Source organism: Drosophila mauritiana, chromosome 2R, assembly GCF_004382145.1.
Source record: "Drosophila mauritiana strain mau12 chromosome 2R, ASM438214v1, whole genome shotgun sequence".
Lineage (NCBI taxonomy): Eukaryota > Metazoa > Arthropoda > Insecta > Diptera > Drosophilidae > Drosophila > Drosophila mauritiana.
Window position 1 is genome coordinate 2,085,669 of NC_046668.1, and position 72,089 is coordinate 2,157,757.

Below are 72,089 nucleotides of genomic sequence, written 5' to 3' on the forward strand. Positions count from 1 at the left end.
AGAGGGCACTCGAATTTAGTATTTTAATGTATGCATTTTTATCGTTATTGTAATTGGCCACGTCGATTTAACGATATGCAAGAGTGAGGGAAGAGAAATGCGGTACGTAAAATTTAGAACAGATTTAAGGTCAAAATTTGTAATGCATTGAAAACTGTATTATTTCCCTACAGAATAAAACCATCTTCATTTGTCTAAGTCAATGAGTATTTAAGGCATTCCCTGGATATTGTCGGCGGCTCGACAGGTACAGTAAGTGGTGCTACCCTGGACAGAAATACACTTTCAGGACTTGTTACAAGACATAAGATCCAATAATCGACCAAGAGAGTTTCGAATATAATTTAATTGCGACAACGATAAGTCTAGCAATAAGGTCATGTTGTGCTAAAGGGAGAAGGATATTCGAATTTTCTTCTGTGGACCACGTTGTGCCAGGTATATTAAAATCTTAAAATCACCTAGAACTACCAATTGGTCCCTGTCAGACAGTTTATTTGAGATGGATTGGATAGCGAACAGATGATTCAGATATTCTGAGAATTCAGAAGGTGGCGGAATATACGAGCACGTAATATAAACTGATCTGTCGGAAAATGACAGCTTTATGCATATGAATTCTGAGTTACGGGACTCGTCAAAAAGTAACTGCTCCGACGCGAGGGTATATCTAACCGCAATTAAGACTCCACCTCCCCGTCTGGAGGGACGGTTATACCTATATATTGTGTACATAACTGGGAAGACTTCGGAGTTAAGTATCCGGCTTTAACCAAGTCTCTGCGAACACTATTATGGGATTTAAAGGAAAGGCTATCACAATACAATTTGGGTTGTTTGCTACGTAAGGTTCTAGCATTTTAATAGGAAATAGTAAGATTCGATGTTAGTTTTTTTTAAGAAGAGGAAGAGGCGGATTGTGCAGTGGTCTGGCCGCGTGAGGGAAGTTTCATTAGGGGAAAGCCGAGAAACTAAAATTTGTTTCTTTAGTAGAACCACCGCGTGGGGTTTTAGCCCTGCAGCTTGTATTTCTGAAGTGCCACCTTGTGCCGGTAGTCCGGACTCAATGTTCCCTTATGGTGGTAAACTAATCGGGACAGGTGGTCAGTCATTGAGCCTTAAGTGGGTCATCATCCAGAATTAGTCCCACGATCGGACCTTCAGCAGCGTATGCAGAAACTTTGTACAAAAATGTTGAACTTCTGCAATACGGAGTACCGGAGTCAGCGGAATCGTCGCTGCAATATGAGACGGCCGCACATGAGGCCGTCGCATGATCGACGGAGTCTACTTGGGATCAACAACGAAGTAATGCAGTCCAACTTGGGACCAGCAAGCAAACAACTTGTACAACCAAATATTATTTAAATAAAGCTATTTCATTCTCACACAACGAAACAATAAAGTTATTTAAACCAAACCAAAACTTCTGGATATTCTAGTGGAACTTTCTCTCAGGTAGTCCTTCGGACTGCCTTAAGTGGCGCCTGAACAGTTTAAAGTCTGATGTGTAATGTGTAAAGTGCGTACTGTGCCCAGAACAAAATAAAGAAAAATTATGTGTAACACTGCAGCAACTACAAACTACGGCAATTTTGCCACGGCCCCTATTTTCGAGTGCAAACGGTTATGTGCAAAAACAAATAAAAAATATTTAAATGAAAAATTAGTTGTGTGTTATAATTAAGTACTGCGGAAAAACAAAAATGTTTAACAAGTGCCGTGTTGTAACCTACCAGAAAGGCTAAGCAACGTGCGTTCAATAAAGCTACCTGGTGTGACAATCCGTACCTTAGTAGGCGTATGGTAAAAGCAAATAACAAGATGCGTAACGGCCATACAAATTTTTGGCACGCGATTTTTTGGCCGTGGCTCTAGAGGTGGCTCCAGGCTCTCTTGAGTTTTTGTTCGAAAGAGAAAGAGCGGAGAGCGCTACAGCAAACAGCTCTTTTCTACGCATACAGTGATAGCATACAACTGTATGCGTGCACACGTATGCTCATGTATTGTAAATTTGACAAAATATGCCCTTCACCTTAGAAGTTCGTTGACTTTAAATCTATATTATTTTTTATCAATTGGCACCATGCGAAAAATTCTTGTTTTGCATTGCCTCAACGTTATTATTATTTAAATAAAGCTTAGAAATAGTAATAGACGAATCTATGTACATCACAAAATAAATTTCGAAAATGACTTTATATTAGAATACTTGTCATTAGGGTATTCAGCTTGCGGCGTGAGAAATATTAATAAGGCAATGATTGTTGAGTGCTTGTGTCCGCACTTCGTGCCTGACGATATGACTTTTGCAACGAACTGTTTTCATATTTTTATTTATTTTATTAATTTTTATTTTCTACTACGTATTATTATTTTTTATGAAATATTATTATGAAATATTATTATTTTTATTATTTATTAATAAAATTATTATTTTTATTATTTATTAATAAAATTATTATTTTTTTATGAAATTAAAAAATAATTATTATTTTTATGAAATATTTATTTCTCAATGTTATGTCTTCTTTTTGGAAAATTTATGTTTCAAATTACAGTAGTTATAATAATTTCCTTTGTATTTGCTTTAATTATTATTATAATAATTATTATAATAGTCAGGGAATTTTTATTTTATTTCATCATATTGCTACGAAATTGGCCACAACTCCAAATATGTAAATTCGTTTCTTCGATCAGAATTGATTTCGGCCCAAAAATCGTCTTCTAGAACAAGTACGCACACATATACGCGTTCTCGTCTCTTGTTTTTACTCACACAAGCAAGCAAATTCTATTTTTATATTTCTTACGCTCTCAACGTGAGCGAGCGGAAAGAGAGCAAATTTGGCCTTCACCAAAAAAGTGGCTGCATAGTGCCAAACGAATGTATGGCCGTTACGCATCTTGTTATTCTAGTGTCTTTGGTAAAAGGGATCGCTACGGACCACCGTGCCCAGTGCTGAATATTAGTCCCAATTATAATAAAATAATAAGTGAACACAAAGACGTGATATAATGGCATCATTAGCGCAACACACATTGCACGAACTTAGAATAATATTAAGTACATATGACAAATCAATAAGAAACAAAAACCAATATTGAAATATTCAAAAAAATTTTAAAACACACACATTTAAAAAAATGAAAAAACCCGTGCAAATTAACCAAATTATTTGCAACTGTACTCAAATTGTTTATTTTCATCCCATCCGAGTTTCTTACCTGGGCAGTGGATACAAACACACAACAAATATACTCATAAGAAAAAGAAGAACCAACACAAAACATACAAACACAGAAAGAAACAAGAAAGTCACAGAAGTATACCAGGTGAGTGAAACGTTGCCAGATATGCGTACAAAAAAACTGTTCGCTGTAGCGTTCTCCGCTCTCTCGCTCTCGAACAAAAAGTCGAGAGAGCCTGGAGCCACCTCTAGAGCCACGGCGAAAAAATCGTATGGTGTTACGCATCTTGTTATTCTAGTGTCTTTGGCTACACACAGCAGATGACTAACAACCAACCTATGTGGCACGCACCTAATTATTTCAGACCAAACCAACACATGAACACACAACCAATTATTAAAAAAAATCCTTTCCCACAACATCCCAACAAAACCAAAAATCACCAAACGGCACATTTTAAAGGAAATACAATCCTCAACTGCCACAACCCTCAACATCTAAAAATACTAAGTTTCCGATTACCAAACGACTAAGACCATCGGACAGTGACCAAAATAAAATGTGTATTGACGAAATGAGACTTCAAGACGCGCATGAGTTCGAACAATTTCAACGTACTTATTATGAACAACAGTATTATAACCACAATAAATGCAATCCATATCAAAATCATGGGTTAATGAAGAGCATCAACAGTTCCAATCCGCCAAAATTAATGCCGAACAAAATCAAAATAACTCTGACCCAAACGAACATTTTCGGTCAACAGGAATACACGAATACGTAGAAATAGCTTACAAAGGCTGCACTTACAAAAATGCCTTATCGACACGGGATCCACAATAAATATGACCAATAAAAACATATTTGGTCTTCCTATTCAAAATATGACATGTAAAATTTTAACATCAAATGGCCGTATTACTTTAAACACCTTGATTATGTTACCCAGAACTAGTATTTTTAAAACAAACAAACCATTTTATGTACACAGTTTTCTAATAATTACCATATGCTAATTGCTTTAAACTTGTTAAAAAAGCAGAATTAGTTATAAATTACAAAAACACGTACTGAGTAAAACACACAACTCCAAAGGAACCTTGCGTACAATAATGTTGTTTCTATTATTCACCACGGGACACATTCAACAAATTCAAGTAACCAAACCAGATTTCGACTTTGCCTACTCTACTCTTCTCAAGCAATCAAATTTAAACATCAGTAGTATATGAACTTCACTATCTGAGTATTAATTTAACGGATATCAATGTCATTACTAATTCTTTTGCTATCAAAATCATAGACTCGCCGAGAATGAAATACTAATACAATAAACTACTAAAAGAATTAAATGGCTTAACTATTCATCAGGAAAACAGGCAGAAACTTGGTCTATTTGACATAATACGTTCATCTTTTAACATTCTTTTTGGCACGCTTGATGAAAATTGTGGCGACCTGCATTGCCAACAACCAAGCATCGAGAGAGCAGCGACGGGAGAGGCGCTAACGATCGCCCAGCGTCTGAGTGAGAGAGGGGATTATTCTGGTGCGAACTGCCAAGCGGCGTGGGTGTGCGAATATCATTGATCCAAATAAACGAACTCAATACAAGCTATAAATCCTAACGTGTGTTACTGTGATTAAGCGGGTCATTACATTGGCGACGAGTGGAAAAATCGGTAAATGATAATAATAATAACTAAAACTTTGGTAAATTTGATGAATTAGGGAAAAGGGCGCGAAATTACGGTAAACGACTGGCGTGATATAGGCTGTGCGTGAGTGTGCGTGTGTGATTGAATGGGCCTACCGGCATATACATACATAATAAAGAGGAGAGTTAAAGTTAATAAAGAGGAGAGAAGGAATAAGCTGCGTGAGTGCAGATTGCACGTTGCCAACATAAACTGACTTTAAGCACAAAGCAGAATCAGTGATTCTATATGCACAATTTTTCGCTCACTCTCATCCAACACACTTGCACTCCGACAGATAGGCTGAGTGAAGAGATTACTCTTCGCAAGCTTAAGAGAAGGTGAGTTAGAGAGACACTCTCTAGCAACCAGGAGAGTAAGAAAAATAACTAATAAGGCCGAGTAAAGAGTAATACTCTTTACAAGCTTGAAAGGTAAGAGAGAGAGAAATTTCTTTAGCAACCAAAGAGTTGCAAGGGCCGAGTACGCATTATAAGCTCTAAATAGAGGAGCTGAGTAGTGGTAAAAGCCAAAGCATATTTGAAAAAAATAAAAGAAACAGAACACGAAAATATATAAATAAAAAAAAAATATTTGTATAAAAAAAAAAGAGGGAAAAAAGAAAATATTACAAGCTTTTAAGAAAAGAGCTGGGTAATCGGTTTGAGTTGTAAACAGAAGGTTAAAGGTCGGGTAGAGCAGTATTCTCTCCACAAGCCAAAAGAATTAATAAAATTAAAAAGGAAAAACGTAAACAACTAAACCCCAAATATAAATTGGAGGTATTATTGAACTGAGACTGGGTAATAATTACAAGCTCCTAAGGTATTAATTACAAGTCAAGTCATAAACCTAATAATGTATTTTGTTGTAAACCCCAATTCTAGGTCCCGTATTTAAAATGACCGACAGTGTCATTAAACCGTTTCTGTGCGAGGTGATCGACAAGGCAATCCTCCGAAATTAATGGGAGAAGTGGTTGAGGGCGTTTACAATATACCTCGAGGCCGAGGGCATTGTTACCGAGAAGCAAAAGAGGAGTAAGCTACTGCTTTTGGGAGGAGTCCAGCTACAGTCAGTTGTATACTCCCTACCTGGTGCGCTGGTTGAGCCCAGCGACGGAAATAAAGAAGACATCTACAAAATCCTCATCGACCATCTAAATAAACACTTCTCACCGAAGCAGAACTCAACGTTTGAGAGACATCTATTCAGAGGCCTGACACCGTTGGACACAGAAAGCTTTGGGGATTTCTTGCTGCGACTCCGTCAACAAATGCAACGATGTGCATTCGGATCCACAAAAGCGGAGATTGAGGATATATGTCTTAAGGATAAAATTATAGATGTGTGGGCACCTCTAGACCTCAAAAAAAGACTCCTGGGGAAGGAAAATTCACTAGAGGAAGTGATCGAAGTATGTCAGGTTGAGGAGCAGATCAACAAGGAATCAAAAGAAATGACATCAAGACCAATTGCGGAACCCATCTGTAAAATTGCACATCGTGGTTTCAAGCAGAGTGGGGAATGCCCCAGATGTGGAAAATTCGGACACACACACAATGACCCATCATGTCCGGCAAGAAATGTGACTTGCAATAAATGCTCGAAGCCTGGACATTATGCCAGGAAGTGCCGAACTAACTTGAACAGCCGATTCCCTAAGTCCCAAAGGAATAACCTGAAAAGGCCTCGCACGTATATACGATCTGTCGAAGAGGAGGCCACCAGCTCCAAACTGAAAAAGGGCGAGGCACATTGCTTTCGAGTGTCAAGCGAGGATGAAGAGGAGTTCATACGATGCCGAGTGGGAGGCCGTGAAATTCCTTTAATCATTGACTCGGGGTGCAAGTTTGACCTTATCAGCCACGCGGACTGGTCTCTGCTAGTGAAGAGAAAAGCCACAGTCTTTAACGTAAGAACCCATACAGAAAAGCAATTCCGAGCGTATGCCTCTAATAAATTACTTCGAGTAATGTGTATTTTCGAGGCCCCAATTTCCGTCGAGCCGGGTGCCGAAGGGATTGCTTCATTTTACGTGATTGAAAACGGAGAACAATCTCTGTTGGGCCGAGACACAGCTATCGAGTTAAAAGTCCTCCGACTGGGAAGAAACATTAACCGGATTGAAGAAATAGAGCCTTTTCCGAAATGGAAAAACATTGAAGTAACGCTCTCTATCGATTATGACGTAAAACCCGTTCAACAACCGGTGAGACCAATCCCGGCAGCGCTCGAGGACAAAGTCATGGAAAAACTGGGGGAAGCCCTGAGTCGAGATATAATTGAACCAGTCAAGGGCCCGAGTGCTTGGATATCTCCCATCGTGCTTGCGTTTAAGGAGAACGGGGACATCCGCTTATGTGTCGACATGCGACTGGCAAACAAAGCTATCCTACGGGTAAACTATCCATTACCAACTTTCGATTGCTTTACGACCAGACTCAAAGAGGCGAAATTTTTCGCACGCCTAGACCTCAAGGACGCCTATCACCAAGTGGCCCTTGATGAATCGAGCCGGGAAATAACAACGTTCATAACCCCAAGGGGACTTTTCCGCTATAAGCGTTTGATGTATGGAGTTAATTCCGCTCCCGAAATTTTTCAACGCCTTCTGGAGCAGATGTTATCTGCGGTACCTAACGCCATGAACTTCATCGATGACGTAATCATTTTTGGCGCAACTGACCTCGAAATCGACAGCGCCGTAAATGAAGTATGCGAGATATTTCAGGAAAATAATGTCCTACTGAATAAAGAGAAATGCATCTGGAAGACAAGGAAACTAAAATTCCTCGGACATATTTTATCCGACAAGGGAATAGAAGTCGACCCAGAGAAAATTGACGTCATCCGATCTTTCAGAGACCCGAAGAACAAAGAGGAAACACGGAGCTTCCTCGGTTTGGTAACCTACGTCGGGAAGTTCATTCCGGACCTTGCAAGTCACACAGATCCTCTAAGAAAACTGCTGAAAACTGAAAACAAATTCACCTGGGGCGAAGCCGAGAAAAAGGATTTCACCGTTCACGTTCACGGTTATCTATAAATCCGGAAGAGACAACATATGAGATGCGTTGTCTCGTCTCTGCCAACTACCTACGGTAGAACCAATCGATCTCAGGACGGAATACAGCATCCTACGAGTCGTACAGAGCTCCATCCCAAAATCTATCACAATCTCGGAAATAGCAGAATCTTCCAAGAGGGATGAAGAGATTATGGACGCAATCAGTTGCCTGGAGAACGACTCCTGGAAGCCTGATAGTTCAGTGAGCTGAGGGGAAACCGCGTAGTCGTGCCAAGATCTCTAAGAATGAAAATACTGGAGTTAGCCCACGAAGGTCATTCCGGCGAGACAGCAATGAAACGCCGCCTGCGGTCCAAAGTATGGTGGCCACAAATAGACCGAGAGGCAGAAAAGTTTGTCAAAGCTTGCAGAAATTGTTGCCTGGTATCGCAAGACATCCGGCCACCCCCTATGGATAGAAATCCTTTTCCCACTGGCCCGTGGATTTGGGTAGCGTCGGATTTGCTAGGTCCGTTACCTAACAATGAATATGTTCTAGTCTTTATTGACTATTTCTCACGATATATGGAGCATAAGTTTCTTAAAACCATATCTTCAACGACCCTGATAGAGGCAATGAAAGAAATCTTTTGTAGACTGGGATATCCTGAGTACCTACGAACTGATAATGGACGCCAGTATGTTAGCGAGGAGCTTTCTAACTACTGCAAAGCGTGCGGCATTGAACAGGTTAGGACCCCACCGTATTGGCCGCATGCAAACGGGGAAGTTGAGAACATGAACAGATCCCTTGTGAAACGTCTAAAAATAGCATACGCAAATGGGAAAAACTACAACTACAACTACTCCGAAATTACTCAATTACGACAAGTTAGAAAGCATTAGCAAACCAAATATACTTTTCATGAAAGCATCAACTTGGATTGACCACAAAAATACGAATTATTACTTATTTCACATTTCCCTATTAAACAAAAAAACCATCAAAGATATTAAAATATTTCCCTCTCCTGACCATAATGGGTATCAGTCAGAATATTCAGATCAACAAACATATTTTGAAGATGAGAATAAAATTTATAATCATGACAAAAAGGAAGTTAATAATGAATGCATGAAAAATATAATTAAGCTTTAAAATGAAATTTGTAATTCTATGCCGACTCCCAAAAAGAAAATTATCCAATACGTTGAACCAAATATATTACATGGAATATAACTGAAACTAAAATCTCTCAAAATTTTCAAAAACTAAATGGCGATATAAAAATAAATGGAAGCAAAATTACAAGAATTAAACAATATAAAATTCAGATTGGAAATGTTATTTTAAGCGAAAATTCCTTAAGTCCAGAATTTGATTTAACTCCATTGTATTTACCGATTCATTTAACTAAGATAAAAATGATAGAAAATAATGACGTTTTTAAATTAATTTCAGAAAATAATACTCCATTTTTTATAACAATATTAATTGTAATTATTGTTATTATAATTTTTCTTGTCCTATTAAAATTTTTTTACACCAACCTTCTTATAAATCAAATTAAAAAAAACAAAGAAATAAAATAATCTAGAACTACAACAAGAAATAAAACCCGTACAAAAACAGTTTCTACATTACCCATTAATACCAGCCCAAGCAGTTGCATCCTTTTTAAGGGGAAGGAAGTGACGTGTATTCACATAATTAGCACTGTCCACACAAATCACACAATCCACATCCACACATTGTACACAATCAATATACCAAGCCGGCGATCTCGCTCCCGTAATAATATAAAGAAATGGGCAATAAGTGACATATTCACATAATCACAAACAAAAAAGAATATGCAGAGTGGCAATCCCCCGCAATGTACAAATTAACCAGATTCCTGGTATGTTATGTTTATAATATTTCACGACGGTTTCCGCATGCCGGTGGCTTCACAATAAATACACGACGGAGTAACTTTTAAAAAACTCTTTATTGAGCAGAGCAAGTGCTGCTGCTTACGAGGGTAGAAAAGAACTGAACACACAAATGCAAGAATTCAATTTAAGAGCTAAAACGAAAACGAAACACATTGTTGCGGTTTCATATTCGTAGCGGCCCCGCAATTAAGCAGTGTTTGCCGGCTACGTAACGACCTCCGGTCTAATGCTTTCATTGTAGAATACCGTTGTTGCCGTATTTCACATGCTCGCCGTAGCGGCGTTAACTGAAGTTAACTGCACCCAAACAAGATATACAAGACAATCGCAAATTTTCAAAGCGTCATACTCATCTTTACAACAAAACTCGATACAGCGAATTTTTATTGCTGCCCGTTCACACATGCTGTTGCGACATATATCGTTAATTGAATAAAGAGCAATAAAAACGTGAGAAAGGGGAATATATAAATGTAAAAAATTACTTCTACTTCTAAAGTCTATTCATTCAATGAATTTGTCGATTTAATAGACCACATACCCCACTAGGAAAATTTGAAAACTCGAACTCTAAAACACAGTTTTTAAGGAATGTGGGAATAAGTTCCGCTTCGATAACATAGTTCGATTTCGATTTAAGCAAAATCATTTGATTTCGTTTTTAGGTGCTCTGGTTTTCGCAAAATAATTGCTATCATTATGCTATCAAAATGTTTCGTAATAAGCTTATTAAGCTGTTTTCTAGAAATTAGAGCGGAAACCTTTGCTTCGTTCCATCATCAGTAGGCAAACTTCGCGATAACTTTTGACGACGAACCTATCAAACCCTTGCAAAATCAAATATTTTTGTTACCGACGGCAAAATCTTTCATGTCAAATTTGAGGTGTGGTCAGAAATAAGTTTTTTAGAAAATACCTAAGTGGCGGAATTACCTTTTGGTGATGTGGAATGAACAACAATGCACCACTGAGTCAACAATTTATTACCTAGTATGTAAGAACTGATTTAATATAAGGTTTCGTCCAGACAAAAGTGATCGTTCTACATGTCGAAAATATTTTTCGAATTCGAAAACAGGAGCACAGATTTTGCGATTTCAAATCAAAATCGTAAAATTCTGACTAATTCGATTATCGATGCCTCATATAGTTTAAGCTGTCGATAATTAAGTATGATTTTATTATAATTTTCATATGCTTACTTTGGTGGGAAATGGCTAGGATGGTTATGAAAAATTAAACGTATCACAATGAATAGCAATAACTAATATGTAGAATCCGAGAATTCCATTTGCTCAAAAGTCAAGTATTATTACGCCAGCCCTATAAAAGCAAGATGGTGTCTAGTGTAAACGTTACCTCAGCGGAACTTTAGTGCCGAAGATAAAACAGGTCTCAATCGATTTCGATTTAGCAAAATGCAACCCTTTATATACAAATCGTCAACAGGAAGTTAAGACACTTTCTTTTCCTTCTATCTACTTGAACAACAACGATCAATTTAAAAGTTTTGTGGATTAATATTTTTAAAATTGGTTTAATGTAAGTTATTCTATTAAAATAATGTATTGTTTCACTGTTTATATATATTTTGAAACAGATGCCGCGGGAAATTAAAGAAGTTAAAGATTTTCTCAATAAGGCACGCCGTTCTGATGCGCGTGCTGTAAAAATAAAAAAAAATCCCTCTAACACCAAATTTAAGATCCGTTGTTCGAGGTTCCTTTACACCCTTGTCGTACAGGATAAAGAAAAGGCTGACAAAATTAAGCAGTCTTTACCGCCAGGACTTCAAGTAAAGGAGGTGAAATAATCATTTTGGTTCGCGATAAATTTGTCTGAATAATAAAATGAATTAATAACACCTAATATACATTTAGTCTTAATTATATTATAACTAAAATTGACGTACAGGAAAAACGTATATATAAATCGACCAGGTTCAGTCGATATATGTAGCCTTTAAGCTTTGGGTCAGCAGTTGGCAGCTTTACATTGAGCGCATACGGAATAGTCGAGTTGGCACACGTGCATTGTAAACACTTGATGACTCGCTTCTCTTGTTATACCCTTGTATGGGATATATTGATTTTGGTAAGAGAGTCAGAGTAAAGGAGTTAATTATTTATTACTGTGTAATTTATATATACACAGTATCAATCAGATCCACGTCTTAGTATCTCAGTTATAGTGCAATTACCAAAAGCCTTATATTTTATTGGAGGACTGGTTCGGATCATACTACTATATCCATTTCTTGGTTTTAATTTGTAAAATTTCATATCTGTAGCTTATATTGGAAAAAGATTGACACCGACAAATCTCTTGGTTCCCGTCGCTCAGTTAATAGGAGAGCTAGTAATGTATTTCATTACTTAAAGTGGCTCGCAGCTTATTTAAAAACGAAACAATTATTGAACAAAAACTAAATGAAACCTTTTCCGTGTCGCAGCTTATATCGTGGAGTTCGTTCGTTTAACACATTTTATTTTCTGTCATCCTTTCTGGCTCAGGACAATTTTCTAAATTTTTTTTGCAAAAAAGTTTTTTTTGCAAATCGATAAAAATTATGAAAAGATATCCATACATTTTTCAAAAGCGTGGGCGTGGCAGTTATGTGCGGTTTGTGGGCGTGGCAAAAACTTGCGCTGCGTCTATCAACCGTCTATATAATATAGTTCCTGAGATCTCGACGTTCATACGGACTGACTGATCAATAATACATATACTTTATATCGTCAGAAACGGTTCCTTTTGCCTGTTACACAACGATTTTCAACGATTCTAGTATACCCTTTTTTTACTCTACGAGTAACGGTTATAACAAGAGAGAGTGCTATAGTCGCGTTCCCCGACTATCAGATACCCGTTACTCAGCTAGTTTGAATGCGAACGCGAAATTTATTTATTATTTATTAATTTTTTTCCATTTGTTTTAAGAGACTAATAACAAGTACTCAAATCTTAATCTAGCTTAGTTAACATTCAGTTAGTGATATTGTTCGTGATTAATGTCCTAATAAGTTTATTGCTGGGCTGGTTGGTCGTTGCGGTGCAGCCGGCTTTGACAGCATACTGGGATTAGTTTTCTTGCGAGGGGATTTGGATGGGTGGTCAGCTTTTCTAGGTATTCGATTTTCTTCTCAGTTATTACTTCGGTTACTATTTCCATTTTTAGGTATCTGTGTAAATTAAAATTGTTACGTTTTAATTATTTAAAAAAATAATTTTAATTTATTATTATTTAATATTTATTTGGTGATCGACTTTTTCAATTATACTATTACAAGACACTTTATTACTAGCTTATCTTTGATCACGATATCATTCCGATTCAGACTGATTCTTAATCCTGATCCAATCAATCTCGGCCAGATAAAAGCTTTATGCTGAAATTATTTCACCGCCTTGTGAAATTGAAATTTGCTGCTGATGCTGTTTGATTGAAGCGCAATAAGTTGATCATGGCTTGGTCTCCAAGTGGAGGTTGTGTTTACTTTAATTTTGGTTATTTATCGGGTGTCCAAGTGTTGGACACGTAGGTACCACGGCGCTCCAGTGATGTTTCTCAAAATTATTGACTGTGCTCGCTGAATAATGTTACTTCTGGATGCGTTGCCTCACAGCTCGGATCCATAAGTCCAAATAGGTTTTAAGACGGATTTATATATGAGCTTTGTTGTGTTGGGAGTGTGTTGCTTATTTTAAGATGAGGGCTAATTCGCAGGAGTAGCCTTTTTTGAAACAACTTTGAGAGACAAGTTAGTAAGCTTATCGGTCTATATGATGATAGCTGCGTTTTATCTTTTCCTGGCTTTTTTTTTTTTTACTATGGTATGGTATCCAAACTTGTCGATTGCGTTGAACAACAAGTCATAGCACACTTTGGGAGTTCAATGAGAAATTTTAGAGTTATTAAGTCGAAGCCAGATGATTTTCTTGGCTTCAGTTGCTCTTTGATAACCTTTGCTAATTCACATGGTCAATTCAATGGGTTCTTACGGTTCTAAATTTGCTTCTATTAAAGGAGGGAGAATAAATGAGTTGGTAACGGGATTTGGTCGAAATACATTTTGTAAATGGTCAGCGAAAGCTCTGGCTCCTTCCTCATCATTGCGAAATCAGGTGCTAGAGGGACTTCGTAGAGGCATAATTGAAGTCTTCTAGTCTAGTCTATTGGAGTCTTTAGGCTTCTGTGAGCTATCCATAAAGGGTGCTTAGTGCTGGTGGAAGAGAGTGTCTCGATATATGAACGTCGGCTGTTTTCATCTCCCTGTTTAAGAGCATTGGTAAGCCTGCGTATGGCTATTTTAAGCATGTGCCTTGTAGTTGGTGATCTATTGGACTGCCAGGGAGTGGCGTAGGCGTCGTTTGTCTAATACCAGCCGTTCGATTTCTCGGTTCTGGTGTAGTTTGGTTTTGCATACGTCATTTCGCCTTTGCAGCCGAAACCATATTATTTTCAAGAGTGTCCGTTGACTTGTCTGTATCCTCCTTAGTAGATGATGCCGGCGTTAGTTCTATGCGAGGACAGACATACTTTTTATATCTTGGCCGGTTTGTTCTAATATTGTGAGTCAATAGGGTACGCCGACTATGTGGGGGCGACTTAGCATATTTAGAAGAACAGGTGAGTGATCTGATTATAAATCTTCTAGTGCTTCGGCGGTGCCCATGTTGCGGGCGAAATCGATCAGGACTGGGATTTTTTTTGGGTCTGCTGGTCATTTTGTAGGCCTACCCGGGGATACAAAGTCTAGCTTGGTTTTTGGTTTCATAAGCGCATTGTACAACTGCTTATCCTTTGGCGTCACAAGTCGAGATCCCCAATGGGTGTGCTTGGCGTTAGAGTCATCCGCTGCGATGAATCTAGGTGACAGATGTTAAAGAATTCTATGAATTGATCCTCAGAGATTGGGAAGCGTGGTAGACAGGGTAGAGTCATTGAACCATTGTTGAATTGTAAGACTATGGACGTAGATTGCAAGTGGTGTTTTGTCTAAATTGTTTAAGTGGAAGTTTTTATGCGATTTCTGATGAGTATTTCAGTGCCTCCATGAACTTTACCATCTGGGTGATTTGTACCACAAAACCACAAAACAAGTATCCTGGTATTCGAAAATTGTATTTATTTGTGAGATGCGCTTCTGATAGTAGCATTACGTCGATGTTTTTTCCTTAATGAACTGTGTGAGTTCTTGTGTATGCCGTGAAACACCATTTGAGTTCCACAAAGATATCCGTAGGGAAGGCATTATGGGGATTTTGAAGATAAAAAAAAAGTTTTTTGGCAAATCGATAAAATTTACAATACTAAGAATATTATGAAAAAATATAAATGGCATATATATATGGCAGGTTTGGACGGTTTTAAGAAGTTAGTGTGAGCGTGGCAATAAGTTTTTGTCAAATTGTTAAAAATTTGCAAGACAAATAAAATGAAAAAATGTGGGCGTAGCAGTTTTAGGCGGCTTTATGGCGTTAGAGTGGTCTTGGCAAAATTTGTCAACAAACTCGCGCTGCGTCTTTGTTTTTAGAATATGTTTGCTGAATCTCAACCTTCTAGCTTTTATAGTTCCTATGATCTCGACCTTCATACTGACGGACGGACAAATAGCTAGATCGACTAGATCGAAAACGCTTCCTCTGCCTGTTACATAGGTTTCAATCTATTACTCTACGAGTAACGGGTAAAGCAAGATAGAATACTGTAGTCGAGTTCTACGACTAACAGATATCCGCTACTCATCTAGTGTGAATGCGAACGCAAAATTTAATAATTTTTTCTGAGATCTCAATGGATCTTGGAGAATAAAATGCGAAAAAATTTAAAAATTATTTAAAAGTGTGGGAGTGACCGTTTTGGGTGTTTTGTAGGTGTAAGGAAGGGCGTGGCCACAGTGTGTTTGGTGTGCAGATAAAAATTGTTAAGACGAAATAAAATAAAACATAGAACATCTAAATATTTTTCAAAAGTGTAGGCTGGCAGTTTTGGGTAGTTTTAGGGCATTAGAGTGGGCGTTGCCAACGGTTTTTTGGCAAATCGATAGAAATTTGCAAGACAAATAAAATTATGAAAAATTATCCAACAATTTTTCGAAAATGTGCGTCGAGCCCTTCGACTCGGCTATTAATCCTGATAAAGAATATATATCCTTTATATAGTCGGAAACTGTTTCTACTGCCTGTTACATAGGTTTCAATCTATTACTCTACGACTATCGGGTATAAGAAGAGAGAATACTATAGTCCAGTTCTCCGACTATAAATTAAAAATGTTTTTAAAATTGTGGGCTTGACCGTTTTTGGGAGTTTTGTTGGCGAAAGAAGGTACGAGGCTGGTGTTTTTGCTTAACAGATAAGAATTGGCAAGACAAAGAATAAAACAAAGAAAAGTTTTAACATTTTTAACAAGTTTTTAGTCAAATCGTTCAAAATTTACGAGACTCATAAAATTATGAAAAAAAACCACAAATTTTTAAAAAATGTGGGCGTGGCAGTTTTGTGCGGTTTGTGGGCTTTAGAGTGGGCGTGGCAACATGAACCACCAAACTTACGCTGCGTCTATGTCTCTAGAATCGGTATGCTGAATCTCAACCGTCTATCTATCATAGGTCCTGAGATCTCGACGGTCATACGGACTAACGGACATGGCCAGATTGACTCGGTTATTGATCTTGATCAATAATTTATAGTCGGAAACGATTCCTTCTGTCTATCACATTTCAACTAATCTAGTATACCCTTTTACGAGTAACGGGTATAGAAACTAAGAATAAAATTTGAACAATAAATTTTGTTATTTCAAAGACTAATGACATTGGTGACCCCGACGTGTATAAGAAATAATGTAGCTTAATACAAATCGAAAAATATATAAATATCGACAAATAATTAACCATAAATACTACTACTTTTGTATGCTCAGCTTCACAAAATTACTGCTCAAGCTGTATAAATATTTAATACAAACAATTCGATTTTGGTTTTCTTTAAAGACAGCAGGTATTAATTGCTTACATATATACAGTGAAATACATAAGTCCCTTAGACTTAAGCACAAGTCTACACACGCCTACTTAAAAAATTTCTTAGGGGATGTAACCGAAAGAGGGAATGCATTTGAATCCAAGAGAACTAACTCCGAAAGCTCATTAGAACTCTCCAAAAGTTAATTAATTAATTGGACGTTAAAGTCCAACGTCCATAGTCAAAAATTTCGAGACCGAGGCTTGAACGTCAATCAATCTAGATCAATAAGTTGAGTTCAGTTTGAGACCTAAAATTAAATGGTCGGTGTTCTTCAAAATAAAGAATTGTAATATTCAGATAAATAGAATTATATTTTTTTTACTTATGAATATTGCAAACTTGTAGTTATATGCGTTATGTATATCGTTATATACTATCCAATACTGCCGATTGGATAGCCGCCGTTAGCTGTTTCGCCTGCATTGCCGCTCTTGCCGCATCCAACATTCAGTCAAGGCTATGCGAACTGGACAGACTCTTGCTCGATGATTATAAATATTATAGACAGCCGCACAGACCTAACCATGTCGGTACGAGAAGTTGCAGACGTAAGACATTTATTTGAAGTGCCAGTATTGAATCTTTACCCAGTAGTGATTGCGTTTCGTTTTTTTTTTACAAAAAATGAAGCAAACACCTCTGGGTTTGAGTCAATTGATATAGGGTCTTCGAAAACACAAATTACGTGGAGCAACCAAAGGAACCAAAAGTCAATTATTATCTGGAACCAAAGTCAATTATTAGGGAGAGTTCGTTCCCGCCATCGCGACATCTAATAAACTCCTCATCCTCGACACTTTAAGTCTTAAAACAGTTTCCTCCAGGTTTTCGGTCACGTTCTTCCTCTACCCAACGCACCTTGCTGCGTTGACGTTTAGCTGGTTCATAATGTTACTGAGGTCTCTAGCGTTTCAAATATGATCTGTATTTAATAGCAAAATCACCAATTCGTGTGCACTAGGTGCACTTTTGATTTTTTGCTGGACATGAAGAACTGTTTCTGAAATGGCCTTTACGACCATATCTGTCGCATTCACCTGACCTATTTATGTTTATGTGACTTGTCGAGATTTTTCCCTTTCAGTTTTTTTTGTTTTTTTAAATTATTGTGCAAGCACTGTCAGATTTTTTTTTCCGCAAAAGTTATGTGTGCCAGCACTGTCTGTGTTTAAAACTTTTTATGTTACTGTCTCTCCACCACTCACCTATCGCTCTCATTACTCTCCTTGTCGCTTGTCTCTCCCCCCTTCCTATAAGAATAAGAATAAAAAATGGCACGTGCGCGCGAAACGAATGAGAGTGGAGAGAAGAACACGCAAAAATTGCTTTTTTTCAAATTTGTTTTTCAAATTACACACATATAGTACACCCGTTTTAATATTCTCTTTTTTATATTGCATACAAATATGTATGTATGCATGCACACACTTTTTTTGTTGCTACATACTCATGTATGTACAAGTTAACTAAGTTAACCGGACCGATCGTCCGTATTCCAGCACCGGCCAAATTGCTGACCAAGCGTTTGACCGGAAGCTTTCACATAGCCGGCAAAAGCTCTGCACATTTGCAGAGGCCGCTATGAAGTTCTCATTCTGTTAGCTTGTAAGCAGTTCGTTTTGGACATTGACATAATAAAGAGCCATCGCTCATAAGCAAACAACTCCGACACTCTGTCGTTAATCTTTTATATTGATCACAGCATTCTGAGTCTCTAGGCCAGATGCTCCAAGGAAGACAGTCATCTTCCCACCATAATCGTCCTAACTCTTCAAGTGAGCTTACTACCCTTGTCCCCCGTGCGAGGGGCATCATCGGTCAACCGGCTTAATATCGGAGACTGCGGCGAGGAAACCTCTAGTGGACACCCGAATTTATATTACTGGCGCCCAACTAACTTGGAAACCCACAACAAAACACACACAAGACACACAGATTATGTAAGTGAGCGCCTATCTCCAAACCCCAGCTGCATTTAAATAAAGTTCTAAAACATTTGTGCGAGCTACACTAAATACTAATCTGTATTTCCATGACAATCCTAACCCTTGTATGTGTTGTGAATTTAAGTTATATTAATGAAATTAAAGTTGAACACGGAATTTTAAATTTTTATTAACTGTGCGGATTAAATTATTCTTTGACACTGTCACAGAGATTTATTTACCTACAACTTACATTGTGTGCATTATTTCGTTCCACTTCTGCATATGTCTGGACACTGTCGTTCCACTCGAACTTGAATTCTCTCCCCGCAGCCGTCTCGGGCCCTCCTATCGTTGCCCCGACACCCGATACAGCAGCGCATGCATTGCCGTGGCAATTTTTTGCCTTTTATGTATCTCTTTGTCTTTGCTGTTACGATTTGTTTGTCATTTATATATTTGTTTGGCTTAGCGGATGCAGACTCCCCGCAAGCCCCTCACCGTATCGTTGCTGAACGAACCTACGGCTCCGCTCAACGAGCCCTCGGCCAATGTTATTAAACGCCGACTCAGCCCCCGCGTCCCCTCGCCATACTAGTGCCTCCTATAGGCAAGACGATTTGAATGTTTATATACTCAGCTCCTCATGAGCAATTCATTTCTACAGTATAGGAATTCTAAACCGCTCGCCAGCGACTCAGGGTCAGAAGGTGACGATTCCACAGAAAACTCTGTGCATAAAAACACCCCGGTTAACGCATTTATTGCATATAAAATGTCGCTCGAAACGGAGCAAATTAAGGCTATCATACAAGCTTTACAAGATCAGGTTATTGACAGTCAACGCAGGGAGAACGAATTACGTAATGTAATACAGGATCTTGCCGGTCAAGTCGCGGCTATACGGACTGCCTCGGCGCAAGCCGAAACTCCCCAGATTAAGATTTACAAACCAGTAATTATCACTGGAAAGGTCAGTTGTAGCGAAACATTGGATGCCGTCAAATGTCTCCCAGACTTTATGGGAACCCAGGAGACATACGTCTCCTGGCGGCAAGCGGCAAATGCGGCTTACCATATGTTTAGAGAATATGAAGATAGTTCGCGACACTATCAGGCGGTGGTCATCATCAGGAGCAAAATTAAAGGCCCTGCTGATGCAGTTCTTGCGTCCTTTGGGACCGTACTCAATTTCGATGCGATCATAAGTCGCCTCGATTTCACATACAGTGATAAACGCCCAATACATGTTATTGAACAAGAGCTAGGCACCCTCAGACAGGGAAGCCTAACGCTCCTTCAATATTATGACGAGGTCGAGAAAAAACTCACCTTGTTGACCAACAAAGTAACCATGTCACATGAAGCGTCGGCAGCGGCGATCCTATGTGAGAAATTCCGGGATGATGCTTTGAGAGTTTTCGTCTCGGGGCTCAGGCGCAACCTCACGGATGTGCTGTTCGCGGCAAAGCCAAAAGACATGCCGTCAGCCCTCGCTTTGGCGCAAGAGGTAGAATCCAACCACGAGAGGTATACCTTCGCAACTTCGTTTGCGCAGAGCCAAGAAAATAGGGATCGCAGACAAATTCCCAAAGCGCAAGAGCGCCAGCAGGCCCCCACACAAACCGGGCCGCAGGGAAGTGCCGGGAGGAACCCGCACTTTACCAGGCAACACAGAACACAAGTGCACTCTGCTCCGCGAAGCGGCAGAACGGCCCGTGAAGGCGCACCAGAGCCTATGGACGTGGATCCCTCATTGTCCAGAGTACAGCCATCCCACGCCCCGGCTTTCCCAAAATTCAAGCCGGCCGCGTCCGGCCGCTCGGCCCCCTCTAAATGGCAAAGGGTCAACCATGTTGCTCCGGCCTTAGATGATTCCGACAAGGCTTATGCCACCGCGGCCTCCAGTGCAGCGACTAAAGTTGACGATGATGCCATCCTAGAGTATGACTCAGATGCCATCAATTTTTTAGGGGAAAATCCCTGCTACCCGTCATCAGACGAAGAGTAGCGGGGATTGACATGAAACTACTGGTTGACACGGGCGCGTCAAAAAATTTCATCCGACCATTTAAGGGGTTGAAAGGCGTTCGCCCGGTAGAGTCCCCATTTGTAATCCATTCGATTCATGGTGTGACTACAATCACAAAAAAATGTTTTGTGTCTATTTTTAACATTAAAGCTACCTTCTTCTTACTACCAGATCTGACCTCCTTCGACGCGATCATTGGCCTAGACCTATTAAAGCAGGCCGGCGCGTCGCTTTGCCTGGCTTCCGGCCACCTCAAATGGGGCTCCGAAACAGAGCGCATTGACTTCCACACCTGCCCCGATGTCAATTTTACCAACGTAGATTGCTCGGACGCACCGCCCTTGATTAAGGGTGCATTTTTGAAGATGCTTGGGAATAGGAAAAAAGCTTTTGCTGATCCTAATGAGGCTCTCCCTTACAATACGTCGGTGGTAGCAACCATCCGGACGACCGACGAGGAGCCCATTTATGCCAAATTATACCCATACCCTATGGGAGCAGCTGACTTCGTCAATGGCGAAATCCAGGAGCTGCTGAAAAATGGCATAATCCAAAAGTCGAAGTCCCCCTACAATAACCCAATATGGGTCGTAGACAAAAAGGGCACCGACGAAGCAGGCAACAAAAAAATGCGTTTGGTACTGGACTTCCGTAAACTAAACGAGAGAACTGTACCAGACAGATACCCTATGCCAAATATCTCAATGATATTAGGGAATCTCGGCAAGGCCAAGTACTTCACGACACTTGATCTGAAGTCTGGCTATCACCAAATCACGCTCGCCGAACGCGACCGTGAGAAGACATCATTCTCGGTAAACGGAGGGAAGTATGAGTTCCGAAGGTTGCCATTCGGACTCAGGAATGCTGCAAGCATCTTCCAAAGAACGATTGACGATATTCTGCGAGAGCAGATCGGCAAGTTCTGCTATGTTTACGTTGATGATGTCATCATCTTCTCAGAGGATGAAAATGCGCATGTCAAGCACGTAGATTGGGTTCTGAAGAGCCTGTACGATGCCAACATGAGAATATCTGCAGAGAAGTCACGCTTCTTTAAGAAAAGCGTGAGCTTCCTAGGGTTCATCGTCACCAACAATGGCGCGGCGACTGACCCAGAAAAGGTTAGGGCCATAAAGGAATTTCCGGAACCCAAAAATGTATTTGAGGTGAGGTCATTCTTGGGCTTAGCCAGCTATTATCGATGCTTCATCAAAGATTTCGCATCAATAGCAAGGCCCATTTCAGACATACTGAAGGGCGAGAACGGAAGTGTTAGCCGACACAGGTCTAGGAATATCAAAGTGGAATTTTCCGAAGCGCAGCAACGTGCCTTCGAGAAACTTCGCAACATTTTGGCGTCGGAAGATGTCATACTTAGATATCCGGATTATAAAAAAGCGTTTGATCTAACGACAGACGCTTCGGCCTACGGCATTGGCGCAGTGTTGTCCCAAGAGGGACGCCCCATTACAATGATCTCTAGGACATTGTGTGACAGAGAGGTTAACTACGCCACCAACGAAAGGGAGCTATTAGCCATAGTCTGGGCGCTAGCCAAATTACGACACTACCTGTATGCGGTCAAAGAGATAAACATCTTTACCGATCACCAACCTTTGACGTTTGCGGTATCGGAATCCAATCCGAACGCCAAAATCAAAAGGTGGAAGGCACGCATCGATGAGTCCGGCGCAAGAATTTTTTACAAGCCCGGAAAAAATAATCTCGTTGCGGATGCCCTCTCGAGGCAACAACTCAACGTTGTTGAAAACCAGGAACCCGAGTCGTGCGCGGCCACGGTGCACAGTGAGCTTTCGCTCACATACACAATTCAGTCTACGGACAAACCTGTAAATTGCTTCCAGAACCAAATAGTTTTAGAAGAAGCGCGCTCCCCTTGGAAACGCACTTTTATTCTATTTGGAAATAAGAAGCGTCACGCGATTGGCTTCTCATGCAAAAAGACTTTGCTGGAAGAACTCGCCAACACCATTATCCCTAATGGTGTGAATGCCTTCCACTGTGACCTTCACACGTTGGCACAATTCCAAGACGAGGTGGTCCGACAATTTCCGGCCACAAAGTTCTGGCATTGTAAAAAAAGGGTCACCGACATTTTCGCGGTTGGGGAGAGGAAAGAAATCCTCACCGCAGAGCACGACAGAGCTCACAGGTCGGCCCAAGAGAATGTGAAGCAAGTACTCTCCGAGTATTACTTCCCCAAGATGACCAAATTGGCGAGCGAGATTGCCGCCAATTGCAAAACCTGCGCCAGGGCGAAGTATGATAGACATCCAAGGAAACAGGAGCTCGGTGAAACACCAATCCCGGGCCACGTTGGAGAAATATTGCACGTCGATATTTTCTCAACGGATAGGAAATACTTCCTCACCTGTGTGGACAAATTTTCGAAATTTGCCATGGTGCAGCCGATCCAATCTAGAACCATAGAGGATCTAAAACCACCGCTACTTCAACTTATGAATGTTTTCCCAAGAGCTAAAGCCATCTACTGCGACAATGAACCATCATTGAAATCGCACACAATAGCGGCCATGCTGGAAAACCATTTCGGCGTCAGCATCTCGAATGCACCGCCCCTCCATAGCGTCTCCAACGGACAGGTGGAACGCTTCCACAGCACGTTGCTCGAGCTCGCTAGATGCCTAAAAATCGATAAAGGCATAAATGACACGGTGGAGTTGATCTTGCTGGCAGCAGCCAGATATAACCAATCCATCCACTCTGTCATTAACAAGAAACCGGCCGAGGTCATGCGGGCAGATCCGGACGAGCTACAAAGTGATGTCCAGGAAAAAATCAAAAATGCCCAAAACATGACAAGAAACCGAGAAAACTCCTCTCGGCGGAACAGAGTCTTCCAGGTCGGCGATAAAGTCCTAGTAAAGTCAAACAGACGACTAGGCAACAAACTCACTCCCTTATGCGAGGAGAGAACTGTCGAGGCGGACTTGGGGACCACAGTCCTAATTAAAGGGAGGGTGGTCCACAAGGACAACCTAAAGTGACACTAACAGAGCCCAGTTGCGGTTCACCCGGATTTTCTTTTTATCCGTTTTTCATTCATAGCCACTTGGCATAAGTTTTTCATTGGTTCTTCATTCGTAGCCACTTGGCATAAGTTTCATTATTTTTTGCTTCCTATAGCCACTTGGCGTAAGTTTTCTTATATTCTTCATAGCCACGCGGCTTAATCTTTTAGAGTTTAATTTGCTTCATCTTATTTGTCTATTGGTGGTGGGCAACTCCATTCCGAATATTTATTAATCAACCACGCATATTACAGGTCGTTTACAACGCTTCTACTCTGTCTCCTGGCAGTGGCTTCAGCCCAAGTCACAGATTATACCCATGCAAATTATATTCCCGTCATCGACGGTCAAGTCTTGGTATGGGAGGAATATGCCTACGTCAGACACTCTGCTAACCTCTCCGAGTATAGGCGAGTGATTGACGAAACCAACGGCATGGTCGATATGTTCCCTGAATCCCATATGAAGAAGCTCCTGAGCATTGACATCGCTCACCTTCGTGACATGCTCGACTCGTTGAGCGTCCATCACAGAGTGGCTAGGAGCCTTGACTTCTTGGGAACTGTGTTGAAGGTTGTCGCAGGGACACCTGACGCCGAAGACTTAGAGAACATTAAGTTCACCGAAGCGAGACTTATTGATGCACACAACAGCCAAATCGAAATTAACACCAAAACACAAGTCCGAATTAATGAACTTACCGACACCGTTAATGAGCTTTTAAAAATTTCAAAACAGAAGCAAGTAGACACAGGACACCTTTTCGAAACTTTATTAACACGCAATAGGATCATTGTCATGGAACTGCAGAACCTTTTGCTCACAATATCACTTGCAAAAATAAATGTAGTTAGTCCAATCTTCCTGGACCATGCAGACTTGGAGAATGTTTGGGGCGAGGAGCCCACCAACACCCCCATAAGGGAAATTTTGTCCGTTGCGTCCGTAAAGGTTTTACAGTCCCTTAACGTTTTGTATTTTGTTATAAAATTCCCCAAGATCGTGATGACCTGTAACAAGATCACCGTCTTCCCAGTGGCTCACCATGACACCATACTGAGGTTAGAAAACAATATGGTGGCAGAATGCAATGGAGGAATCCGTACAGTAAAAAACTGCTCCATGTCACCCGGAGCAACATTCTGTCAAATATCTTCGGTGAGCTCTTGCGCCCGAGAACTCCATGCTGGAGTAGTGGCCCATTGCGATACGCAACAGAGCAATCTCCACCCTATCACCTATGTCGACGAAGGGATTATCATTATTAATGATAGACCAGCACTCGTGCGCGTGGATAGTGGAACTACCACCCACATTACAGGCACGCATCTGATTATGTTTACCGATAGTGCTATGGTCAATGAGACCGTGTTTGTGAACCATAACACGATCCAGAAAAAGGCACCAGGAGTAGCTAACTCTCCTGTCCTCAATATCTCTGTGAAACACGAGATCCTGAGTCTCCCATATCTTCACCGCTTGAGTGAGAGAAATTTGGAGCAAATCAGGAAATTCGGAGAAGAAGTCGATGGATGCCGACTGAGTCGGATAGCGCTAATTGCGGGAGTAATTGTCTGCGCTCTTATCTGTGTCGGCCTAACCTACCTACGAGCCACGAGGGCCAAAAGATCCGCGGCCCAACTGACGGATGTCCTCGATCAAATAAGGTCGGCCGAGGGCGGCCTCAATCTTGAAGGGGGAGTAGTTAACTAAGTTAACCGGACCGATCGTCCGTATTCCAGCACCGGCCAAATTGCTGACCAAGCGTTTGACCGGAAGCTTTCACATAGCCGGCAAAAGCTCTGCACATTTGCAGAGGCCGCTATGAAGTTCTCATTCTGTTAGCTTGTAAGCAGTTCGTTTTGGACATTGACATAATAAAGAGCCATCGCTCATAAGCAAACAACTCCGACACTCTGTCGTTAATCTTTTATATTGATCACAGCATTCTGAGTCTCTAGGCCAGATGCTCCAAGGAAGACAGTCATCTTCCCACCATAATCGTCCTAACTCTTCAAGTGAGCTTACTACCCTTGTCCCCCGTGCGAGGGGCATCATCGGTCAACCGGCTTAATATCGGAGACTGCGGCGAGGAAACCTCTAGTGGACACCCGAATTTATATTACTTACACATATTTAAACAGTCTTTTTGTTTGTAATTTTAAATTTGTAATTAAAATTTACCTCGTTACCCCTTAAGTCGTAGCACTGATGCCACTGCGCAGCCCCTCAATGCCACTGCACTCATTGCTCGCAACAACTGCAACAATTGCTCCAAGTATTTCTGATCGCCAGCTAAGCCTCAACATTGATATCGGACACAGGGAAATACCACAAAGCATACAGGTGGCACTTTAACAGAGCTCAGCGCGTAGATCTATTATAATGAGCTGGTCTTTTCATTGAGCTTATGTGCATTGAAAAAACTCGTTCAGAAAACTAGTTTGGAATGGGTTGTGTCTGGAGGTTGTGTACGGCCAAGTGACACTTCCTTAATACTTTCTCGCGTTCCATCCCAGACCCCTGAGGATGGTGTAGGGACAATGTAGAGCTTGATGTTCTTTGCAACGCTTCTGGGAGGCAGAAAGATGTCCGGATCCAATAGTTCAGTCTACAAAGGAAGAGTTAGACTGTTTTTTTTTTTTTTTTATAATTTTTTATTATTTATTGAATCTTCCCTTTGTGTTAAGAGACTAACAATAAGTGTTCAAATCTTAATCTAACTTAATTAACTTTCACTTAGTGATAGTTTTTTTTTTTTTTTTTTTCATTAATGCCCTAATAAGTTTATTGCTGGGCTGGGAGGTCGTTGCGGTGCAGCCGGCTTTGACTGCATACTCGGATTAGTTTTCTTGCGAGGGGATTTGTATGGGTGGTCAGCTTTTCGTTATACTTCGTTTTTTTCTCAGCTATTACTTCGATTACTAATTTGATTTTTAGGTCTCTGTGTATGTTTTCGTTTCGAAGGTACCACGGCGCTCCAGTGATAATTCTCAGAATTCTTGACTGTGCTCGCTGAATAATGTTTATGTTACTTCTGGATGCGTTGCCCCACAGCTCGGAGCCATAAGTCCAGATAGGTTTTAAGACGGAGTTGTATAGAAGAGCTTTGAACTCCAGACTAAGTGGAGAGCGAGCATTTATGAGCCAGTGGAGGTTCCTTGCTTTAAGTTTAAGATGTTTCGATTTGGCTTCTATATGTTTGCGCCAAGTGAGCCGCCTGTCCAGATGAACTCCCAGATATGTTACCTCGTCGGCTTGTGGAATGCATATGTTATTCAAGACCAGTGGTGGGCATGTTTGTTTGTTTAAGGTAAAGGTAACCTGCTTGCATTTTTGAACATTTATTGAAATTCTCCAGTCGGCAAGCCATCGTTCTACAGATGTTAAGTGTCGGGATAGGAGTGCCGTGGCTTTTATTGGGCATTTCGAGCGACTGAGTATCGCGGTATCATCAGCGAACGTGGAGGTTGTTAGATTGTAGTCTATGGGGAAATCCGCCGTATACAGGGTGTATAAGATTGGACCCAGTACACTGCCTTGCGGCACTCCAGCTTCGATTGCGCAATCGCGTGAAGTGCTTGTATCGCATCTTATTGCAAACACTCTGTTATATAGGTATGACTTCAGTAGCTTATGTGTGTTTTGGGGCAACAGCTTGATTATTTTAAACAAAAGTCCATCGAGCCACACTCTGTCAAATGCCTGCGCGACGTCTAGAAAAATGGCTGTGCAGTATTCTCGATGTTCAAAAGCAGTACGAATTTCTGACGTGATTCGGTTGACCTGTTCGATGGTTCCATGTTTTTCTCTAAAGCCAAATTGATGTGTTGGAAGTGTGTTGTTTATTCTAAGATGAGGGCTAATCCGAAGGAGTAGCATTTTTTCAAACAGCTTTGAAAGACATGTTAGTAAGCTTATCGGTCTATATGATGATGGCTGCGTTTTATCTTTTCCTGGCTTTGGAATCATTACTATGGTCGACTTTTTCCATTTTTGAGGGAAGTATCCAAGCTTGGCGATTGCGTTGAACAACAGGCAGATGTGAAGAATAGCACACTTTGGGAGTTCAATGAGCATTCTTGGAGTTATTAGGTCGTAGCCAGGCGATTTTCTTGGGTTCAGTTGCTCTTTGATAACCTTTGCTAGTTCACATGGTCGGAATTCAAAGGGTTCTTGAGGATCTAGATTGGCTGCTATTAAAGGAGGGAGAATAAATGTGTTGGTAGAGGGATTTGGTCGGAATACATTTTGTAAATGGTCAGCGAAAGCACTGGCTCTTTCTTCATCACTTCGAAACCAGGTGCCAGAGGGACTTCGGAGTGGCATAATTGGCGCTATTGGAGTCTTTAGGTTTCTGTGAGCTCTCCAAAGAGGGTACTTAGTGCTGGTGGGAGAGAGTTGCTCGATATATGAACGTTGGCTGTTTTTTTCCTCTTGTTTGAGAGCATTGGTAAGCCTGCGTGTGGCTATCTTAAGCATGTGCTTAGTAATTGGTGATCTATTAGACTGCCAATCCCTTCGTAGGCGTCGTTTATCTAATACCAGCCGCTCGATTTCGCGATTAGTTTTGATGTAGTTTGGTTTTGCATACGTCACTGGCGGGGTTGAAGCCTTTGCAGCCGAAACTAAAATGTTTTCAAGAGTTTCCGTTGACTTGTCTATATCCTCCTTTGTAGATAATGCCGTCGTTAGTTCTATGTGTGAACAGACATACTTTTGATACCTTGGCCAGTTTGTTCTAAAATTTGTGAGTCTATACGGTGGGTCGACGATGTGGGGGCGAGTTAGCATATTTAGAAAAACAGGTGAGTGATCTGATGATAAATCTGCTAGTGCTTCGGCGGTGACCATGTTGCGGGGGACATGTTTAGTAATTGCAAAATCGATCAGGTCTGGGATTTTTCTTGGGTCTGCTGGCCAGTATGTAGGCTTACCCGGGGATACATAGTCTAGCTTGTTTTCTGGCTTCGTAAGCGCATTGTACAATTGCTTACCCTTTGGCGACACAAGTCGAGATCCCCAATGGGTGTGCTTGGCGTTATAGTCACCCGCTGCGATGAACCTGTCACCTAGTGTGTTAAAGAATTCCATGAATTGATCCTCAGAGATTGGAAAGCGCGGTGGGCAGTAGACTGCGGCTAGAGTCGTTGAACCATTGTTGAGTTGTAAGGCTATGGACGTAGATTGTAAGTAGTTTTTGTCAAAATTGTTTAAGTGGTGGTGTTTTATGCGATTTCTGATGAGTATTCCAGTGCCTCCATGAGCTTTACCATCTGGATGATTTGTACCATAGAACAAGTATCCTGGTATATGAAAATTGTTTTTATTTGTGAGGTGCGTTTCTGATAGTAGCATTGCGTCGATGTTTTTTTCGTAAATGAACTGTGTGAGCTCTTGTGTATGCCGTGAAACGCCATTTGCGTTCCACAGAGATATCCGTAGGGAAGCCATTATGGGGATTTTGAAGATACAAGAAGTTGAATCAGGATATTTTGGTTTTTCATGAGCTCTTGCAAAGTATTTTGCATGAACGTCATGAAGTCTTTCATGCTTTGCTGTAGGGATAGCATCATAGCTTCGATGCCACTTTGTTGTGTTTGTTGGATGTTTGTCGGTGTATGTTCGGAATGAGCAGTTCTTGTCGGTGGGGCGGGCACTTCTAGTCCGGATTTTAGGGCGCTAGCGAAAGAAATTGTTGGAGTAGTGCTTGGGACAGTTAGGGGTGGTTGAAAAATCGGTTGCGGAGAGTAGAAATTGACTTTGTTGTATGTATGTGCTGTGGCAATACGTTTGTTTAGGCGGCTCTTCAATTCTTTGTACACCACACAGCCTCTGTAGTTTGCAGTATGTTTTTCCCCGCAGTTACTGCATTTCTTCACAGACTTATCGTCCTTGTTTTTGGGGCAGTTTGCGGTAGTATGAGGTTCGCTACAGACAACACATACGGACTTAAGGGTGCAGTATGCCTTGGTGTGGCCGTATTCTTGGCAATTAGTACATTGAACTGGATTGATACGTTTGTGCGGCTCCTCCACGGTGATCCTCCGATGTAGCAAGTACTGTAAATTGTATATTGGGTGCACTTCGTTTTTCTTTAGTGCCTGGAGCTCTGGTTCGAGTTCTATTTTGAATAGTGGCTGCGGAACTTTGTCTTTGTTTAAAATATTAATAGCTGTCTTTGCAGAAAAGTTTTTGGCCTTCAGAGCCTCAATTATCTCAGCTGGTGTCACTGTTGCTTCAATGCCCTTAAGTACTACCTGTAGCCCTTTGCAACTTTTTAATTGGTATGTGTAGTAGTTTTTACCAGCATCATTTAGGTATTTAGTCACTATACGGTGGTCTGCTTCTGTTTGGATCTGTAGTTTTATTTCATGAATATTTCCTTTTTTAAGTGGGATAATGTGGAACTTGCTGTCACCAATCAAAGCAACGAGTTTATTTACAAGTGCATTTGTACTTTGTTCTCGTATGAAAATTGGTGGAGGCCTGGTCTTTTTTGGCTCCCCTACCGTTTTTTCGTTGGGTTGTTCGGTCGCAGAATCAGCCAAGATAGCATATCGGTTTGAATTATTTACTGCAGAGTTTTCATTGCCGTTGTTGGTTCGATTGATTTTGGGTTGATTACCTGCCTTATTGTTTTGAGGGCTGAGCTTTCTCTTGATTTGGATGTAGCGATCCATGCCAGTCTGCACAGTCGAAATCGACTTCTGCTTTTGTTTTGATTCTTCTTTACGTGCATTATTGTTGTTGCAAACGGTCAGTGCTGCTGAATTATTTACAGCTGGCACAGCGATAATTAGTTGGGCCGCTGACGAAGTTGATGTTGTGGCAGTTGCCAGTGAGGTCACTGCACTCGTTATTGCAGTGTTACAGTTACCCGGGACGGTCGTTTGGCGCTGCGAGAGGAGCGGGGTAGGAGAGGCGGTCTCTTCGCTCCACGACTTGTGAGCCGAAGCAGGCAGAGAGGGAGAGCAAGAACGCGGTCTGTCGTTCGCTGAGGGCAAAAGTTTCGAGTTAGTTGAAGGTGAGGGTGCTCGATCACCGATTTGCGGTGAGACGAAAGAAAAGTATGCATTGTTGCGTTGTAAAGAGAGCCGGCGCTCGTCTTGTTCACATTGTCGCTGAGAACGTATGTCGTTTTGATTCATTGTTCTAAGTCCACATATAACAATTACCAGAACAATATGGAATAATTATTTATTTTAGTAAATAATTACTATAGTCAATAATTGTTAGTTGTGCAAACTGCACTTTACACTTTGTGTTTAACTTTCACTATACTGTTGTAGTTTTTAGAACTTGCTATTCGTAGCTTGATAGAAACACGTCTCCACCCGAAGACTGTGAAACATTAGACTGTGAGGCGCACTTCGTGAAGCACTTTGCCTGAATGCCGTCATACTCCAATAAAGCTACGTTAATCTGAAACTATGCCTTCTCCTTGGTCGGGTAATCACCCAAATCGAAAATTTGGTGGGACGAACACACAAGCTCTCTGAGCTAGGCGAGGGAAATCTAGCGGGCAGAACTAAGAAATAAAGTTTTTTACAATGCCAATTCTGTGAAATTTTTTTTTTTTTGTAGCTCAAACATTTTATTTTATTTATTTATAACTAACCACCAGGGATAACCATTAAATTTTTTATAATAGACTTATCAGGTGAATATTACATTGTTACAAATCTGGGGGATGAGTCCTGCGCAGCCTTCGGCGTTGTTCACTATTGTCCAGTAGGGAGATGGCCGCTATTTTGGGATGCCTATGAAGCCTCTTTATGTAACGATCACTGCTCTTCGTTATCTCTTCTCTGACTTAAGGGAACCCAAGGACCTCGTGTATGGTGACGTTGTCGTGCAGCAGGTGAGCTTCGGTGGCTGTGCAGAGAGCCTTGTTTTCAAATCGCTAGATGATTTGGAGGTTGGATTTACTGGCCGTTCCCTATAGTTGGATGCCATACGTCCAGATTGGCCTGACGATCGCCTTATATAAAAGAAGCTTCGACGAAATCGGTAACTTCGATCTTCTTCCTATAAGCCAATAATATTTCTGGAGGTGCTGGTTGGCTTGGTTTCTCTTTTTTAAGATGTGCCAAGATTATACTATACCAAGATAGTTAGGAGTGGCAATTTCCGGGATTGTGGCTTCACCCAGGCTGACGGGGGGCTAGTTGCCGGGTCGGCGAGAAAATGTCGAAGCCGTTGACTTGTCGCTGTTGATCTTATATTCATCCTTTTCTGCCAGGCGTCTAGGAAGTCCAGCTGTGTCTGCATCAGCTCGGAGGCCTGGGTTGCAGTGTCTCCCACGGCCAGGAATGCCGGGACGTCAGCGTATGTAGCTGCCATAAACATTATGCACCAGACCACTAAAAATCTTGATAGAGACTTCTAGATGAGAAAATGGTGCTTCACTCCGATGTTTCTAAAGGATGTACCCAAGGAGGACAGGGAGGACAGACTACTCGAAATTTGATGATGGGGCCAAAAAGCTTGGGTCTCGCTTGGGATCCTATCTCTGATAATCTGTAGTTCTCATTTGCTGTTCTGCAGTCATCGTCGACCCCATGTAGACGATCTGTTTTATCCAAAATTTCGAAGTTTTACGATGCCTTAGGCCTTGTTGGTCCCCTAATCGCAAATTGTAAGATATTCCTAAAACAGCTCTAAAAGGAAAAGTTATGCTGGGATGAAAAACATCTTGAGGCTCAAAATACGAAAAGGTTCGATATTTGCAGCAGCTTCGGAAGGATATGTCGTTGAATTCATACATTTTGTGCTGGACTCAGATTTAGATCTTGAAGTTCATGGGTTTTGCTAGCCTTGACGCTTACGGTGCTTGTGTCAATTGGAGATCAGTGTTCTAGACAGTTACTTTGCTTCAAATCTCGTGTTTCTCCGTTAAAGACCATTACTGTTTCTAAGCTGAAACTTTATGGTGCAGATCTCTTAGCTTGACTTATGTATGCGGTAGCTAGCTTGAAATTATTTAATGGCGGGTAAAACTGTTGGTCGAGTCGCACCAACATTAACCACAGGACATGTGGCGTTGTCCTAGACTCGTGATGAATCTTCGAGATACAACGTTTTTGTGGCTTATAGGCAATTATAAAATTGGCCATCTGCTAGTATCGCTGAGAAGCCGCTTTTTGAGCTAAATTTGCAAAACTCCTTTACTTGGCTGCAGCATGTATTCGCTTATGCCTACAAGGTTCGCAATAGAGTTCGCCATCCTGGTCTCACGGTAGCAGACCTTCAAATTGAATTCGGATGATGCTGCGCATAGTTCAGAACAATCATCTATGGGAGGGTATACAATCTTTAAGGATTAAAGGAACTGTTTACCATACAGTTCTCAATCTCTCTCTCTCGCCTTTCCTGGATCAGTTCGGACTTCTTCGAGTGGGCGGGCGACTAAGGAATTCGTCGCTGGATTTCAATGGCCAGCACCCAACGTTATTGCTAAGATCTCATCCAGTAAAGTTGGCAATTATTTTACATTACTATAATCTTCATATCCGCCCTAGAGCTCTTTTTGGTATAATTCGTTCCAAATATTGGCCTACTGGTGGAAAAAACCAGACCATGGCCGTGACGTACGATGATTTCGGGCTAAGTCTCGTCTCGTTTTGGCGGATCCTCCGAAGGACCGACTTGACGGATCGCATGCCTTTCAGGTCACTGGAGTCGACTTCCAACATTCTTCTACAAGCCGGTGTCTCTCAACAAGGCCCCAATGAATTGCTACGTCTGCGAATTTATTTGCTTTGCAACCAAGGCTATGCATCTGGAGCTAATCAAGGATTTCTGTACAGTATCATTTCTCTACGTTCTCAAGCGCTTTATATGCACCAGGCGGTAGCCTCAATTTATCTATCTGTCATTTATCTAAACAGTCGCTTACATACTTCGCATGCTTACAAACGTACAATAAGTTTTGTTATTTCAAAGGCTAATGATAAAGCTGATTGGCTAAACAGGCTTTGATGGAAGGGTGTAATTTTCTATTGCTCGTAGTTTTTTCGGATAAGGTCTTATGACTTCTGTAGAAACTATGTGCCCTAAGAACTCACATTTATAAATTGCTTTAAGTGATTGATCTCTAAGAAGGTTGAAAAAACAATAATGTCGTCTAAGTATATTATAGAGATGTTATTTAAAAGGGGACGAAGTACGTCGTTTTTACATCCCTGAAAGGTAGCTGGGTCGTTTTTCAGCCTATGGCATACGAGTATATTCGTAGTGCCCTGTCTTAGTTGTGAAACCCTTTAATTAAGACAATTGTAGAAAAATAAATTCATCCTCCCAACTTGCTTAAGATTTCCTCCATATTCGGTATTAGATATTTGTCTACTATTATCTCATTGAGTTTACGGATATTTTATATTTCTTATGTCCGGAGGCGACTGCTTTCTTAGAAACTACTACAATGGGGCTAAAATAGGGGAACTGCTTTCGCGGCTTATTCCCTGATCTAAACTTTTTTTTTTGACTTTATACGTCTGTATCTATCCAGGGACCGTAGCCTTAAGATTTTCTAGTACATTATGGGTTATAGTACATTATTAGTGTGTGTTTACGTTATTAGTGAATGTGAGTGGGTCTCTCTTTGTATATTGAGGACTAATTTCTCTTTCTAGATTTCACTTTGAAGTTTAAATGGTCTATTCTTAAAGAGTTACTCTGCGTATCTTGAGCATGTATGTCTTTTGAGGGTAGGAAAGCATCGATAATTTCGTGCACCTGTCCGTATATTGTAACGGTACGGGGTCCGTAATTTACTGATGACGTTCAATCGCCAAGTAGTTGGCGACCTAAAAGCAAGTCGTATTTAGTTTAAAAAGTGTGTATTAAAAAATCGTGCTGTCCTTACTCTCTCTTGAATGGGTAATTTGAAAAAAATCTTAGTGGCCATATGTTCCGCTGAACCGGTATCTATTGGGCAATTTAAATTCAATTCAATTAAATTTGCTTAATCCGAGGCTGGAGGCCGTTACAGCTTCTGTTACCAATTAATTTGGAGTTCCCATTGGCTTTTCTCGAGGGTCTGATGCCTGACCCATGCCAACTGAACGTATTACATCAGAATCAGCTAAAATTGTTTGCTTAGAAATTCCAAACATATCGATTTAATAATGAAGTGAGCCTTTCTCAGGCGATATTTGTCTTTATTTACTTCAATACTTCCGATTTCACGTCGCGACTACAGAGTCGAATTAAGGTTCAGTCCCGCCTCTGAACCAATCTGATAAAAATAAAACACGAAGAGAATTTCTGTTGAACCGTTTTATCCCAATATCAGTTTAAGACTGAATTAACAGTTTTACTCTATTTTGTCCACAAGTGGACTTATGAATACGGGCAGCAGCATGTACAAGATATCATAAGCAAGGTCAATGATACTGAACTGAATGCTAAGTCAGTACCCGGTCCGAATCTATTGCGATAAATCAACGGAATTTGCGGTTACTGTAAACGGACACCCACAGGTCCCCACAGGCGCAGCGTTAGCATTCTGGACGTGGTGGTGTGAGAAGTCACAAGGCGCAACGTTGACAGAAGTAGCGGCAGAAGTGCCGCTATAAATATTTGAATATGAAATTTTACTTTAGTTTTAGACAGAGCTCAAAATGGATCAATCGTATTCTGATGCACCTAATAAAGAAGAATAATTATTATTTTAAACTTAATAATTGTTTAATTTTCATAAGCTGCTTAAACTTTTTATATGTTAGCTGGCCAGCTATAGTGCTTCCCCAGTTTTAGTACCCTTACTCGATAAACTCACATAATTTATTTCAATACAAACTTAACTTCTTTGTAACCTTACAATTCTTTTGCTTCTGAAGGTTCTTCGTTAATATTTCTGCAACCATCTGTTTAGTTGGATATACTTTAAAACAATCTGCCCTTCCTTAACATGTGATACCGCATATCAATATGTTTCGTCCTTGAATGCTGCACAGGATTCCTTGTCAACTGCTGAGCTCTAAATTGTCAGTATTTATTATTGTCGACATTTCATTTTCTTCTTAATGAAATGGCCTCCTTGCATGTGGATGATATTGTCATGTATTCCGCAGATACGATGCGATGATTTTCAGATTTCTACGAAATCGGTCCTTCAGTCAGATAGAACAGGTATCCTGTGTACTATTTTCTATCAGTTTTGTCACCTTCTCAGTCAGATTCGAAGTAACCTATAGAGCCTCATTGATATTTTTATAATTCTGATGTTTTACTCCTGTCCAGAGCACACTGTGCGGATCCTTGTTACGCTGCGCCAATTTAGACACTGAATGTAAAATGTCTGGAATTGATGATATCGCTAACCACATGAGTTCACGGCCGCTTGATTTGTCTGCTCGTCGACTCTTTTGCATCTCTTTTTGTCGCATGTGATTTGCAATCCTGCATGAGTGACCTAATTACAGTGAACAGCAGAACGCTTAATGTAGGTGCCAGAGAGAGTAAAATAAAAAGTGCGAGAGAGTAGAGAGCTCAGATGCTCGCGCAGCTGATTTGCATAGATAACGATTATATTGCTGCACAGCTAAGGTTGAACTGTGTTTCCATAGTTAGCAGGTACACAAATGAAAATATTAAGAATTTCTGGCGGCTGCGTGGCCCAAAAGCCTTAAATTGGCTTCTTTAGCAAAATCACGATGTCCGCATTATCTTTGCCTGGAAATCCGAGTGGCTGTTGCCTGTATACAGTGTACTCGTCAACGCTGTGATATTTTTTATGCCGGCATTGTCTTGGTCTAATAATTTTCGTCGTCCGAACTGCCGTATTTTTGCGATCTGGGGTTGACTTTGCCATCTGAGTTTGCGTCGTTGATGCAGTTGTTTTCTCTCTAAGACTACAGTTGGTCGTATGGAAAACCACTGCCTTGTGCTACGAATCCAGCATCGTTTTCCAGGTTATCAGCTCGTTCGTCTCTCAGTCTCTCTTTTCGATAACTGGGCACGGGTCGTTAAGCCTCTACCCTTTGGCTGTTCGAGAATAACCAATTATTCGGTATTCCTTCCCTTCTGCGTGGCCTGTATCCAATGCGAAAGAACCAAAAGCTTTAAAATTATATATTTTTGGGTTTTTAACATTCCACGCTTCCATTGGTGTCATATTTTTCTGTTTCTCATACATACAGTTGCGTATACTTATAAATTCATCACTAAGATACGATTAGACCTCTCCGCTACTCCGATTTGTTGTGGGCTTTACGAGATTGTCAATTTCAGCTTAAAATTGAGCCATTCGCTTTCAGGAAATTGTCATAGGTTGCTTTTACAAATTTCTTTCCGTTTTCGCTGCTTATGCACCAGTTTGCCTCTCCACACGTTTCTTGAATTCCACGAACTTTTATAATACGTGGTCTTTGCCTTTCGAAAAATAAACAAATATGGGACAAGACGTCATCGGGAGCTCTAGGCTCTACGTCAGAACAATAAGAAAGCTACACCCCGGAAAGTAAACATTTTTGTGAATGCGAACGCGAAATTTCATCATTTTTCTGCGATATCGATGGATATTGGGAATACAATGAGAAACATTTTGTGGCCGTAACCGGTTTGGCGGTTTTAGGGCGTTATGGTTGGCGTGGTAAAAAGTTTGTTTGGCAAATCGATAGAAATTTACAAGACTAATAAAAATGTGGAAAAATATCCAACAATTTTCCAAAACTGTGAGCGTGGGTTTTAGGGAGTGGAAAAAAGTTATTTTTTGCAAATCGAGAGAAATTAGTCTTGTAGACTAATAAAAATATGAAATAATATTAACAGATTTTTAAAAAGTGTGGCAGTTTTGTGCGGAATGTGGTCATTGAGTGGGCCCATTGTTGATATGGGTCAACAAACTTGCACTGCGTCTTTGTCTCTAGAATTTATATGATGAATCTAAACCTCCTAGCTTTTATAGTTCCTGAGATCTCGACGTTCATACGGACAAACGGACATGGCTAGATTGACTTTGCTATTGATCCAGATCAAGATTTTATACTTCGCATTTTACAGGGAAAATAGAAGAACATTTAAGGATATTTAGTGTTGTTGCCTTTTTGATAATTATGCAGTATTTTGATGATTATCTAACAGGTTTTTTATATTACCCTCCAATTGTTTCCTATCGTCAGCGTCCATTATACCAAATAATATGTGATAGGGAGAACACATAGATTTATTCGATTAATTTTCTCGAATCTAAATTATTTTATTTTCTTCTGTACTTTCCAATGCTTCCACTCTTTCTGAGACATGGAAACTCACCTGTTCTAATTCATAGGTTATTTGTTAAACGTGTTCTTTAGATTCTTGTCTAGAATAAGCACCAGTCATCAGATCATCTATACAAAAATAAATTTTAATTATTTCTTTTATCGATACATTTTTGCATTTTTGCAAGCACTCTTGTCGATAAGTAGGGTGCCGATGCTCTTTTTAATTTTTTTTTTTTTTAATATTTGGAGAACCTCTCAACAAAATGTGCAAATATTGTTGATCATCTTCATCAATATTTATTTTCCGGGACATTTTTCAATATCCGCCGATACTACAAATGGGCATTTACGCAATTTGACAATTGATCAAAGATCAATGTCAAAGTGATGCCATTTAGACATCACTAAGTATGCGTTTTGGTCTATAATACCATACTCTATTCTTATGAACAGCCCAAAAGTTGCGAATTTGCTCAAGAATGTAAATAAAAAAGGATAACATGAAAAACTAAGGGGATTTTCTTTTTTTCCTATCTACACATTCCATTTTACAAAAATAATTGGAATAAAAAGTCGATTCCTAAACGGGATATGGAAAAATAGCTTTGTATTATTTAGTTTCCCTCGCACTATTATTTTTATGAACACAGAAGTATATATACAAATTATTTAAATGCCATAAATTTAAAAGAAAATAAGTCTACTAAAAAATTATATCAAATTAATAAAAAATATACCCTCACTTAGCGTCTAGCGTCAGACTGTACCAAGCTATTACAATATCCTTCCGTAAGACTTGAATTTCCAAAATCGTTTCTTCGCGACTTCTAGATAAATTTGCATGCTTTTTTTTTATATGACCAGAGGCTTTTATGCCAACATCTTTTAGAAACTGCGTAATCAGTTTGGCCTTATGACAGGTGACATTTTTCTGCTGGGGTATGTGGAATGCATGATTATTAAGGACATCCAAATATTTCCAAATATTCATGGTTCCATGAACGGGAACTAAATCTCCCAAGACAGTGAAGGCTACGCATCCCCAAAACAAAACAGACCCTCCTGAATGACTTATTCTCTGACATACAGCTGCCACTTTTTTCCGATATTGTTTCAGTAATCAAACAAAAAAATTTTTTTTTGGGCAGTGAAACTCAAATAGCTTTTATCGCTACACAAAACATTTTTCCAGAATGATGCAGGCTGACCAATATATTTTTTTGCAAAGTCGAGGCGCCTAACTTATTTCGTGGAGTTATTAGTGGCTAGCATATGTTCTAAAAGCGGCTTCCTTAAGACGTCTGCGAACCGTTCTTTCACTGATATTGATTTCTGCTCCTTCTTTTAGTTCTTTGTTATTTACAATGATATTTTGTACCGAAATACCAGAGTTATACTTAATTATTATTTCCTTTTTTATAAATTCGCTCAGTTCCCTTCTTTTCCCCATGTTTAAAAAATTAATGAATGAAATAAAAGTAGGTAGTAACACGTTATCAAGGACAAATGTTCAATTGATCTGAAATGCGAACTAATTATATGTGATGTCTAAATACTTTTGCAATCGCCCAAATCGTTGTCTGTCTAGCTTTCTTATCAGCAGAAGTATAATTGAAAAGGTAAACGGCAAAACATACCTCTCGCGTGTAACTGTAATTGCACTTTTTGTTTTATTATCAATAGTTTACTATTTATTTGACTGTACTATGAAAAGCATAGCCCGGCAGTTGGAAGCTAATGGTGTCTAAATACTTATGCCCACTAGTGTATAATAGGCCCGTAAGCGATTAATTTGGCGATATATGTAAGTTATTATTATTAAGTGGGTTTCAATGTGTACTCCGACCCATTCTCATCTATTGTACTACCCCTCCATGACTCAAAGATCTCCCTGAAGTCCAATGCACTGTATAAATGCCAGAATATTATTGGAGTTCAGGGCTGCAATTGTTTCCCGTGGGACTACATACATGCCCAGGAGTCTGTTCCTCCTGATGGAAAGTGCCATGCAGTCACATATAATATGTGCAGAGCTCCCCTCCTCCATGCAACAGAAGCGACAGAGTTCACTGTCTGCAATGCCAATCTTATGCAAATGACTGCGAAGTCGGCAGTGCCCCGTAAGAAGGCCAGTTAAAATGCGCACGGTGTTTTTCCCGTGTGTCATTAAGGTCTTGAATCTATTGCGGTTATATTCACGAAGGAGAATCTTAGACTGCCTAAGTCCTGGTAGGTGTTCCCAGAAGGACAGACAGAAGGACAGGTACGCATTGCTACTGTCATGCATATGCAGGAAATTCTTTGCAGCTTATAAAGTTTCACCTTAGTGGTGCTAAGGCATGCTCTATCACCCTAGGCTATTACCCTATAGATTAGTATGGGTCTGACTACCATGATGTACAGCCATCTTATTAAGCGTGGTGAGGTCCCCCACGACTTTCCAGCAATTTTTCTACACGTGAAAAGTGCTCTGGTGCACTTATCAATTGTGTTATCGACATGAGTTTTGAAGCTAAGTTTGGAGTCGAGGGTTATCCCAAGATACTTAACTTCTTTGCTGGCCTCTATGCGACATTCTGACAGGGTTATTGCCTTCATTCTCTTTAGCTTTTACCTATTTGTGAAAGGAACAATAACAGTTTTGCTAGGATTTAGGCTCAGGCCTACTTCCTTGCACCATTCGCTGGTCATGTTGAGGCCCAGTTGAATGATATGGCAAAGTGTTTCCTCATATTTACCTCTGGCTATAATGACAATATCGTCAGCATAGCCTTGGCAAAGTATACCTCTGCGGGTCGGTCTGTCCAGCAACTCGTCTACCAGCAAGCTCCACAAGAGAGGCGAGAGGACACCCCCCTGGGGGGCATCCCCTTGTGGTAGATACTGTGGACGACTGTCCTCCTATAGTGGCCATGGCTCGCCTAAATGTCAGTAGTGATTTGATCCATCTGCTGGTTGTTGCATCTAGTCCTTTTCTTGCCAGGGATGCGTTGGCAGCCTCATGGGAGGTATTGTCGAATGCACCCTGTATGTCTAAGAAGGCACATAGCGCCACGTCCTTATAAGTATGGTAAGTGAATCCTCAATAAGGCTTTTCAGGTGATATAGGGCAGTTGATCTGCCCGCCCTGTAGGCATGCTGCGTCCGTTGGAGCGGATGCTCTACAAGCAGAGTGCTTCTAATGCTCACATCCACTAGCTTTTCCAACGTTTTTACAAAAACGATGTCAAGCTGATGGGTCTGAACGACTTCGGATCAGTGATGTCTTTCTTTCCAGCTTTTGGAATGAAGACCACTTTTGCTTACTCCAGGCAGTAGGTATGTGTCCTAAACCTACGCTGCCGATCAGAATTTTCCTGATCGGCACTGCGAGCTGATTTAGCAGGATTGGCTGAATGCCATCTGGACCAGGAGATTTGTAGGGCTGGAATGTACCAATTGCCCATCTTAATCTCTCCGTTGTTACTATTGATTTTGCTTTGGCCCAATCAGTAGCACACGGTCTACTTTGCGCCGTTACCGGGGTATTCCCATCCGTTTGAAGCGTGCTTCCCGGAAAGTAAGTTGCCTGTAGTAGCACAAATTTCTCCTTACTTCCTATAGTATAGGAGTTATCCTCCGTACGTAGTGCCTGATTTGATTCTGGCACTCCTTTGGAGATTGCTCTGTGAAGTCTTGCACCTTCACATGTGTTTACTATTGCCTCACAGAAGGTGGTGGGCACGCCTCGTCACCGGCAAAGTAAGCCGATGCCACCACACTCTTCTTGGCTGCTCCCACATCTTCTACCACGATCGGTACAGAGTTCCAATTACCTTGGCGTTCTTCACGTACAGTCCTTTTATTCCCTGGTTATACCAGGGTTCCTGTACCAGGGCTAGCCCAAGATGTTGTTTGGTGAACATCCTTGCCAGCACAGCCAAGGCCGCCTTGGCGCGATGGTTTTTCACCTGAGCTATCCCTGTACTTCCGACCATTAGATGATCGGCTCCATCGTCGGCGTTCCTGATCTGGAGATACCCAGATCACCATCCACCGGTATCGCTGCTTCCGTACTCAGCAGGTCTAGTTCCATGCCTAGCTCCTGAGAGGATAACGGGGTCTGATCCCCCACCTCGATGATGGTCGCATCAAGATCCTCATCATCCGCCAGATCCTCGTTGGATTCGGAGAGCTTATTGGGCTTCTCCTTCTTCCTCCGTTTTAGCCTTCTTTAGACCACAAACTGAGATGTCTCCAAATGTCTCCACCTTTGAGGTACTTGGGCCATCGAAGGGAGCAGTCAGTGGCCTGCTCTTCTCCACCTTCTGCCTCTAAGGCGTTTCCGTCGGAGGCGTCAGGGTGGTGTTTGCCCGCTTCGAAGCAAAGTTGGGCTTTTGCTCTAGCGGCTGCAGTGTTTTGGCCAGAGACAAAGCTTCTGCGGGTGACTTGCCCTGCTGAAGGTAACAAAGATACCACTTCGTTCTAGCCCCGCTCAGCCCCTTACGGTTAGGGTCATCCCTGGCCCCAGGCTGACCAAGTTGCGGTAATGGGTTTTTAGCCCGTCCCGCTTGGCCGGCTTGGACCACATTCGAGTGACTCGGTGTGGCTGCCCGATACTTCCCTCCCGCAACTGGGCGTGCTTGTGCCGTTGGCGCCTCCGTTTAGGAGCATTTTTTGATGTTACCACCGAAGTAGGCCGCTCTCCGTCAAGGAGACGGTCCTCGTAATGTCTTGCGACATTTCCCGCAGTCAAGTCCTGCGGTATTATAAAATTACTTGGTCTATTGCTCATAGTACCCACGAGTTGCAGAGAAATAAAAGGTCCGCCCGGGCAGAGATCCGCAGTACCCGGGTAAGGCTAACTAGACCGGGCGGACGCCACTTGCCCGGACTCTCCGTTATCGACTGGGCTAGTTATTACACGGGCCCCCAGCCTGGCAGACTTTCGGCACGGGTCGAATGACACCTTAGTCCGGCCCGGAGGTGTGGAAATTTTTGAGAGTTACCAGCTCCAGCCCAACTACGATTAGCCAGCACTCTTAGCAGAGACATGACCTAACTAAGAGCCTGTTTCCAGCCGCCCTCGCGTGGAAAGTGTAGTTGCACTTTCAGTAGTGTGTCACAATTACGTCGCGTACCGCCGTTGGTGGCGCGTTGATCCCCTTGTGACACCTACTGGCGTGGCGGCCTATTAAAGCAGTTGTTACAAATTAAAATGTAAAACGGGCCCAGTGGGAGCACATATGAACACATTTTATAAAAAAATTAAAAGAAGTGGGTTTTCTAGTTCAAGAAGAAATCCTAAGTGTTATACTATTGTCAAGTTTTCCTCAGTCGTTTGAAGGCTTCGTGATTGCTCTAGAACCATGAGATGAGTTGCCATCACTAAGTATGTTGAAAATTTAATTGCAAGAAGAAGGACAAAGGCGAAAAGTACAAGAAGATCAAGTAGAAAAATGTGGGCAAACGTTTTTTGGAATTCGGTCCGCGAACGAAAATGAAAGTGGAAAAATTCCACTATAGAACTGATTAACGTACCATGATTAACGTATATGTAAAAAACTTGCAATGCAATTTTATGTCAGTAAGACCACCAATTGAACATGACTTTCAATTGAAATTTGAAAATAAAAGTGCGGTTATAAAAAACAAAGAGAACCAAATTATTTTGGTTGCTCAATTGCAAAGTTAATTATTTTTATTTAAAATGAAGCAAATGGTGCTAACCAATTGTGTCTTGCTAAACCAATTCCAATTTTTTTGGAATTCTATTCTATTCGATTCTATGGCATCAAAGATATGGACATCTACATTTTGGGAGTTTAAATAATATGATTAATAAAAAAATGGTATATGGTCTAAAGAAACAAGAATTGAGTGGTCCAAAAAAATTTAAATGTGTCAAGTGTGCTAAAAGTAAAATATGCGTGAAGCAGTTTCCGAATGCAAGTGCATACCGATATATGTGGAACTATGCAAACTGTTTCCATGGGAGGTGCACACCATTTTGCTACATTCATTGGTGACAAATCTCGATATGTATACGTCTGTTTCCTAAAGACGAGAGATGAAATTCTGGCTAAATTTAAAGAATTTAAGGCATTTGCGGAGAATCAGACCAACAAGAAGATTAAAGCCGTGAAAAACGATAACGGGCGTGAGTATTTAAGTAATGCGTTTCAGTCTTTCTTGACAGAAAATAGCATCAAGCAGTTGACGGTTCCACACATCCCTCAGCAAAATTGTGTGGCGGAACGTGCTAACCGAACTCTGGTAGAAATGGCTAGAAGTATGATGCTGCAGGCTGCTGTTGGAGTTTGGCTATGGGCAGAGGCTATTAACACTGCTGCCTATCTACGCAATCGATCCGAGACGTCTACTTTACCAGGAATGACTCCAATTGAATCATGGACAGGGAAGAAGCCAACTGTGTTACACTTGAAGGTTTTTAGGTCTAAAACTGTCGTGCTGGACAAAACCCAGAAAAAGAAGTTTTATCCAAGAGGCCAGGACCATGTTTTGGTAGGATACTCTGAAATTTCAAAAGCTTATCGTTTGTATAATCCTAGACCATGATGACTGTGCTCGGATCGAACAAGATTCTGGTACTTCTAACGTTCAACTTGAGAAGCTTAAAGCCGTTCCAGTTGACGTGTTTTACGAAATCCCGAACTTGTCTAATGACCAAGACGATGATGCACCTGTCGGCGAGAACCCTGATGAAGAAGGAGGAGAGCTTTCTTCTGATGAGCTTCCTAACGAACCAGCTGAATGGAGAAGTCGTGGGCGAGCAAAGAAAGTGTACACTGGCTTACCCGGACGACCACGTAAGCAGTACAATATGGTCAATACAATGTATGCTGAAGAAGTTCCCGTCCCTACGAGTGTGAACGAGGCGAGGCAATGAGTATGCATAATTCTGCTGAATGGAGAGCTTCTATGCAGAAGGAGATGGAGAGTCTTCAAGCCAATGCGACCTGGACGTTGGAGGATCTCTCAGAGGGTCAGAAAGCTATCGGATCGAAATGGGTGTTTGCAGTGAAGCGTGACAAGACGGGCCAAGTAGAGCGGCTAAATTCTCGACTAGTTGCAAAGGCATGCGCTCAGCGATATGGCGTTAATTTTACGGAGACGTATGGCACGTTATTCGTCTATCAAGCTCGTCATTGCTCTGGCAGTTAAGAATGGTTTGTACATGCACCAAATGGACGTATCGTCTGCCTACTTGAACAGTGAATGCTGTTTACATGCGCGAACCACAAGGATTTATCGATGAGCAATACCCGAAGCGAGTGCTGAAGCTACACAAATCTTTATACGGGTTGAAGCAGAGCGGCCGAGAATGGAATGAGCGGTTAGATGCGGTGCTGCTCAAAATTGGATTTGTACCGTGTCCTAGCGAACCTTGTATCTATATGCAATATACCTGAACGAGGACAAATATAATTGTTGTATATGTAGATGACCTTATTATAGCCAGTTTTAGCAAGGATGAAATAAAGCGTCTAATTGCAAAAGAATTTATAGTTGTAGCCGGCGGTGAATTGAAGCATTTATTGGGAATTGAAATCGAACGTGACGGCGATACTGGAGGCATAGGGATTGGTCATAACCAGTACATAGAGAGGCTCCTGAATAACTACAAGCAGGAGCAAGCCGAACGTTACACCCCTAGATGCTGGATTCCAAGTAAAATGTGCCAGAGTCGATTGCCAGTGGGTGGATAAAGTTGCCTCAGTCTTTTAATCGGATCCCTAATGTATTTGGCAATACTACTACTACTACTACTACTCGTCCTGATATAATACATTCTGTGACTACACTGGTGTTCAAGTTACGGGGTTTGGACTGTCACCCGCTCTCCGCTCCCTCTTACGCTCTCCACTCCCTCTTACGCTCTCCCGCTCTTCACCACAGAGTCTCCGAGGAGTCTCCGCTGCGCTTGGGAGAACCCAACTCATTAGCATAAGCTTTAGTGTAAAAACTAACCACGCACAATAAAGATACGCCCGGTCGCGCCCGCGCATTTACAAAAGTCAAGTGTTCGCTTTTCTCCGAGTGTTCCATTTTCAGCAAACTAAGAATTTTCCAGGACCAGCAACCCCCAGCATCCCAACATTTTGGTCCTTCGAGCCGGATATCCTGGATTTTTCTAGTTTGTCCTTCAGCGACCAACTTATAAGATAAGTACGAAATCTCCATTCCTTTTAAGTGCCGGTCTGCAGCAAAAGGTTCGAAAATCCAATTTCGTTCAATTTGCTGTAAGATTTATTGTCAAATCTAACGGATTTCTCCGACAAAAGGCAATTAAAGGAAATTACTTATCCATTTTCACGGGCGCCGCCATATTACCCACCGTTCTAAATTTCTAAGTCCCATTTTTCGAATATAGTTAAATATTCATCCAGTCCGAAAAGTGGAAAATTCCAAATATGAAAGAAGTGAAATTAATTTGTGCTAAGTTCAGTGAAAATTTCTAAAGTCCAAGACTCTTCCAAAAGTGGCAAATTTTCAGTTCTCGTTTCACTGTGTCCAACGCAAGCCAAATTCTTTTCGCAACACATTTTTTTGCCTTAACTCCGCAGTCCGCTTAATACAATTTGCTTTGCTATACATACAAATACAACAACGAAACAGTACCACTTCAACCTCCGAAGAGATAAGTCGTGCCACTCAGTCTAAAGCCTCGCTTCGCGTAAGCCCAAAACTCTTATCAGCAAAATCTTGATAAACAAATATCAACCACAAAGAGAAAATAAAAAACTTAACAACAAAAACAACAATACCGCTAATCCGGGCTCAAGCCCTTAACCAACAATCATGACAGACCCACCAAACATTTACAAAATCACTTCAAAAACATACCAATCCCAATTAGGCGAACCTTAATTTATAATTATTAAAAGAAATGACAACAACTCTTTCGAAAGAACTTCACCATTCATCATAAAAAAATCGGTGGACTTTGCCTGTGGAGGAGAAGTTGAGGGATGCAAACGTACAAGAGACGGCAACCTGCTAATAAAAACCAAAAATGAATTACAAGCCAGAAAACTCCTAAAACTAACAAAAATTGCAGATGTGGATGTAACAGCAAGTGAACATAAAACATTAAACTTCTCTAAGGGAGTTATTTACTGTAACGACCTTAGACACATCGACGAAGACACAATTCTACAAGAACTAAAACCACAAAAAGTATCTGAAGTTAAAAAAATAATGAAACGGCAAAACCCCAACTCTAACTCCGACACCAACAACATCACATTAGTTGAAACTGGACTTATAATTATAACCTTTGAATCGCATAAGCTCCCCGAGATAGTACGAATCGGGTACGAAACAGTCCGAGTACGAGACTATATCCCACTCCCACTTCGATGCAAAAAATGCCTCCGCTTCGGTCATCCAACACCCATATGCAAAAGTGTAGAAACTTGCATCAATTGCTCTGAAACAAAACACACAACCGACGGAGAAAAATGCACAAACGAAAAAAACTGCTTAAATTGCCGAAATAACCCAGAACTTGACCATCAACACAGCCCAATTGACCGCAAATGCCCTACGTTCATAAAAAACCAGGAATTAACAGCAATTAAAACCACACAAAAAGTTGACCATAAAACGGCCCAACACATATATTTCGAACGTCACGGCTTCCAAACGAAAAACACCTACGCCAAAACACTTACAAACGGCACAACCCAGAGGACAACAAACACTCCATCACCTAATATTCACACAAACACAACCCAATCACAACACCAAAATCCGCACCACACACCCAAATCAGCAGCACAAAACACTTCATCTAAGACACCAACAACTGAACCAGCCAAAACAACCTTACTATCCAACCAACCACACCAACACCACCACCACCACAGCTACGACAAACTAGAAGACATGGATACCGACTACACACCTACCAGAAAACCATCTACGGCATACTCATCACAACTCACAGAAGACCTAAAAATAAAAATCTTCCCGAAAGATAAGTCCAATAACCTATCCATAAACCTTAAAGCATCTAAACTAAAGGCCAAAGCCCACAAAAACAAACACACTAACAACAGCGACAGCGAATCCATATAGAACCTTAAACTCTACACAAAACCCTAACCGTTAACACTACCTTTAAGTAAGTTATAAGCTTTAATTTTCTCTCAAATGTCACTAACTATAATCCAATGGAATCTAAAAGGATATCTAAACAACTACAGCCATCTCCTTATTCTAATCAAAAAATACTCCCCTCACATAATTTCCCTCCAAGAAACCCATATACAATACACTAATAACATCCCAACCCCAATAAACTACAAACTATTAACAAATATTGCCACCAACAGATTTGGGGGCGTAGCATTTCTAGTGCATAAGTCAATACAACACACTGTCCTCAACATAACAATCGATATAGAAGCAATAGCCATAAATATAGAATCTAAACTTAAATTAAACATATTTTCCACATACATTTCTCCGACCAAAAACATAACTAACCAGACACTCCATAACACATTTAACATACAACAAACACCCTCTCTAATTACGGGAGATTTTAATGGATGGCACCCATCCTGGGGCTCCCCAACAACAAATAAACGAGGAAAAATAACTCATAGATTCATTGACAACATGCACCTTATCCTGTTAAACGACAAATCTCCCACACACTTTTCAACACACAACACATACACACACATAGACCTCACACTCTGCTCTCCAATCCTAGCCCCCCACGCCAAGTGGAAAATACTAAACGATCTTCACGGTAGCGACCATTTCCCTATTATCACAACACTATTCCCAACAACCAATCCACAAAAATTCTACAGACCCTTTTTTAAACTCAAAGAAGCCAACTGGGAACAGTTCAACGCTCTTACCCACCAAACCAACAAGAAATACCCCACCTCCCACAACGTAAACAAAGAAGCCGCTCTAATCAACAGAATCATCCTATATAGCGCAAACCTCTCCATCCCACAAACCTCACCTAACACACATCCATACAGGGTTCCATGGTGGAACAAACAGCTCGACCAATTACGTAAAGAAAAACAACTTGCCTGGAAAAAATTAAACCGCACAATTACTGTTGACAACATTCTAGACTATAGACGCAAAAACGCAATATTTAGATACGAACTAAAAAAGAGGAAAAAAGAAGCTTCCAGCTCTTTCACCTCAACCATCCATCCCACTACTCCCTCATCCAAAATATGGGCCAATATAAGACGCTTCTGCGGACTTAACCCAGCAAAACAAATTCATGCCATCACAAACCCAGTAAATAATGAGACTACATTGGCTAGCAACGAAATTGCTAACATATTCGCACAACATTTCTCTGACCTCTCCGGCGACTGGAACTTTTCAGAGGAGTTCCGGAACAATAAATATAGAAACAACCTACATCTCTACACCCCCTCTCCAATAGCCCAAACCATAGAAGAGAACATAACGTATCTAGAACTTAGCTCAGCACTACAAACATTAAAAGGATGTGCTCCAGGACTAAATAGAATCTCGTATCAAATGATCAAAAATAGCTCCCACACAACAAAAAACCGAATAACGAAACTATTTAATGAAATATTCAATAGCCACATACCTCAAGCCTACAAAACAAGCCTAATCATACCAATCCTTAAGCCAAACACCGATAAAACGAAAACTTCCTCATACCGACCCATCTTCCTCAACTGCTGTATAGCTAAGATACTTGATAAAATAATTGCGAAAAGACTCTGGTGGCTAGTGACATATAACAACCTAATTAACGACAAACAATTCGGATTCAAAAAAGGCAAATCGACTTCGGACTGTCTACTCTATGTAGACTATCTCATAACGAAGTCAAAAATGCACACCTCCCTCGTCACTCTTGATTTTTCAAGAGCCTTCGATCGAGTAGGTGTGCACTCCATAATCCAGCAATTGCAGGAATGGAAAACGGGTCCCAAAATAATAAAATACATTAAAAACTTCATGAGCAACAGAAAAATAACTGTCCGCGTCGGTCCGCATACATCAAGCCCGTTACCCCTATTCAACGGAATCCCCCAAGGTTCACCCATATCCGTAATACTTTTCCTCATAGCATTCAACAAATTATCCAATATCATATCCCTACATAAAGAAATTAAATTCAACGCATATGCCGACGACTTCTTCCTTATAATAAATTTCAACAAAAACACAAATACAAATTTCAACTTAGACAATCTATTCGACGATATAGAAAATTGGTGCTCCTACTCAGGGGCATCGCTTTCCCTATCCAAATGTCAACACCTCCACATATGCAGAAAACGTCACTGCACATGCAAGATAAGCTGCAACAACATCCAAATTCCTAGCGTTACGTCCTTAAAAATTCTAGGAATGACCTTAAACAACAAATACAAATGGAACACACACATAAAACTACTTCTACCCAAACTACACAACAAACTAAATATAATAAAATGCCTATCTAGTCTTAAATTTAATTGCAACACGCATACACTACTTAATGTCGCAAAAGCAACAATTATAGCCAAACTAGAGTATGGTTTGTTTCTGTACGGCCATGCTCCCAAAAGCATTCTAAACAAAATAAAAACACCGTTTAACTCCGCTATCCGTCTAGCTCTCGGCGCCTATCGCTCTACCCCAATAAATAACTTACTTTACGAATCGAATACTCCCCCCTTAGAAATGAAACGAGACCTTCAAATAGCCAAACTATCCCAAAACCTAATCTTCTCCAAAAACACACCAATACATAAGTTCTTGAAGCCTAAAAAAGCTAATAAGAAAAAAACATCAACAATAGACCGAACAATCAAGCTTAGCCTAGAACTTAATCTACCCTACAAACCAATAAAACTCCATAAAAACAGACCACCATGGACCCTCCCCAATCTAATAGACACGTCACTTAGAATCCATAAGAAAGAACAAACATCTCCAGACCAATACAGAAAATTATACGAACACACAAAGAATAACCTCAAAACACATAATTTCATATTCACTGACGGTTCAAAAATTAATTACACAATATCATTCGCCATTACAACGGAGACAGACGTCTTGAAATACGGCATACTGCCCCCATATTCATCCGTCCTCACCTCCGAAACAATCGCCATCCTAGAAGCAATAGAACTTACTAAAAACCGAAGAGGCAAATTTATTATCTGTTCCGACTCCCTATCCGCAGTAGATTCAATTCAAAACACAAATAATAACAGCTTTTACCCAAGCAGAATACGATCGCTAATAACGCAACACGCACCTAAAATTAAAATAATGTGGATTCCTGGCCATTCAGGAATAAAAGGAAATGAACTAGCCGATCAAGCTGCAAAATCAGCAAGCAGTATGCCACTTATCCTCACCCCAAACATAAATACCACAGATATAAAAAAACACCTTAAAGCCGACCTTGCGACAAAACAGAAAGAACACATAATAAACTGCAGTCCATGGTACCAATCTATTAACACGAACACCTCACACACATGCGATTACCTTAAACAATCCCACCCAAATTGGACCAGACTCGACCAAATAAAAATAATACGACTTCGACTAGGACACACAAACATAACCCACCAACACTACCTAAATCCCAATTCAATACCAACTTGTCCGTTTTGCCAAGGTGATATTTCTTTAAACCACATATTAAACTCATGCCCATCCCTCCTACAAACCAAGCAAGATATATTTAACAACACCAACCCTCTAGACCTTCTTAGCAAACCCAATCCAGATAACATACAAAAACTCATACTTTTCCTCAAAGAAACTAAATTATACCACAAAATCTAAAAACAAAACAGGCATTTGTACATAACAAGCCAGCAATTAGTTACCAAATTAGATATTAACTAAATTAAGATTGTAAATAAACATTGTAAATAAATATAGCTGTAAGCCCCGTAGCTAATGCTATACTATCTAAGTTAGTCTAGTTTTGTAAACTATTCTATCTATCATAATAAATAAATAAATAAACAACAACGAAACAAACAACACATACCCTCTGGCCATTCCAAATAAAATATTGATTAAATATTTTACCCGCCAGTTTCATATACATTGCATGCATTACATCTACATATACATCTCCATATACATACATATACATATACATCTCCATATACATCACATATATTATATCCACATATATTACCGACATACATTGCGCATATTATCTTCATTCCTTGTAACCAAAGTTTACCAAAGTTTCCCGTCGGCAAATCCAACCCACAAATAAAATTTATTCCAAGTGCCGACGCGGAAAAGGCGTATAACCAAAGTTTACCAAAGTTTAAATTGTTTCCCGTCGGCAAATCCAAACCACCAATAAAATTTATTCCAAGTGCCGACGCGGAAAAGGCGTTTTGTTTTCCATCAATTTTTTCCGTTAATTTCCAAATTAATTTCCGAGCAATAAATTAAAATTTTAAATTAAATTAAACATTTTCAATATTTATTAAATTATTTTTTAAATTTTTTTTGAAAACTTTCAAAAAAAAATAATCATCCCTAAATAAATAATACGACCGACAAATATAAGTCGTTCACCCGACAAATATTTTTTTTTCGTATTGCTTGAATATTAGTTTGTGGGTGTTTTAGAAGTATTTACAACGCGGACTCCAATTCCAACATTCCATTTTCTCCGTTTTCCAGTTGTAAACAAAAGAATAAAATTTTCTTCGTTCTAAAAAACATTTTATATCACCGTGTTCCACATTCCAAGGGTTCCAACCGTAAAAAGGGTGGACCCAATTACCATAAATCACAGGTCATTTATACAATTCGCTGTTCACTCCGATTCACCAGTCCGATTAGTCTTAGGATTAGTCTGAGGAATCTGTCTACTTTTTCAAAAGTGTGACCGGGCTCCAAAACCGCTTCCCTTCCATTTCGTATTTCTGCGATTATGCCCACCGGGGACGATAAGAAGAAATTGTCCGCTGACAAACCCAGGTCCAAGGGCCCAAGAGTCCAAGAATCCCAAGCATTTCGGTGAGAACGCCTGCGCAGATTTCCGACGACTGTGCTACCCCATACAAAGCCACAGTACAGAGCACAGCTAAAAATATGGCTGCTTCAGATCTAGCGCTAGCCAAATTCATTTCGGTTTCTGACCGCTCAAGCGAATTTGAGGCTCAGATCAACACTCCGGAATCCGCAGCTCCAACCGTCACGATGCTTGGCGTCCGTCGCGACCAAGTCCGAACCCTATGGGACAAGGTTGAGAAGGAATACGATCTCTGCTCAGAGTGCCTTGTGTCAGCAGGCGAAGCGGCAGCAAGTAACATGCCTATTCTCAGGGCTAAATACAGTTATTGCTATTCAGTCTATGAAAGGTGTGTTGCCCAGCTCGTTGATAAAATCGAGCAGGGCACTTCTCAGTCCATCCCAACCGCGAACGCTGCGCCCCAGGCCTACATTTCCTCTGGCTGTCGGTTGCCTCCATGCGATACAGAAGTTTTCGCAGGCGACTATCTTCGCTGGCCGACTTTCCGGGATCTTTTCACAGCCATTTATATTAATAATCCACGGCTGACTCCGGTTGAAAAGTTATTCCACTTAAATGCCAAAACAAGTGGCGACGCGCATGCCATAGTTTCGATTTCGCCTCTCACCAACGAGGGTTTCCGCTCTGCGTGGGAAAACCTGATAGAGCGTTTTGAAAATAAACGATTGTTGGTAAACAGTCAATTGAAAATACTGTTTAATGTGCAGTCGATACCACAGGAATCTGGGGCGGCCTTGAAGGTACTGCAAAGTACTGTTCAAGGTTGCTTGACTGCCTTAGAACTGTCAGGCATCAACACTGAGAACTGGGACTGCCTGCTGGTATACCTATGCTCATCCAAGCTCCCGAAGATAACTCTCTCCTTATGGGAGCACTCGCTACATAAGAAAGCCGACATCCCGACATGGGGAGAGCCTTCCTCACAGAACGTCATCGAACCCTAGAAGAAATCGATGATGTGAGGCCGTCCGTACCAAGTCAGTCGCGTTCCAAAGCGATAAACTCAAGTGGGCCCTCTAGAAAATTAAATTCCTACGAGACGAAAGTGGCTCCAAAATTGAAAAGTTGCGACTTGTGCAACAAGGAGAACCATCCTGTCCGTGTATGTCCGCGGTTTCTCCAAATGTCGGTTGACGACCGGTCAGCCTACATTAAACGGAAGCAGTTATGCTTAAACTGCTTCGCAACGGGACATCAGCTTCGTGAGTGCAAAAGCACTCACAATTGTTTTACTTGCCGTGGCCGGCATCACACGTTGTTGCACCGAAACAACCTCTGTTCCAGCAATTCAAGCCCTTCAAATCCGGCAAGGCCAATTTCCGCTAATCAGGCCAATTTCGTTCCAAATGAGCAAGCCGGTGTTCAAAATTATTTCGCCACGGGCTCAAGAGCTATCCTTCTTGGCACTGCCATAATCAATATCTCCCATCTTGGCACTAACTTTAAGGCACGCGCCCTGATCGACTCCGGATCAGAAGCGACATTCATAACCGAGCGACTGTTCAATCTAATTAGATTGCCATTCCAGGTGGTTCAAGCCCAAGTCTCGGGCTTAAACCAAACAGTAGCTGCTCAGTCCAAGAAGCTCTGCAGTTTCACCATCCGATCTCCGACTAGGCCCGCGTTGCAGTTGGAGACGACGGCCTATGTCCTCCCTCAACTAGCCGGAAATCTGCCTTCCTACCCAATTCCGCAAAATTTCCTTCGGGATCTTCCCGATTTTCCACTGGCGGATCCAAAATTCTATGAGAGCGCACAAATAGATGTACTTATCGGAGCCGACATCCTGCCTTAGGTGCTTCTGAGTGGAGCAAAAACCAACATCTGTGGCTCTCTCTTGGGGCAAGAGACCATTTTCGGCTGGGTACTAACTGGGCCAGTGTCAGCCTCAGCCCAAGGCAGAATTTTCTCTTTTTTCGACACAGATCTCCCACGCGTACGATAATTCACTGGACAAACTCCTCACAAAATTTTGGGAGGTGGAGGATATACCAACAAAGTTGGTAAAAGAATCCAATTCCATGTGCGAGAAGAATTTCCTTCAAACGACCATGAGAAATGAGTGCGGCAAATATGTCGTTACTCTGCCTTTTCGCGACCCAGAACATATCGGTTCCGGGCTAGGGCATTCTATTTCATTCATTCGCGTTGGCTCAGTTCTTAAGAAATGAGCAGCGTCTAAAAAGAGATGAGGCCTTGAAAGCGAGATACGATTCGGTGATCCAGGAATATCTCGACTTAAAGCACATGCGACAAGTTCTTCCTACGCATGATTGCAACGCCTATTATATGCCACATCACGCCGTCTTAAAACCGGAGAGCGTAACTACTAAACTCCGTGTAGTATTAAATGCCTCCAGCCCATCATCGAATGGTACCAGTTTAAATGATATCCTTCATGCTGGCCCTGTCTTATAGTCCGACTTGACCATTCAAATTCTGAAGTGGCGCTATTTCCGATACGTGTTCAACGCCGATATCGAGAAAATGTATCGGCAGATCTAGGTAGATCCGAGACACACTCCATTCCAGCGAATACTTTTCCGTAACAATAGAGGGGAAATCAGAGATTTCGAACTGAAAACAGTAACCTTTGGAGTCAATTGCGCGCCTTTCCTGGCCATCCGAATACTGCAGCAGCTAGCAGCTGACGTAGAACTCAGCCATCCAAAAGCTAGCAATGTCATTCGAAATTTCATGTATGTGGATGATGTTTTAGCCGGAGCGGACTCCACGGAAGAAGCTCAGCTCATGGTGCAAGAGCTCCGAGACGCTCTGAATTCTGCCGGATTTCCATTGAGGAAATGGACCTCCAACCAAAAGGAAGTTTTAGCGGCCATTCAGAGCAACCATCTTTTAAATTCTTTTTTTTCTTTCTCGATTTTCTCGAGATCGATGCAGAAAGTACTGCCAAAACCCTCGGTATTCGCTGGAAAGCAACCTCCGACGAATTCTTCTTCGTCCCGCCAGAGTTGGCTATCGAAACGTCCTTTACAAAACGCCAAGTCCTGTCCCAAATTGCCAAATTGTTCGACCCTGCCGGCTGGTTAGCGCCGTTTATCGTTCGAGCCAAAATTTTCATGCAGGAGATTTGGCTGCAGGAACTTGGGTGGGACGAAAACATTCCAAATGAGCTTTTTCAGCGATGGCTTAATTTTCTTCAAAGTTATTCAGTGTTACCACAGATACGAATTCCATGCTGGCTATCGTTTCGTCCAGGTTTCAAGGTCGAGCATCATGGCTTTTGCGATGCGTCGCAAAAGGCTTACGGGGCGGCCATATACATATGTCCATATACATATATGTATGTCCGCGTAGAAGTGGGCAGCACCATTATGGTGCAACTCCTAACCGCGAAAACCCGGGTAGCACCAGTCAAAACGGTTTCGCTCCCAAGATTGGAGCTGTGCGGAGCGTTATCGCTTTCCGAAATGGCTGCAGCCATCATTCCGCAGATGCCTACGACTAACTCCGAACTTTACTGTTGGACGGACTCCACGATAGTGCTTGCATGGTTAAGCAAGCCAGCATGCCAGTGGACCACATTTGTAGCCAATAGGGTGACGAAGATCGCCCAGGCCACAAAAACAGAGAATTGGTCTCATGTTCAATCTGAGCATAATCCAGCAGACCTGGCAAGTAGAGGAGTTTCCCTCCAAGATCTAGCCGATAGCCAGTTATGGTGGCACGGACCGACTTGGTTGCAAAATCCACGCAACCAATGGCCAACTCAGGTCAACGCTCCGGTGACCGACCTGGAGAAGCGTGCTCTAAAAGTCCATCTCGCAAAAGCTCCTTCTGAAGAGTTGTTGGCACGTTTCTCCAAGCTAGAGAAAGCTCTACGAGTCCTTGCTTATGTTTATCGCTTCATTCAGCGGTGCAGGAAGCAGACATCTCCATCTGATGTGCATTTGCTGGCCATTGAAATCGCCGCCGCCGAGCGGTTCCTAATCTCGAACACTCAGCGCAGAGAATTCCCTGTGGAATATCACTGCCTAAGTGAAAAGCGTCTAGTGCCAAGTTCAAGTGCCATCCTAAGCATGAACCCGTTTCTAGATCCGCAAGGACTGATCAGGGCATGCGGCCGTGTGGTGGCTTCCGAAAGCCTTCAATACAATGAACGCCATCCAGTGATTCTTCCGTAAAACTGCCTGCTTTCTCGCCTCCTTGCGAATTTCACTCATCGCATAACTCTCCATGGTGGTAACCAGTTAATGGTGCGCCTCATCCGGTCGAAATACTGGATTCTGAGAATTAAGAACCTGATGAAAGCAGTAGTAAATTCGTGCAAAGTATGTGTGATCCACAAAAAGCGGTTGCAAAGCCAACTGATGGGTGTCCTGCCCAAAGAAAGAGCATCGTTCTCCCGACCATTCACGTATACTGGCATGGATTACGCCGGTCCGTTCGATATAAAGAACTATACGGGAAGAGCATGTCTTATTACAAAAGGGTATGTGTTAGTTTTTGTTTGTTTCTCCACCAAGGCCATCCACTTAGAGCCTTCATCTGACTTAACGACCGAGAAGTTTCTTGCCGCTTTCTCTCGTTTTGTATCCAGAAGAGGGTGTCCACGTCAAGTCCAGTCAGACAATGGCAAAACCTTTGTTGGCGCTGCCACCCTGCTTTCCCGCGATTTCCTTCAAGCCGTAAAAGAGTCGGTGACGAATGCCTATATTCATCAAGATATGCAATGGCAATTTATTCCTCCGGGGGCACCCCATATGGGAGGCCTTTGGGAAGCAGGCGTAAAAAGCTTCAAGACGCTATTTTACAAATGCACGGCCACACGAAAATACACGTTCGAAGAGCTCTCCACGCTCTTGGCAAAAATAGAAGCGTGCCTTAACTCCAGGCCGCTCTCTCCTATGTCTGAAGATCCGACAGACTTGCTGGCTCTGACGCCAGGGCATTTCCTTGTCGGGGGACCCCTTATGTCCACGGTGGAACCCGAAGTAAAGGGGGAAACGAAATCCCTTCTTAATCGGTGGCAGCATTTGAAGGCTCTCCATCAGCAGTTTCGTGTGCGATGGAAAGAAGAGTACCTCAAAGAACTCCACAAGCGTTCTAAATGGCAGGCACCGTCCAAAAATCTACGCATCGATGACATGGTCGTCATCAAGGACGACAACTTGCCCTCTAATGAGTGGCGGCTCGGCAGACTTGAGTCTGTTTTCCCAGGAGCTGACGGCAACGTCCGTGTAGTAAACATCCGTACTGCACGTGGAGTTATTAAACGTCCAGTGGCAAAAGTGGTGCTTTTGCCGACGGAGTCTTCCGAATCTCCACAATAATAGGCGCTCCTCTCGTCCTTAGTTATAGTTCACTAGCACTAATCATCCGTTATTTTTCATTTCGTTTTCGATCTCCTTTCGACATTCGACTACGCGCAGCATGGCTCCTCGTCAACAAAGCGCACGCAGTGCTCGTGCCGTGGAGAGCAGACGTACCCGAGGTATTCAATCCTACCGATGCCGAGTCTGCCGCGGTATCCATCCTCTTCGGAAGTGCGCGAGGTTCCTAAAGCTCAGCGCTGAAAAGCGTTTGCGAGCAGTCCTCATTAACAAATACTGCGCCAATTGCCTCGCTCACGAGCATTCCACGGGAGACTGCCGAAGCGGTGATCGTTGCAAGAAGTGCGACCGATCCCACCACACGCTGCTCCACATGCACGAGCAGGTTAGCTCGTTGTCGCGGTCGCGAGCGCGCTCGCGTCGCCAACCGGTGCCAACCCGGCAAGCAGCTTCGGCCTCGTCCCACCGTTCCCGCCGGCACAATCCGCCAACTCAGCGTAGGAGTTCACCGCCACGACGTCCGGAATCGACGACGCCAGGCCCATCGCTCTCGTCGCTGCTGCAACGCCGCAGCGTGAACATCCTTCCCACAGCGCTGGTCAAGTTGGAGACCGGGACGAAGACCTTCGAGACCGCAGCACTTATCGATCCGTGCAGCCCCATGAGCTGCATCGACGCTTCGTTGGCGTCAGCCTTTAAGCTTTCGATGACCAATGTTGGCGACGAGAAGGTCTGCACGACGACGATTCGCTCCAGGATCGACGCGAACACGAAGCTCGAGGTCGTGCTCAAGATTGAGCCCAGGGTGCGGATCCGTACACCTGTCCGGGCATTGAGCGACACCGTAGTGTCCAAGTACCGGAACATCATGCTGGCTGATGACGGGTTCCAGCGGCCTGCTACCGTATCCATGGTCTTAGGAGCAGACATTTATCCTAAGGTTATCCAATCCGGATTCCTGACCTTCGACGAGGGAATGCCGGTCGCTCAAAAGACCGTGTTTGGGTGGATCGTGTCCGGTGCCTGCAGCTTGCCGTAGAATGGCTATGTTGCAACCCCAGTGATTGCAAGGGGGGCGGAATGTTCAAGTTACGGGGTTTGGACTGTCACCCGCTCTCCGCTCCCTCTTACGTTCTCCACTCCCTCTTACGCTCTCCCGCTCTTCACCACAGAGTCTCCGAGGAGTCTCCGCTGCGCTTGGGAGAACCCAACGCATTAGAATAAGCTTTAGTGTAAAACTAACCACGATCAATAAAACATACGCCCGGTCGCGCCCGCGCTAATTCTACAAGTCTTCGAATTTTTTTCCGAGTGGTCATTTTTTCAGCAAACTAGGAATTTTCCAGGACCAGCACCCCCCAACACCCCAACATTGTCTATAACCTTTACCGAAATTGGCGCCCAAGTAAAGCTAGAACCTAGGATATCAAGAGGAGACAACTAAATAACGCACGATATTAAAAGGGGAAACACATCAGCTGGAGCACACCTACTCAAACGGAGATTAAAATAAAAAAATAATAAAAAACACTAGAACACTAGAAAGGGAAACCTATGTGTCGTGATGAAAAGCGACTCATTTCGTGTTTAAAGTTAATTAATCATCCGAATGGAGTTCAAAATATTATCAAGCCCTTGGTATTATCCGAAACAGAATTAAAAACTCAGCAAACAACGTGCAAGCTTCGTTCTGCACCTAGTTGAATTTTAAGGCAATAATTCATTAATTAATAATTAATCGCCTTGACTTCACATACGCTGACAAAAAGCCCATCTACCTAATTAAGACAGGGTGTTATGGGACTCACCGAATTTTATGATGAGGTCAAGAAAAAATTGACTGCTTACAAATAAGACTATAATGACATGCGATGAAGAGTATGAAAAGTAATGAGTAATGAAGAGTATAGGGCAGACGCGTTACGTTTACTTATAACAGAAACTCAGAAGTCATTGAGTGATATCCTGTTTGCCAAAGGAGCCAAGGACTTACCAACAGCCCTTGCTGTAGAACAGGACGTTGAGTCAAATCACGAGCGTTATCAACTCGCTCTGAACTACTCAAAAAATGTTCAGGAAAAAGTTCCGAGGCTGAAAAAAAAAAACAAATAGGGATAGAAGCACTAATATGCAAGGCAAAAACCCATATTTCAGCAAACGCAAGTTTATGCCCAGTTGTGACAACCAAGCATGTCAAAACCAGTCTAGGCACCGACTCAACTGTTTGATACTAACGTATCTATGCAAACCATTCGATCAAACCAACTTAGGCAAGCACCAATTTTGAACCAGTGTAACTTACCCCAACTTCAAAATATTTGGCCAACTCGACAGCAAAAATAACATAACGCAAGGCCTGTTCAGGCACAAATTGACTATGAACATATAACAAAAAGACTAAATAGTGGCACTGCCAGGTTGACAGGATCGAAACATCAAATAGTGAACCATTTAGCCAAAAAAAATATCTAGAGGAGTCAGATAAAAATAATTATGAACACGGGGCAATAGCAGCTGTAGAGGATATCGACCACGAACTTACAAATTATGACAATGTTAATTTGTTAGCCACAGGTCCTTGCTACCGTTTATATAAGTGCATTGGTGAACTTTTCAAGAAAACCGTTCCCTTCTTTATCTACCGGACAACTCAAGCTTTGACGTTATATTAGGATTTGACACACTAACGCAGATGAATGCAACATTGGACTTGAAAAATAAAATATTAAAAATCGAAAGCTCAGTCGAACCAATTAAATTTGTAATGTAATAGGGTTAATTTCTCTGATATAAAAGACATCATAGTACCAAACCAGATAGCCGACTAATTCCACACAATGTTAGAAGACCGATTGGATGTCTTTGCAGACCCAGAAGAAGACACCAATATTATTGCTACCATACGGACGGAAGATGACCAACCGGTATACTCATGAGTTTATCCATACCCCAAGACGGGGTAAAAGACGGAATGTCTTTTTGCAATGGCCCCAGAATTTGCAAAGGAAATCTCAGAAAAATTTGACAAAGAAAAAGAAATACAATTAAGAAGAATTAATAAATCAAGATGTGCCAGAACTTTCCAGGTCAGGGACCCTGTCTTTAGAAGCAAAACAAACGACTCGGAAATAAATTTACCGATCTAAATCTTCTAAGTCACTATATCATTATTTCACATAAATAACTTTAATTTGCCTTAGCAAATATGGTATGTGGTATGGTATATGGTATGGTAAATATGGTCGTTGGTATGGCTACGATTGATCATTGATTGCCTTTTTTCGAGCTCAGAGCCATATTCCAAATCCTCTCCCGCCTTGGGCCATTGGACATAACCGCGGTCATTTCAGAGTAATCCCTGGTCGAACTTAATTCAATTAATTCAAACGGCCAGCCAGATAACAGTATTCCCAAAGGGGCGCCACTAAAACCTATCGATACGGCCACGGGAGTTGAGATTAAGATAATATTTAATAGCCAAATAATGAAATAAGGCAAACTTCTTTTCCTTCCCATTTCTTTCCTCAAGCATTCTCTTCTCTTTCCGATTTAATGCGAGGTCCGGCCAATTTTTGACTTGCCTGCGTGTTCAAAAAACGGTAATACGGAGAAGAAATTTACCGGAGCAGTTGTAGAGAGCGGCTAAATAAGTAAAAAACATTATACATTTTAGACTAAGTCAAGCTTTTAGTAATTTAATTGATATGTATTGTTTTAAAACTAAAGTCACACTAAACTAAAAAGTGTGATGAGAACTCATGAAAATATCAAATTTTTAAGTTTAGTTTATGATTAAGAATAAAGTTTACAATGATTTGTAAGTCCGAGTAATTCTCATCAGCGAAGTCATGCGTTGTCAGAGGTTCTATGTGTATGTCAAATGTAGCATACATGTAGGTTGATATGTCGTATTTGATATGTTCTTGTTTGTCCTTAGTCCTGCTGTCATCCGTCCCTTATCCCGTTCTTTTGTAAAGATCGTGTTCTAGCACGCGAATCAAATAAAGACGCGATGCTAATTATTCCCCCTCTAATTCAATCAGCAGAATGGTAATCAAAATTATCCGCTTTTTTTTTTTTTTTTGTACGTGAAAAATTTGGATACATGTAGAATTTAATTATTGTACAGGTATAAGTACAATAAGTCTTATAAACAATTATATGTTGAAGTAGTAGGAATTAGTAATACTATCGTAATAGACATAACTTTAACCATTTTAAATGCTCTTCAAGTTACATTTTTAAATATTAAAAAAAATTTTGACAACTAATACTAAGAATTAGGATATTTATTACGACAGAGTTCTAGATGAAAGATTTTGTGGGTGATACAAATTAAACGCGAGTAAATCTGTATGCTCGTGATAACCTCAATAAGTTCAGTCAGGCGTTTGTTTTGTACGCACCACTTTTAAGGGGTGGGGCGGCGTTTTCCAATTCGCATGCTGATTGTTACAAAGAGAATGTAGTTCTAAAAAAAACGTTTATCAAATAATTAGTAAAACGATCACAAACATTTACATGGTAATAGAGACCCACATCAGTCCGGAATCTCACTATAGGGAACATAGCCAAATATGGCACCTAGGATTCAATAGGCCAATCCAGCCATTAATGGGTGTAATTTGATTTTGTAAGTGTTTATCCCGAATAATGTTTAAATATGTTTTATGAATAACACCGTAAGGATGCTTTTGCTGGGATTGCCGCCTCAGTCATGGTGACAGTTGGGGGGATGATAATGTTATATTTGGTAAATTCTTGTTCGGGTCTCCAAGCCTCGGTACCCGTTTGCAAATCAGGCAGGCGGCATAATCGCTGCTATACCTGTGGCTACACTGCTGGGACATTCTACGAAAATGCCCGGAGTATACGCAGGCGGCACAATCGTAGTTAACACTGATGAGAAAACTCTGCGATTATAATTACAGCTATAATGATGGCTTAAATAATGCGAACGGAACCGGTTACGCAGACGGCATCGTCGCGTCTAACACTGCTGAGAAACTCTATGGAAATGACTGGAGTACTCGCAGGCAGCATAATTACAGTTAACATTTGAGAATTATTAATTTATTTTCCTGGACCACTTTGAACACGTCTCGAAGCATTTCCGCTTTCGCGACAGGTGCTCGGAGAACTTCTCTTGGTGCCGGAGTGACTTTGTGATACAAGGCCCCTGGTAGTCTTGGCTCTCTGCCACTTGACTTGGTGATTTCCTTCCGTGGACCCTCTGCCAGGCTAGCTTGGGTAGGTACCGTCCGTACGTTATCATGTGCGCCTACGCGCTGAACTACTCTTTCGCTCCCAAAACTCCTGCTGGCTCCTGTATCTAGTGTTGCATTGAAAATCTGACCCTCAATCTACACTCACGCGATGACTCTGCTCCTTTGGACCTGCAATATTCCACCTAGTTCCAGGGATTTCTCCTGGCAGTCTCCGGCCGCTCCCCGGCGAAGAATCCTATCGTTTCCCGGATTATTTCATTTGCAGCATTTTCGGGCCAGGTAATTGTTCCAGTGTCGAAAACTCGTGTCTCCTGGTGAAAAGCTGGTAATCCGGCTGGAGCTTCTCATAAATCCGGTCTAATTCCTGTTCAGGGTGTAACCCGCTCTGTGCGTCAACAATCGAATATTCACCAAGTATTGTTTAAACGTTTCCCCTTGTCGCTGATATCTGGTGCGGATGTCACCATCGAGCCTTTGAAAATACCTCAGCGGCAAAAAGAAATCAAGAAACTTCTTCTTGAAATTTGCCCATGACTCCCCTAATAGTTGGCTGTTCCTAAACCAATGTTCCGCCGTGTCTGTCAACAGTCCAGGTATAGCTTGCGTCATCCTATCCGCGTTGGCTTCATAAGCGGTGGATCGTTCCTTGAGTTTCTGGATAAATGTAATCGGGTCCGTCGCTTCATCAAAGTTTATTTACCAATTCCGCAACTTTTCCGCCAGGGTGGCTGCTGACATCTCTGATTTCCTGCAAAGATATCCCTCCTTGCCGACATGGTCTGGTCTCCATGTCTCCCCCAACATCTGCGGTAACTCTAGGTGGTCGTTTTTTTCTCTCACTGATAACTGCTAAGATTTCGGCTTCACATTCCTTGAGTCGCTCGGCGATTTCCAAAACGGGGTCATCGACGCTTCCAGTCTGGACATTCCAAATCGCCTCCAATTCTCGCTTTCGGAGATATGAAATCCACCGTGTACCCATGTTTGATACAATTTTTACCTTATCGAAAACGAGGGAAAAATATTTCGACGCAGCGAAATTCAATGTTTATTTCGGTAACGGGTTTTAAATGCCCAAGCAAACCGATGAAACAACGATGATACGATATCTGACTTGGTATCGACTGTACTTGTTGACTCGACGACGGTTGTACGCGAACTCCCCGACATTTTGTTGACTGTGGTGGAACTAGATAGTTTTCTACAGAGGGTGTGAGAGAGACGACGATGAGAGTGAAACCGAAAATGGCTTTGCTTTGGGGAGAATAAGTTAGCTTCTCCCTGACTCACCTATAGAAGATCCCGCTCTTTCTCTTTCTCTTTTTCATTTTTTTAAAATTATTTTCTTAAGTATATGTGTCTCACGTATATGCGTCTCACGTGGGCAGAATGCCCAAGTGATTTTAAAACGGATATCCGCGCGTTTCTAGGTTATGTTCCCGCCTTGCGGACAAAAAATATTTTCTGTGCATAAATATTTTTTTCTTGCATATATTTGTATATATATATATTTTCTTGCTCCTGGTTATACTTGCTATAATTTGGATATACTTTGTAGAAGTTCTCCCGCCTGTTTCTAAATGTATCTCAGTTTTCTCGTTATATATACGTAAAAAAGTATTGTTCCGAGCAAGAGCTCGACAAGAGAAGCGTCAGTAAAAGCAGGAGAGGCGACAGCAGAACAGCATGAGAACCGACAGTAGTATAGCAGGAGATACGACAGCAGAATAAAAGTTGAGAGACAAGAATGAACAGAGAAGGCGGCATTCCGAGTGTGGAATTCAGCAGAGAAACCCGCATGTGTGGAGTAAAGCCAAAAGTTGTTAAAGAAAAATATAAACGTTGTAATAACCGTGTGATTTCTAATTGTTAACAATAATATTAATAATTTATATCAGCTTCAGTTTCTCATATATGACATTTTCTCTCTCCCTAAAAGTGAATATGTAGAATCCCTCGCAGCAGTCTGTGAGAGGCAACTCGTTCCTCGTGTAAGTCTTCCACGTTGCTGTCCACGCACGGCTAGTGCGATGTTAATTCAACTGAAGAGTTAGGATGATTATGTTGGGAAGATGACTGACTTCCTTTTGGCATCTGGCCTAGGGACACAGATAGCTATGATAGTTTATAATGATAACGATAGATTGCCGGAGTTGGCCTTATGAACTTGTGCTCTCTATTATTGGATTCCCCAAAGCGAACTGACTTAAAAGCTAACATAGAAAAAACCTCTGTCGATGTGCAGAGCTTTTGCCGGCTATGTGCGAGCTCCCGTCAGCAATTTGAACGTTGCTAGTGAGTGGACGATCGGTACGGTTAACTTATTTAACATATATATTTACGAATTCAGACCGAGAGTTAAAAAAAAAAAAAACACAGTTGGATTTTTTATGTATTATTAAACTTTTTTTTTATTTCAACTAAAGGAAAAACTAGATCCATTGGATTATCACTAGATTGGGTAATGGACTTCGAAGTTGAAGTGGGCTTAGCAGGGCGTTATCATGATTGATATAAAGAATAAAGTTATCATCGTCTATTCTCCCGAAAAGAGAGGTGTCTATTCTCCCGCGAGAGAGGAGCTCGTGAAAAACAGGAGTAATTGGAGAATCCTGAGACGATTGTGTGGACGAAAGTTTTTGTTATTTCAGTTGGCTCGCCTAGACTTTGGAACATGCAGTGGGTGCGTAAATAACAGCTGAGCTTAATCGAAGGACTCTCGATCTTTGATTACAGTTTGTACTTAGACATTAATGTGTGTGTGTGATTGTACTTAGACAATAATGTGTGTGTGTGTGAGTGTTTACAATAGTGTGTGTAGTTGGGGAGTTGTGGGTGTCTTCTCCGAGTCGTCCTCATTTTGTGTCTCCTGGCCTCGGCTGATCTGGATAAGGCGTCACATGACCGTCTTATATCTCAGTAAATTTCCGTCTGCGGAATTGTCGCACTTTTATTTACAAATTTGCCTTCACTCCTTGGCTTCTTCTCCTAAACTCCTGGTCTTTTTCCTTGGGAAACTTCTCGTTAAGTTTTCGACTTTTTCTCTGTTGCCTCCGCGGTAACAGCCTCGGCTTTTGTAATTAATATTATTATTATAGTTATTCTAATAACCTTAGCCACAACCTCTGTTGTGGAGTTTACTCGATTATTATTTCCTCGTATCTTCTATTGTTATCGTATACCTCGTATATATTGTTATAATACACTATTCGAGTTGCCAGTCATTTTGGTACAGCAGTGTATATATTTTGCACTTTAGTAAAAGTATGGTCTTGAGCTTATCGTAATCACAATTCTTTGTCCTTGCCGAGATCGGTTCCTTTGTAGCAAATTTCTCTGTACTGCTAAGATCTAGACCATATATAGACTGATTCAAGCGACCTACGTAGGTTTTCGATTTCCCTGGTATATGGCGCAGCAGTTTTGCCGCACGATTCGTCTTTATATGATGCTTTTAATACACTTATTATACCGATAATTGTCCTTTCTTTCTCAATTATCATGTCTTTTCATGTCTGTATTGAAATTTGGGCTTTTCTCCTCTAAAAAACTCTGGTAATGCCATTACCGCCAGGATTGAATGATCGTAAAGATCTTTCAGTATCCTAACTTATTTCAACAACTACGGGTGTGTTGAGTATCTTATGGCTAATTAAATTCAAATTATGACTTTCAGCAAGTTCTCACTGTTCATACGAACACAAATATTTAACGACATACAATTTTGTGTTCATATTTCCGTTCATATTTGTGTAAATGAACCGAGAGTCATAAATTTATATTTTATACATTTATACATTTATAGGCGACGAGGGTGCAGTGCCGAAAATATGTAATTTAAGTGCACACCACATGAGTCCTCGATACTTAGGCCTCTAGGTAGGCCATTTACTTTAAGATGCTATTCTCATGTCACCTTTTAACCGAAGACATGTAATACATGTTTCCTATAAAAACTAAAAGAATGAAGGTCTTGTTACTTGGATCTTTTCAATGAGAAACGATGGAAAAAATTATGAGTTATGAGACGAGACGGGCCCAGAGCATTCGGGAACCTCCTAAGGACCCCAACGAAAGCCGAGAGAAACTAACGACTGCGATCTATTAGATCATAACTGTATCTGCGCCCTAGTCACGGTCGAAAAGGCGACACCTCACCGCTACCAAAGACACTAGAATAATAAGATGCGTAACGGCCATACATTGGTTTCCTTTTTTGCTGAAGGCCAAAATTGCTCTCTGTCCGCTCGCTTAAGCTGAGAGCGTAAGAACTTTAAAAATAGAATTTGCTTGCTTGTGTGAGTAAAAACAAGAGACGAGAACGCGTATATGTGTGCGTGTTGTGCTAGAAGACGATTTTCCGGCCGGGTGTGTAAATAACAGCTGAGCTTAATCGAAGGGCTCTCGTTTTTTTGCCCCACGTTTTTGAGATATGAATCTTCGAAAAAGTTCGAAAATCAACTTCTTCAAATTTTTTTTTTTTAATCGTAATAACATCGTTTGCCCACCCTTTAGAATTTTGAAAAAATGTATACTTTAGAAAATATAAGACATTCAATTTTACCTCGGTCTACTCAGAGACTAAAGCGTTTTACCATCCTTTTTTTTCCATGTTCTGCTTATTTATTGAATCTTCCCTCTTACTTAAGAGACTAACAATAAGTTTTCAAATATTATTCAAATACTAACTAAATATCATTTTATGAAATGATTCGTGCTGTGTGGCCTAACAAATTTAACGCTGGGCTGGTTAGTCGTTTCGGTGCAGTCGGCTTTGGCTGCATACTCGAATAAGTTTTGTTGCAAGAGGATTTGGATGTGGGACTAGTTTTTCATTGTATTTTTCTTTCTTCTCTGCTATTGTCTTAATGAAAAGTTTGAGGGTGAGCCGCTTGTCCAGATAAATACCTAAGTATGTTACGTTATCGGCTTGTGGGATGCGCGTGTGGTTTATTACCAAGGGCGGGCATGCTTTGTTTGTTTAGGGTAAATGTTACCTGTTTGCACTTTTCTTCGTTTACTCGTATGCGCCAATTTACAAGCCATTGTTCTACACAAGTTAGATGGCGTGCTAGTTGCATCGTAGCTTTTACTGGCCATCTGGATCGACTTAGTATTGCAGTGTCATCAGCGAATGTGGATATCGTTAGCTGGTAGTTTGAGGGATGACCTCCGTGTATAAGGTGTATAGTATTGGGTCCAGAACGCTTCCTTGAGGCACTCCGGCTTCTATAGTACAATCGTTTGAAGTGCTTGAACTGCATCTGACCGCGAACACTCTTTTATATAAGTAAGACTTTAGAAGCTTAAGTATGTTTTGAGGCAACAGTTTGATTATTTTAAACATAAGTCCATCCAGCCATACTCTATCGAACGTCTAAGAAGAGAGCTGTGCAGTATTCACGATGTTCATAGACAGTGCGAATTTCTGTTGTGATGCGGTTAACCTGTTCAATGGCTCCATGTCTTGCCCGAAAACCAAATTGGTGCGATGGGAGTGTGTTGTGTGTTTTGAGGTAGCTTGGATAGACAAGTAAGTAAGCTTATTGGCCTGTATGATGATGGCTGTGTTTTGTCTTTCCCAGGCTTAGGGATCATAATTATAATTGATTTCTTCCACTTTTGAGGGAAGTATCCAATTTTAGTAATTACGTTGAAGAGCAAGCAGATTCGTAGAACTGCCCACACTAGGAGCTCGATGATCATTTTCTGGGTTATTAAGTCGTAGCCAGACGATTTTCCATTTTTCAGTTGCTCTTGAATGACTTTCGTTATCTCGCTTGGCCGAAATTCTACAGGATCTTGTGCTGCTAAGTCAGATGCAGTTAAAGGCGGAAGAGTAAATGAGTTAGTGGCTGGATTTGGTTGAAATACTTTTTTAAGATGATCAGCGAAGACTCTTGCTCTGTCCGTGTCACTGCGAGACCAGTTTCCGGTAGAGTTACGGAGAGGTACAACCGTTTCTGTTGGTTCCTGTGGTCTTTCCACAACGAGTTCTTTGTGCTTGTGGGTGTGAGATTCTCGATATACCTTAGTTGTGCGTCCGCTTCTTAAGCGCTTTGGTAAGCCTGCGAGAAGCTGCTTTTAATTTACTCTTTGTGTTTGGTGATCTGTGCTCCTGCCACTCCCTTCAATGTCGTCGTTTTTCAAGCACAAGCAGTTCAATATCTCTACTTGTCTTGTTAAACTTTATACTGCATTATTATTGTCTTGTGAAGTTGACGCTTTTGCTGCTGCTTGAAGTATTGATTCTATATCACCAGCAAACTGATCAATGTCTTGCTCGGCTTCCAGGGGGCTAGAAAAACTGGTATGGGAACAAACATATTTTATGTACCTCGCCCAGTTGGTCCCATTGCTTGTAAGCCAACACGGTCGCTCGAGGTGTTGTAGCTGAAAGATGAGATGAGAGTTCTGAAAGTGCTTCATCTGTAATCATTGATTGGGATATCCTTTTTGTGATGGCAAAGTCAATCATATCTGGAAGCTTCATGAGATCTGGTGGCCAGTATGTAGGCGCTCCCGGGGAAACATAGTTAAGTTTGTGTTGCGGTTTGATGTTTGCGTTGTACAGCTCTTTTCCTTAAGGGTTCGCTATCCGAGATCCCCAGTACATGTGCTTGGCATTCCCATCGCCAGCTGCAACAAACCTTTCACCAAACGAGTCAAAACGTGTAGTGAATTTTTCCTCAGAGATTGTGAAGCGAGGTGGGCAATAGACAGCAGCCAGAGTGAGAGCACCGTTATGGCATTGGAGGTTTATAGAGGTACATTGTAAGCAGTCTTCTTGCCAATTACCAAGAAAGTGGTGCTTAATTCGTAATCGTATTAGTATCCCAGTGCCTCCATGGGCCATCCGGGTGATTCGTAAAGTAAAATTTATATCCTGGTATTTGGAAGTTGTACTTTTCGGTAAGGTGATTCTCTGAGAGTAGCATAACGTCAATGTTTCTGTCGGCTTAGAACTGAGCAAGTTCTAGCTTGTGCCGCGAAACGCCATTAGCGTTCCAGGTAGCTATTATTAAGGGAGTCATTATCCTGTTTTAAAAGAAACGAGCATTGGAATAAGGATGTTTTGGTTCCTCATAAGCTCTTGCATAGTTTCTTGCATGAAGGTCATGAAGTCTTTCATGCTTTGATGCATCGAGAGCATAATCGCTTCAACGCCAATAGGCGTTCCTTGTAAACAATGCATCCTCGCCAGTTGGCTGTGTGTTTTTTGCCACAGTTGCTGCGTAACTTAATTGAACTATCGTTTTTATTCTTAGGACAGTTTACAGTACTGTGGGCATCGCTGCAAACGACGTAGATGGATTTTAGAGTGCAGTACGCTTTGATGTGGCCATATTCTTGGCAGTTGGTGCACTGCACAGGTTGCCTGCGCTTGTGTGGCTCTTCTACGGTTATTCTTCGGTGCAGTAAATACTATAGCTTATATATGGGATGTACTTCATTTTTGTTGTTTTTCTGACTCGATGGCTTCAGTTAGACTTTAAAGAGTGGCTGCGGCACTTTGTTCCTGTTAAGAATGTTGATCACCGTTTTGGCGTTGAAGTTCTTCTCCTTTAGTGCCGCGATAATTTCGGATGCTGTCAATGGATGACTATTCCTTTAATGACAACCTGCAATCCTTTGGCACTTTTCAGCTGGTAGGTATAGTAACTCTTCCCAGCTTCGTCCAGGTACTTGGTCACTGATCGGTGGCTAGACTCATCCTGCATGTCTGCACTTTCGTTTCTTGTATGTTGCCCTTATAACATGGAACTTGTTTTCTCCGATAATTGCAGCTAGTTTGTTAACCAGCGCATCTGATGTTTTCTCACGTATATATATTGGTGGCGGCTTTATCTTCTTCTGCCCCTGCTCCTGCACTTCGCAGTCATCCAATAGTGCAAACCTATTTGATCTTGAGTCATTGGAGGCGTTGGCGTGATTTATTTTCGGCTGATTACCAGCCTGCTTGTGTTGTGGGCTTAGCTCTTGCTTTATTTGGATGTAGCGATCCAGCCCTGTTTGACAAAGTTTTTTGATTTGTTTTGGCTCTTGTCCGCTTTCGCTTTCAAGAGTCGGTGTGAGTGCTCTTGCTTTCGTTGTTGTTAGTACAGCGTAATTGTACACCGCTGTCGGTTTTGAGCATAGAGTTGATGTTGGTGATGTTTCAGTTGTTGTTGTAGTTGTTGTTGCAGTTGTTGTTGCTAAAGGTGCAGTTGCAGTAGATATCGTGATTGCTGTACTGGTAGCTAAAGAGCTTGACACCGTTGGAATGGGGAGAGCTTGAGAGATACGCTCTCAGTGCGTTCGGGTTCATTTCGTGCAGTCATAAGCATTGGTGAGCAAGACCGCGATCGTTTGCATTCTGCAGGTGCTAGGTCATTGACCGGGTGGATGATTTGGCACTCGCGGGCGTCACACACGACGGTGAAGTA

General features: G+C 41.5%; 2 protein-coding genes across 2 annotated transcripts; both read left to right on the forward strand.

Moving 5' to 3' along the window:
* Positions 1-11,278: 11,278 nt before the first annotated feature.
* On the forward strand, positions 11,279-11,714 carry LOC117135420 (60S ribosomal protein L38). The gene is made up of 2 exons (XM_033295573.1): positions 11,279-11,385; positions 11,444-11,714. The coding sequence occupies exon 2, from the start codon at positions 11,444-11,446 to the stop codon at positions 11,654-11,656; it is 213 nt and encodes a 70-aa protein (XP_033151464.1). The 5' UTR covers positions 11,279-11,385; the 3' UTR covers positions 11,657-11,714.
* Positions 11,715-11,791: 77 nt separating this feature from the next.
* Positions 11,792-45,499, forward strand: LOC117135419. Its single transcript, XM_033295572.1, has 2 exons — positions 11,792-11,937; positions 44,267-45,499. Exon 2 carries the CDS (start codon positions 44,656-44,658, stop codon positions 44,971-44,973), a length of 318 nt encoding a protein of 105 aa, XP_033151463.1. The 5' UTR covers positions 11,792-11,937; positions 44,267-44,655; the 3' UTR covers positions 44,974-45,499.
* Positions 45,500-72,089: the final 26,590 nt, after the last annotated feature.

What these genes read in the sequence shown, in the direction of transcription:
- LOC117135419 (XM_033295572.1), top strand. Translation starts at nt 44,656, where the DNA reads ATGATGACTGTGCTCGGATCGAACAAGATTCTGGTACTTCTAACGTTC.
- LOC117135420 (XM_033295573.1), top strand. Translation starts at nt 11,444, where the DNA reads ATGCCGCGGGAAATTAAAGAAGTTAAAGATTTTCTCAATAAGGCACGC.